At 42.3% G+C, this 72089-nt stretch overlaps 1 protein-coding gene across 5 annotated transcripts; it reads left to right on the top strand.

The window, feature by feature from the left end:
- The first annotated feature begins 35690 nt into the window (after positions 1-35690).
- Positions 35691-69182, top strand: SLC5A7 (solute carrier family 5 member 7). 5 transcript variants are annotated; one of them, XR_014547230.1, is made up of 10 exons: positions 44381-46935; positions 48083-48310; positions 53443-53556; positions 55169-55324; positions 58458-58606; positions 60363-60506; positions 62121-62274; positions 63635-63852; positions 64778-65446; positions 65720-69182. XR_014547230.1 is itself a non-coding variant. In XM_083610733.1 (9 exons), exons 2-9 carry the CDS (start codon positions 48133-48135, stop codon positions 65390-65392), a joined length of 1728 nt encoding a protein of 575 aa, XP_083466859.1. In that variant the 5' UTR covers positions 35691-35771; positions 48083-48132; the 3' UTR covers positions 65393-69182. The 5 variants fall into 5 exon arrangements, 4 of the variants coding, with proteins under 4 accessions (XP_083466859.1, XP_083466860.1, XP_083466858.1 ...); XM_083610733.1 differs by lacking the exon at positions 44381-46935 and adding an exon at positions 35691-35771 and having other exon boundaries at positions 64778-69182; XM_083610734.1 differs by lacking the exon at positions 44381-46935 and adding an exon at positions 42117-44057 and having other exon boundaries at positions 64778-69182.
- The last annotated feature ends 2907 nt before the right edge of the window (positions 69183-72089 follow it).

Below are 72089 nucleotides of genomic sequence, written 5' to 3'. Positions count from 1 at the left end.
TCCTTTCTTATCTCTGCAGCTGTGATCTCCTGGGTGAAGCGTATGCTGTTAGGTAGTTGAATGCGCTTGCATACTCTGTCCGTTTTCCTCCTTCCCATTCCCCCCTCGGTGCAACCCTGGGCGCAGGTAACCCATGCTATGCTACTGATTGGGCTAAAGAAGTAATGAATCATTTTGTAGATGGGGAAGGATAGATCCCAGTGTTAATAAAGTGCTCTTAGAGTGCTGCCCCAAAGCAGCCAGCATGATGCAAATGTAGGGGGGTGGGAGTGGGGGTGTTGAGTGTATTAAGTCCAGAGTCTAGAATTGCTCAAGTGCACAACTGCTCTGTTTGGGGCTGGGCCAAAATCTTTCTCCGGATCCATCTAGGACAGGGATGGAGAACATGTGACCCACCAGATATTGTTAGACTACAGCAGGCATAGGCAAACTCGGCCCTCCAGATGTTTTGGGACTTCAATTCCCATCATCCCTAGCTAACAGGACCAGTGGACAGGGATGATAGGAATTGTAGTCTCAAAGCATCTGGAGGCCGAGTTTGCCTGTGCCTGGACTACAGCTTCCATCATTCCTGATCACTGGTAGAGTTCAACAACATCTGGAAGGCTGCAGGTTCCCCATCACTGCTCTAGGAGGGTAAGGTGTTGCTCTTCCTGTGGAATTTGGCTTAGCTTACATATATTTTGTTGCTGGGTAGCAGAGGTCAGGGTGGGGGGCAGCCAAGTCTAGATTGTATAGGATGATCAGTGGGAGGGATGGTAGATAACAGATCCTGCCTCGTGGGATGAAGAAGTGAGACCATATGACCTTCTAAACCTTCCATTATTCTACGCACTTGATTTATAGTCAAATAGGTGACCCTAGTTTTTCCACTATTTTGCACGAATTCCTTTACAGGTAAAAGGTAAAGGTAAAGGGACCCCTGACCGTTAGGTCCAGTCACGGACGACTCTGGGGTTGCGGCGCTCATCTTGCTTTACTGGCCAAGGGAGCCAGCGTACAGCTTCCGGGTCATGTGGCCAGCATGACTAAGCTACTTCTGGCGAACCAGAGCAGCACACAGAAACGCCGTTTACCTTCCCGCTGGAGCGGTACCTATTTATCTACTTGCACATTGACGTGCTTTCAAACTGCTAGGTGGGCAGGAGCAGGGACCGAGCAACAGGAGCTCACCCTGTTGCGGGGATTTGAACCGCCAACCTTCTGACTGGCAAGCCTTAGGCTCTGTGGTTTAGACCACAGCACCACCCAAGCCCCATCCTTTACAGGTGCATACATTTAAACTGAAAACTGGCAATGTGGCATTCTTAGCAGCGACTTTCGAATTCATTTCAAGGTGCCAATGAAGGATCAGCGTCCTCTAATGAAGTTACAACGAGTTAGCTCAGTCGGTAGAAAATGAGGGTCTTGCTCTCAGGGTTGTGGGTTTGTGCCCCACGTTGGGCAAAAAGATTCCTGCATTGCAGGGGGTTGGACTAGATTACTCTCACGGTCCCTTCCAACTCTGCAGTTCTATGTTTCAAAGGAATACTGTCTCTCCATATAAGCCTAGAAGTGTTAACTTTGCAGATAATATTGGCTGAATTCTGGTTGCCTCCCAGATCCTAAATGTAGCATGTCTTGTTCAAACTGCCTATGTGGCTGTTGAATGGCTGTAGGCTAACAGGACTGCAGAAGCATAATTTTGAAACTGTGACCTGCCACCATTCATTTACATCACTACAATTTCTGCTGAATTTGTTAAATTTTCTTTATGGATGGAAGAGAGAGCGCTAGTATGATAAGTACATAAATCTCTACGCCCAAATGAAGTTACATTTTTTTCTGATTGGATTCTGAAAGAACTGTGATACTTGGGAATTAAATGACGAGGGAGGTATTATTTATTTCTCAAGCTGTGGAATTTTTCTGCAATCTAGCCATATAAATAGGCATCATAAATGTTTCATAAGCAGACTTAAAAGTAATGGCTGCATTTTCACTAAAAGCACAGCACAGTATAACTTTGGATAAGAACTCTTATGAAATGTCTACTTATGAAGCCCATGTTTTATGAATTAATCATATCTATTCCTTTGAAATATCACAGATACAGTAACTGCAATATAGGAGCAACACTGAATATTTTGCTGAGATCTGCTAAGGTGTCTATAAGTTTCTGCAAAGGCAGTGAACCTTTACCCCTTTCCTTACAGCAGCTGCTTTCTAAAACTTAGGGTTTTACTAGTGATGTTTATTTTTGTGGGGGGAGCAATGTATAAAACAGCCAGCTGGAGGGAGGGAAAAGGTTCCTTCTGGAACAAAAAAAATTCACCACGCACAGAAGTCTATTTCTTTGGGTACAATTCAACAATCATGACTGCTTTGCACTCAGATTAAAACACACACACACACACACACACACACACACGACAAATTTGGTTAAATATCCCTTTAAAATCACATTTTAAATTGTGAAATTCAAAAGGGGTTATCCACGTTTACCCATCCTGCTTTATAGAAATCAATAGACTTGTTGTTAGTCATGAGGACATGAGGGACTTACTTGAGTTCCACTGATTTTAATGAGTGTATTGTAAGCATGAGTAGGTCTGGATCTGCCCAAAAGTTGAGTGAGAAGTTTCAGAAGTTCACATGGACCACTATAAGCAAAATGCAAGCGATACAAGAGATTAGAGCTGGCTTAAAACTAGTGAACCGACAAATGGCAAAACGTGTATCGCATAAGTCACAAAGAGACAAGTGCCATGTTTTCACGAGGGTCATGCCTGTGTCACGTGTGCAAATGCAATTTGTAATACAAAAGCTGTGATGGTGAGTACTTCTTTGGATTTGAACGGTTACTCCACACAATCTATAACAAGAGATCACAGTAAAATATGGTGTCTCCTTCAGATTAATAAAAACTGGCCCTCACCTCCGACTTCCAAACTTCTTGCATCATGCTGCCCCACAGACAGACAGAACAGAGTGATCTTCACATTTTCCACTAAACACATACTGATCTAAGACTAGGCCCCAACTTACTAAAGCAAGACATATCTTGCTTTTAATGTAGTATTGTTTGTTCTAAAGCACAATTACCCTGCTGAATACTGATGTAATGCACTACCCAGATGCCCCATATTATTTGCATGCTCAATCTTGCAACCATGTTTGAGGGAATAACGCAAGGTCGTCAGCAAGAAGGTTTAAACCTGGAGTCTCCAATAATAAGAGAACAAGAAGAATATACGTTTAAAGAAGAGTGGAAAATGTTTAATGAATATATGGGGGGAATTGTGTACATTTGAAAACATTGGCAGCATTAAGATAAATTCAACAGTGTAAATAAGTTTTGATGGATGTAAAGATGGAATACTGAATGGCTTAGTTCATGTAAAATATGCAGGGATCTATGGCATGCAAATCGAACCATGGAAGGAGAAGAAGGGAAGTCATTGATATTTTATGGTTGCTCAAATGAATATTCTAAAATGTAAAATAGAAAAACTTAATAAAAATTATATATTGTACATTATATATTATACATGGAGCCTGGGAGCACCAGGCTCCTTCCAGACATACACAATACCCTTTCGCAGTTGCTTAGTTATTTTGGCACTTTTTTGTTTTGTTTTGTTTTGTTATGCTGGTTGTCGCCTGGTTTGGGGGGGGTGTTTTCCTGCTTTGTCTCTGTTTTATTTGCTTTGCGGGGGTATATCTTTTGTCTATTTTTGAGTTGGAGTCTGAGTATTTGCAGTTTTTCTCCTGTACAATGGGTATTTTGTGGCGACACTGACAGTTCCTTAAATTTCCAGATATGCCATTGAGCCGGCCGAGGGCAACTTGTGTGGGGGCAAGAGTGGAGAGGCTGAGTTGTGCCATTCATATAATGAGTTGGCAGGCCAGGGAAGGGGGATATATGCTAAACTAGATGCTGGAAATTATGCTGGTCAATTTTAAATTTGGGCGAAATGCAGCTCTAAGCAGTTTCTCTGACCATGTGAAGAGAGGCATGCAAAAGGCTTGGGTGCCTGGCACAGATTTTGAAACCTGCTTGAGAGTATCAGAAATAATTCAGCAATACCTAAAGTTTAACTTAAAATTATGTGTGCCTTTTATTTTAATCGTGCTAGAATGAGAAACCAGCACCCCGAGAGGCTGTTGAATAACCGAGCTTTTCATTAACTTGGACTTAAATAGGCTAAGCATATCCATTAGCTGTTTAAAGAGTTGGGCAGTAATGAATGGCTAATTGGTCCGGATGACAAAGAGTAAAAGCCATAGAATGTCAGGAAATTAAGGCATGAATATTGCAACATGAAATATCATTCAAAGAGGTTATGGCCACAATCCAAATCAGAGTTAGAGGTGTGCTTGAGCCCATTTGTTTTCAAAGGGCTGTGGCACATCTGGTTCTGTGGTGGATTGTTGCCAGTCAATTTCTGAAAAGAGTCTTAGAAATACTACTAAGAAGTTGGAGAGGGAGGGAGGGAGGGAAGGAGGGAGAGAAGCACGCTGAAAAAGGACACCTTCATTTTTAAAACAAAGCCAGTTGTCATTATGACATACTACCAAATATGAAACAGATTCCATAAAATAATAGAATTTAAAAGATAATAGCAATAAGAATAAGCACTCTGTTTCCAGCCCAGCATTCTGTTTCCAACTGTGGACAGCCAGATCCCTTTTGGAATCTCACAAACAGGGAGATATGGTGAATCTGTCAAGCTGGGTTTCTCGTCCTTCCAATTTCAAGTACATTTCTCCACAGTGGTTTGCATTTTTTTAAAAAGTGAAAATTCACCACCATTTCAGCATGAGCTTTTCCTAACATACACACTTGTGTGTGCAATTTTTGCCTAATATACACATTTTTACAAAGCAAGCTTCCCTGTTCCTATCTCATTTTCTCTAATATATGCATTTTGTAAATGTTAATCGGCTAGGAAAAAATCAGAGAACTGTGAATTTTGACTTAGCTCAGTTCTGATTTAGCACAGTTGGTTAGAGCATAGTGCTGAAAATGCCAATGTTGCAGGTTCAGTTTCCATATGGGATAGCTTAGGCTAGATGATTCTTAGGGTCTCTTCCAACTCTATGATTCTATGATAATACTTAGTGTAGACAGCGCTAAGTTAGATGGACCAATGTTCTGACTTATATCTAAGGCAGCTTCCTGTGTTCCTATCAGTCAATAGCACACTCTCATATAAAACTGCAGGATAAGAGAAATTAAATTTAACAACACGGCTTAGCTGTTGACTGTGGTTAATGGCCATAGATGGGCTGGTCCTCTGTACTTGCAAACTGTTTAGAAGCCATTTTGGAATATAAGTGGTATATAAATTAAATAACAACAACAACAAGAAACCACATCTAATACAACTAGTTCCATCACAATCCCAGGGGGTTTCAAGACTGTCTGCTTTTTGCCAAACCCCCTTCCTTCCCTGCATAGAAAACTACTTCAGGAACTGATGCTCAAAGATAGTTTGTGATCTAAACTGGGAACCAGCAGTTCCAAGAGGAAGAAAAGGGATCCTAAGGGCATGTGCAAGCTCCATGCATGAGCTTAAGAAGTTTGTTGGGTCCCAGCCAAGATTTCCACTATAACCTACTTGCCAAGCAAGGCAGGAAAAGTTAACAAGGTGCCATTATATTAAATACATGCTGTAAATATTAAAAGCCACATAAAGCAGCTCTAGGTGACCTTCTCAGGTATGGCAATCCTGACTTACATGTCTGTTCCTTGCCCAAAGAGTTGTGATATAATTATGTTTTTATAACGGTTACAAACACTTCATCTACAGCCCTTTAGGCCGCTATGAGAGAAGTATTTTGTTTGGGGCCCAAATATAGCAAGACATGTGTTCTTATGGAATAGCAGCTGCTCAAGTGATCCTGTCAACCTGACAAAGGAACGATTGTTCAGCCATTTCGCGCCAGCCAGCTGCAGCTAGGATAGTTCATTCAGGAAGTGTGTTGTAGTCTATCAAGTGATGGTCATTAGGATGAAGGCCACAAACAGAGAACAACCGAAATTCGTGATCTCTGTTGTGTTGTCAACTGATTGGTGCGATGACCCAGAATGTGATGACTGGTGAGAACACTTAGCTTCCTGGGAGGGCGAGGGAGACGCTTTTCAGTCCAGCTTCTGTGAGGGAAAGAAAGTTGTCAGTTTGGTTGGGAACAACACCCCACGGATGGGATGGCCGAAGACTGAGAAAAGGTGAAAATGTAAGAAGAGCCCTATCTAGTCCAGCATCCTCTTTGCCACAGACACCAGCCAAATGCCTATGGTGGAGCCACATACTTGTGGAAAACCCAGAGACACCTATGGGATTCTCTTTTTTCTCTATTGTTCCCCTGCAACTGGTATTCAGAAGGAGTCCCAAGGGCCTATCAGTGGCTCTGCAAAAAATTCCTAGAGTGACTGGCAAAAATTCCTTTCCCAGAAGGGAAATAGCATTATTAGTGGAAAGTGTGCGTTCAATGTATATTAAATGCACAAGACATATACATTACTGAAGGTAGCATTCAAAATTACATTACATTAGGGAAAGTTGCCTGGAAAAAAAAGAACAAAATCATCACATAGTTTCTGAAAAGTTCCCAAGAGGGTCAACAAAAGATTACCATTTTGTTTGTTTGTTTTCTAAAAGTCTTTATATATACCATCCACTCACATAAACTGCAATATATGCAAATGCAATAAAACATAAATTCCTGTAAAACAATACAAAGGAATCCCAAGAATAACTAGCTAATCTAGAAAAGGAAATTAAAAACACATGCATTTATGTGTGTATTTCTTTGAAATATATTTACTCCGACTATCCATCAAAACAATCCACAAGGCAAAAAGTAAAAAGGTGCTAGGTGTGGCATTAAAAAAATCTGATAAAAACTATTTCTATACAGTTACCTCTCTCGTTGCTCACAACATTTTTCAATCAAACATTGGCCTTGAAAAGATAATTAGATTTGGTATCGTCTAAAATTCCTGGTACAGAACAAAGCAAAGTAGTGCAGAAAAGGGGGGGGGAGGAAAATGATCAATAGCATACTATTATTTTTGACTCAAAAGTAATTCAAACAGTCCCAGCTTTGAACGCATAATGATATTTTCCAGGTTGTTCTGTATTCATTAGTATATTTCATAATCCCATTAAATGTAAGTCTGAGCAGCTATCTTCACTCTCATCATATTAGTTTCATACGTCTGCCACAAGTATACCAGTGACTTTGATATCGTTATGTTACAATGAGTATTTTATGAATTTTGCATGAAGAAATGAAATGAAATAGTAGACTGGCTGATTTAATAAGCTTTTTGAAGCTGCGTTGTGCAGATTTACTACCATCACCCCCCCCAAAAAAAAGCTTACTCTAAGAGGTTCCTATTTATAGTCTTACACTCATCTTTTGGAAAAGAGTTTCAGTTCTTCTGTCATATTTCCTGCCTGATTCTGTGAAGATTTGTACTTACACTTAATGCTGAAGTCCCTAGGTTTGGGGGCGGAGGGAGGGGATGGAAAGAGAAAGAGAGGGAGAATCTTCAGATATGATGGCACAAAGAGCTACAGCAGGATATTCTTGCCATTACTGAAAAAGAATACCTTGTGAGCTATAAATGTGTGCAAAAACCATCAAATTCTCTGAAATAGACTTGAGCGTTACTTTGAAAAGTGTAAGAGGGGGAGGGACATTATGGGTCATACAGCCCCATTCCCCAATCTGCCTTAATGGAGAACGCAGTACAGTGGTACCTCGGGTTAAGAACGTAATTCGTTCCGGAGGTCCGTTCTTAACCTGAAACTGTTCTTAACCTGAAGCACCACTTTAGCTAATGGGGCCTCCCGCTGCCGCCGCACCGCCGGAGCACGATTTCTGTTCTCATCCTGAAGCAAAGTTCTTAACCCGAGGTACTATTTCTGGGTTAGCGGAGTCTGTAACCTGAAGCGTCTGTAACCTGAAGTGTATGTAACACGAGGTACCACTGTATTCCAAAATGTTAATACTAAGAAAGAATTAGATCACATTTTTCAAGAGGCCACAACATTTCATATACGTACACACACACATACACACACACACACACACACACACACACACACACACACAGAGTCTTAAGTAACACATTGCTTTCATTACCAGCAACAATGGCACTAAGGGAAATGTCTGTATGTGAGGGACTTGTTCCTTAGATATATTACCTTGAAGAAAAAGTTGAACACCATAAAGAGAGCTAATCATACAATGAGCCACACTGCATGAAGCCCATTACCCGACCCACTGATTTTCACAAGATATTGACTTATTTATAGCTCTGTGCCAAATATCATCTGCCAGCGACTTTCACCCTTCCCACATTGTATGTGAAAGGAAGGATACACTGATGGCCCATTTAGAGACCTTCCATTTATGTGTACACTTCAGAAATGGCCCCCTGCAGTAGTCTCAGCATTTGGTTGCCAGACAAGGCCCATTTCCCACTTCATTTATTCATATGCAATGGAAGTTCTTGAATAAGTATCATCCCGGCGAATTTCAAGAAGCACTTCACAAAGTCCGTTAGACACAGACCTGTGACAATTAAAATCAAGTAAAGTTCGAAGTGATGTTCCACTGGGAAAACCCCCAGAAAGGATATTATGAGTTAAAATGCTGAGGATGTTTGGATTTAAATGCAGCCAAATGACATAGCACATTGAATGTGGAGAAATTATCAAGTATCTCAGCAAATAGCATTAAAAAAAAAATCCTGCCATTATGTTGTTATAATTATCCGATATTAGGCCAGATGGCAAGTAATTTCTGAAGTCACACCAGGTGTTCCAAGATGCAAAGCTAATCACAAAGCTGATGGCTGTGGTGGAACTAATTAAAAATGTGTAGCAATAGCAGCGTAAGGCTGTGCGGGAGAGACTGACCAAATAATAACAAGACGGCTGAGAGAATATGACAGACACACTGACTGCGCAGATTGAGAAATAGGAAGCAAAAACAGATACAATTGAATTAATTTAACTCATCAAAAAAAAAAAACAAAAAAAAAAACAAGAGCACCTCACTCAGTTTCTCCAGATCTTAATCTTAAGTGGACTTGTTTGTAAGGTGAGCTATTGAGAACAATTTGGAGGAAGATAATTAATAAATAGGTTGGGGTATAATGTGCCAATAAATGGGCTCTTGATTCAGATTCAGACTAGACATTGAAACTGGCTGAGTTCTGGCTGGAACAGTTGCTTTGCTGAGCTCCTGTGGAGTAAAATGGAAGAACAATGAATCTGTCAGATAATTTTACCTACAGTCCTGTAGGGAAAAGATGGTCCCAAGTACCAGCAGCTGCTGTATAGCTCCAGAATGGGTAAGACATGGTATACTGCATTTATTAAAATTTATTAAAATTAAAACAGCTGTTAATTACTCCACATGAGAGTATTTAGACATATAGCTTGTCCAGTCCTCATTATTATGCTCTGAAATTTCCCATCAACTGATATCAACAGCAGTTGCTGTTTCATGAGACCAGTTAATAGTGTTAATTGTAGAACCTATTACACAAACCTTTCAACACTCTTTGAGCATGCAGTAAGTATAATGATAGGTGTGATCTGGTAGACAGTGTGCACGTAGACTTTCAAAAAGCTTTGGACAAAGACCATCACCAAAGACTCCTTGGGAAATGCAACAGTCCATAAGCAGTCTGTGAGGTGGGGTGGTACCACATTGCTACTTACTGAGATGGGGGAGGAGTCAGGTATTAAGGTTGGGGCTGTGACTAGCATCATATATACTACCAAGATGATATCTCAGTGGTTTCAAAGGATCAATCTGACCCTGCCATCTTGTTTCACTCAATGGCTTAACAATTATATGTACCTACGTCTGATACAGTTTGCCCACACTAAGTCAATACAGAGTCAATACAGAAGACTCCCTGGAAAAGACCCTGATGTTGGGAAAGATGGAGGGCACAAGGAGAAGGGGACGACAGAGGACAGCATGGTTGGATAGTGTTCTCGAAGCTACCAGCATGAGTTTGACGAAACTGCGGGAGGCAGTGGAAGACAGGCGTGCCTGGCATGCTCTGGTCCGTGGGGTCACGAAGAGTCGGACACGACTAAATGACTAAACAACAACAACAATCAATACAGAGAAATAGTTACAGATCTGTTGAACCAAACTGAAGAAACTAGTTGCTTCTAGAAAACACTTAGTGGCATTATTGACTACCAAATTTAAAGAGTGTACATTGCAGAGCACAGAAAAGGCACGTGGGTTTACGTCCAGGACTCTGTTATACGCCACTTTCTTTGCCTTTCATGCTACTCCCATTATCATAACCTTGACTACATAGATTCTCAACTGGTAATCCCATTTGCTCAAGCTGTCCAAGAAGAGCTTGTGTCATAAAGGCACCTGAAAGTCTCCTTTACTGGAACAAATCCCAAGGAATGTTCTCTTACAATAACCTCAGGCTCAGACCATCTCATTATCTGTTGGTTTCATTACATCAGCATAACATACAATCACTGTCATTTGTTCAATACAACTAACATCAGGTGTGCAGTCCAGAATAACTGAGTAGTATTTAGCTGAGTTTGCTAAAATTTTCTGCTTTATAACACCATATATATATACCACCAATCAACTCTATGGGCTATCTATTTCATATATGCATAAAAAGCCATTCTAATGTATGAATTGCTTCACTCCTCTGTGCCCTAACAGGATGCCTAGTTGGCCTAATGATATCACCAGCCGTTTTTATAATCAGAGGGAAAATTGTTTATTTTCAGTATAATCATGTACTTCTGAACCAGATGTTGTTTGCTTATTGTTTCCTGAATAAATGATAAATTTGTATTTATTCCAGTAAGCTTTCTTTTCCTCTCTCACCTCACCTTTCCTTTCCTTTCCTTTCCTTTCCTTTCCTTTCCTTTCCTCTCCTCTCCTCTCCTCTCCTCTCCTCTCCTCTCCTCTCCTCTCCTCTCCTCTCCTCTCTCACCTTGAAAACAGATGAATAAATGTGGGACTGACAGTCGTTTAAAACAAGCATGTCATGTGTAAACACAGCAATGCCTGAAACTTAAATGTAACAAGACAAAGGGCTCACTGTAATCGTTTCGGAAATTGTTGCAAGTTATTAACTGAAGCCAATCTAAAGTAATCTTTTCTTTGTTTACAGATGTTACAAAATTCAAAATGATTTAGATGCAAAGAGATACTATTAATTAGTTGGAGTAGCAGAATGCCCTTTCCATAACACTGTGTAAATGTGTTCAAAATAAACATTTGCAGAATGCTTAATTTATGCAATCCATGTGTCCAGCAGCAAGGAAGCGATTGGGATTACAACATTACTGCAGTCTAAGTGATGCCTCTCTCTGCTTTAGCACTACATTTCTAAAATTTCTGGGTTTTGTTATTTCATGTATGACTGGCACATTATGATGAGTGAGAGAACGTGCACAGCTTGTAAATTGCACAGAAGTTGCAGCTGTTTACTTTTCCCTGTTGGAGAGAATGGGAGCCTTGCACGTGTATAAGAGAAAAAAGAAGAATTCACTCAGGAACACCACCTGGCGAACCCCTGCTGACCCCAACCATTAAGAATGAATTTTGAGCTTATTTGCATAGCCTCACCCCTCAATCATTCAGCCCAGACGGTGAGGTCCACCTCCGAGGGTCTTCTGCTGGCTCCCTCCTCACTCGCTAGATCATCACCTTGTTGTGGTGAGTGGGCTTGCATGTTCCTATGACCCTTGTGAGCAAAGCCGCCAGGAGTCTCGTACTCCCAGCAGGGTCACCCAAGGTGGTAAGGTCAAAGGGGAGGAGCTAGCCAAAGAACTGTTCAGTTTCTGTTAATTGGTTCTCATGGGAAACTTACAGATTCTGGCTTCACACAATTAACTCAAGGCCGTGTCAATTTACTCTTGGCAGAAAGCCAAGGTCAGCTTGACCTAGAAACTACTTACTCTGATTGGTTAACGACCAGCACTCAACTCTGTTATCTAGGGATTGCTAGCACAGTTTGGTGTGTTAGGGGTGTGTTAGGAGTAGAAGTGCTGTGTATGGTTAAGAGAGAGAGAGAAAGAAAGGATTTATTTTGCTTTGTTTTGTATGCAGAAACTCTGCTGGTTTTATTTTTCCTTTTAATAAATCCTGTAAATAGTTATTCTGAGTCTAGCTGACTAGTCATTTCCACCTCAACTAGCTTCTTCACTGTGCAGGAAAACTCTGCTACGTTTGGGCTAAAGCCATTAGAGCTATGCCTGACACTTCAAAGTTCCATGAGGTTATGGGCATTGTGCTGCCAGCCTGAGTTGTGGTGGTGTCAGCATCAACGGCGTTGGTTCCAGTAGTTCCAGAAGTTGTTGTTCCTGTTGGTGCAGCAGATGGACACTGGCTGGTTCCTGACTGTGGTGAGCTGGTGACGCAGTGGACACAAGGACAACAGCTGCAGCGTGTGAGTGCTGGGTGCTGTGGTTCCTGTTTTCTCTCTCAGTGGTTGTGAGTAGCTGGTTCCGGGTTCCAGGGACATCGCTCTCAAGATGGCCTCACAACCAGTTCAGATGGCTTTTGAGCGTCTGAATGACTCCAATTACTTGCTGTGGTCGGAACGCATGCAGGCAGTGCTGCAGAGGGATCGTCTCTGGAAAGTGGTGAGTAAGTTTCCTGCGAAGCCTGATGATGAAGACCTCGATAGAGACCAAAGAGCAAGGGCCACAATTGTCTTGGGGCTGGAAGATTCCCAGTTGCCGTATGTGAGGGGAATCAAGACAGCTAGAGGTGTGTGGCAAGCACTTAAAGAACTCCATGTGCGTGAGACAGCGGTTTCCAAGCTGTTCATTCGCAAGGCATTGTACAAGGCAATGTTACAGCCTGGGGTTACAATGCAGGAACACCTACACAGTTTACAGTTAAAGTTTGCTGCGCTACAGGAAAGAGACTGTGCATTAGACCAGCAGGAGAAGGTGGCTATTATTTTGAGTTCTCTCCCGGAAAGCTGGGATAATTTAGTTTTGTCTCTAGAAGGCATACAGGAGCGTGATTTATCAATCAGTTACGTTACTGGGCGTTTGATTGAAGAATGGCAGAAGAGGCAAGAAAGGTCGTTGGCTGCAGAGGCTTCTACAGGCGGGCGGTTTGGAAGGAGTTCTCATGCCGTGCCAGGGGTGAAGCAAGAGCAGCGTGCCGGTGAGGAGTCTGCGTTTGCTGTTAGGCGTTGTTTCCGATGTGGGTCTTCAGCGCATCTAAAACGACAATGTCCTGAGTTGGTCAAGTCTCAGTTGCCGGTGCAGGAGCAGAGACGAGATCAGCAGCAGCAGCAGCAGCAGCGGAAAAAGAAGTTCTTCAAACAAAAACAGTCTGCTCAGCTGGTGACCGCCGAGGTCAAGATTGCTGATGAGAAACAAGCTGTCTGGGTGGTCGATTCGGGAGCGTCTCGGCACATCGTAAATTCAGATGAATTGTTTGTTTCCAAGAACTCAGCACAGCGCAGCCAGGTGGCTCTAGCAGACGGAAGTACTTCCGAAGTGATTTCGGGGGGTGCAGTTTTTGTTCCTTGTCTTCGTGAATGCCTGCAAAATGTACTTTATGTGCCTTCATTAAGGAGCAATCTGATGTCTGTAGATTGTTTGCTAAAAGCTGGGTTTAAAGTGTATTTTGAAGGAGACAGTTGCATTATTAAGAAGGCTGGTGAGATTTTAGGCACTGCTAAGTCAGAGGGAGGCTTGTTTTGGCTTAAAGCGGGATCTCAAGTTGCAGCAGTAGTCAGTAAATCTCAGCCTGCAGTGAATAACAAAGCTATACATGACAACTGTGTGCACTTATTGCATAGGAAAATGGGGCATGCTGGCTGGAAAAGTGTACTAAAAATGTCTGAATTGGCTGATGGGGGTAATTTAAAGAGTTGTAACAAGTACCTTGATTGTAATGTTTGTAAAAAGGTTAAAACCCACAGAGTCTCTTACCCCAGAAGTGACAGAGTTAGTGAGTCACCGCTACAGCTGGTTCACATGGACGTAATTGGTCCGTTTGCTGTAAGCAGGGGTGGATCGCGTTTTTCATTAACAATTGTGGATGACGCCACGCGTTATTCTTGGGTTTTTCCCATGAAGAATAAGGGTGACGTGTTCACTAAGTTTAAAAGCTGGGTGGCATCTGTGGAAAGATTTCTGTCCATTAAACTCAAAAGGATTCAGACGGACAGAGGTGGCGAATTTATGTCAAATGCTTTTAGAGATTGGTTACAAAAGCGTGGCATTGGGCATAGAAAAACGAACGCTTTTTCCCCAGAGGAGAATGGCGTTGCAGAGCGAAAAAACAGATCTTTACAAGACATGATGTTTGCCATGCTTGATGATGCTGATTTGCCCATGTCTTATTGGGGGGAGAGCATGCTCACCGCGTGTTATCTCCAAAATAGGCTCTTTCATCAAACAATAGGTACAACTCCATACTTTAAATTGTTTCAGAAAAAACCCAAAATTGACCATTTGCATGTGTTTGGATCAAAAGCCTGGGTATTAATTCCAAAACAAATGAGAAAGAAGGGAGATCCTAAGACCAAACAGTTAGTGTTTGTGGGTTACCAGGAGCTGGGAAAAGGTTTCCGCTTTGCTGAAGGGACAAATGGCATTGTGATCTCCAGGAATGCCACTTTTTGTGAACATAGTGGCTGGGAGAGACTACATGCCAATACTGAGGTTTGGTTTGAACCTTCCCAGGAGCTTCATGACTCTGAAGGTAAACATAGAGAATCAGAGTCTGAGGGGGAGGAAAGTTCAGATAAGAGCTCTCAAGAAAGTGGAATTAGCCAGAGACCAGTTGCTAAGCAACAAAAGAGAGGTCGTAGTTCTGAGGAGGAAAGTGGGTCAGAAGAAAAATTTTCTCCCAGAAGATCTAAAAGACAAAACAAAGGAGTGCCTCCGGTGCGTTTTTCTCCAGATACTGCAAATGTGTTTAGTGTAATTGCAGAGCCCAAGAGTTTTCAGGAGGTGTTAAAGTTACCAAAAGAGGAGGCAGAGCTCTGGAAACAGGCAATGGAGGAAGAGATGTCCTCTCTCAATGAGCACAAGGTTTTTACACCAGTAGCAGCGCCTGAGGGGGCAAAGATTGTAGGCTGCAGGTGGGTGTACAAACTTAAACCTCTGGTGACAGGAGAGTACAAATACAAAGCTCGTTTAGTGGCTCAAGGATACTCTCAGAGGCCTGGAAAAGATTATGACGAGACTTTTTCCCCTATTGCTAAGGGGGACAGTGTAAGGCTGATTCTAACGCTTGGAGCAAAGAGAAAACTCCTGTTAAACCATTTTGATATCCAGACTGCATATTTACATGCATCAATATCAGAAGACCTGTATCTAGCCGAACCGCCTGGTTATGAGACAGGTTCCAATAGAGTGTTGAAATTAAACAAAGCTCTATATGGTCTCAAACAGGCTGCAAGATCTTGGAACAAATGTTTCCATGAGGCCTTAGTGTCATTTGGTTTCAAGCAGAGTACAGCTGACAATTGTGTTTATGTACGTGGTACAGGCAGTGATCAAGAGTTTTGTCTGATTTATGTAGATGATGTATTGTATGCTTGCAAAACAGATAAACAAACTAAAAGGTTTGCCAAGCAATTGTCCAGTAAGTTCAAAGTGAAAGACTTAGGCCCGGTTAGGACATATCTAGGGTTGGAAGTGTGCTGGGCCCAAGATGGCAGCTGCCTAATTAGTCAGCAGAACAAAGTTAAACAACTACTGACTACATACAGGATGCAGGATTGCAAAGGGGCAGTGGTGCCTATGGATCCAGGTTTCATAAAAACACTTCATACAGATGAGAGTCCTGAATTTGAACATCCTGATGTATATCATTCTGTAATTGGAAGTTTATTGTATCTAGCACAGTGGTCCAGACCTGATATTAGCTATGCAGTAGGCATATTAAGTAGATTGGTCTCAAAACCCACACTAAATGCCTGGAAAGGGGTAAAACAAGTTCTGAGATACCTCAAACAGACAATTGGCTATATGTTACAATTAAATTCTTCAGAGGATGAAATGTTGAGTTGCTACTGTGATAGTGACTGGGGAAATTTGCCGGATAGAAAATCTGTCACAGGACTAGTCATAATGGTCGGTGGAGCTTTAATCAGCTGGCGGTCACGCAAGCAAGACGTTGTAAGTGTGTCATCAACGGAATCAGAGTACGCCGCGTTGAGTGAATTGTGCAACGAGGTGATTTATTTCAAGCATTTGTTAACAGATTTAAATGTAAATTGTGGAGAACCAGTACAAGTTTACATTGATAATCAAGCTTGTATAACCTTAAGTAAAACAGAGGGTTTCAAATCGCGTTCCAAACATATCTCTGTAAAATACCAAAATGTGCGTTGCTGTGTACAAGACAATGTAATCACCTGTACTTATGTATCAAGTGAAGAAAATGTAGCAGATGTGTTAACTAAACCATTGGCAAAGGTAAAGAACAAGCGAATGTGCAAGGGTTTAGGTTTGCTGGAAAAATAATCTCCTACATAGGTGTTATTTGATGTTAATTGTCCAGCAGAATCTGTGAGGGGGTGTTCAGTTTCTGTTAATTGGTTCTCATGGGAAACTTACAGATTCTGGCTTCACACAATTAACTCAAGGCCGTGTCAATTTACTCTTGGCAGAAAGCCAAGGTCAGCTTGACCTAGAAACTACTTACTCTGATTGGTTAACGACCAGCACTCAACTCTGTTATCTAGGGATTGCTAGCACAGTTTGGTGTGTTAGGGGTGTGTTAGGAGTAGAAGTGCTGTGTATGGTTAAGAGAGAGAGAGAAAGAAAGGATTTATTTTGCTTTGTTTTGTATGCAGAAACTCTGCTGGTTTTATTTTTCCTTTTAATAAATCCTGTAAATAGTTATTCTGAGTCTAGCTGACTAGTCATTTCCACCTCAACTAGCTTCTTCACTGTGCAGGAAAACTCTGCTACGTTTGGGCTAAAGCCATTAGAGCTATGCCTGACACTTCAAAGTTCCATGAAGAACGATCCAAAAAGTCCTCAACAGCAGAACAGGTGGAAGATAACAAGCAGTATGTTACAACGGCTGTGAAGGTGGATGAAGGCTGCAGCAGATGAGCATCTACCAGTCGCCACGATTACTCATGCCACCAGTATAGAGCCTTACTGCGAAGACTGTGTGTTGGTCAGCGTGCACTGGTCTACACACATAAAACAAATTCACACACAGGCATCTTCCAAAAACGCGCTAAGAGGAAGGCACGCTTGGCAAACACTCACCATGATCAACTCCCGCCCGGAAACCTGTGTCCCCACTGTGAAAGGACGTGCGGATCCAGAATTGGCCTCCACAGTTATTTACGGACTCATGTTTAAAACCGTGTTTACGGAAGACCATCTTACTCAGCTATGAGTGATCGCTAGAGAAGAAGAAGAAGAAGAAGAAGAAGAAGAAGAAGAAGAAGAAGAAGAAGAAGAAGAAGAAGCTGGTTCCCTCACTGCAAGAAGTGAAGTTACATGGAACCAGGCAGAGGGCCTTCTTGCCAGTGGCATCCTCCCTGTGGAACGCTCTCCCGTCAGATGTCAAGGAAAAAAGAACTACACAACTTAGGAGCTCTTTCAACTCTGCGAGTCATGTGAGTCATGCGGGAGCATGGCCCCAAAAGACACACCTCCCTATTTTCCTCTGTGGCATGTTTAGGGTATGATACTGCCCACTGCCAAAATCACCCATGGGATGAGGGAGGTCAGAATCCATCCCACTGACAGGTTCCTGTTCACCCCCACCCCCGCTGTAAAGAATCAAGAGAAAAAAAAGGGATGATTATAGGAAACTTCTAATGAAGAAAACTATTATATATAAGCACAGCCAACATATGAATCTAGGACAAATCATATAATACTGATCGGCAGGGTTCTTCATTTTATGTAGCAGTGACTATTTTTACACCAACATAACACTGTTGCAGAAATGACCCGTCAGCAAATAGCACATATAACAAAGTTGTTGCCAGGAAATTTAGTGCCCTATTATATCTATGAGCCTGAAACATTACTGTGGAATATAAAAGACAAGAACATATAGGACCCAAAGTGTCATTATTCTTCAGAAAATTACTCACAATAAAGCAGGGATATAGTATACAGTATTGGTGAATAGGAGACAATGGGGACAATATTTGATACAGCAGCTCCTTAGATGATAACACCTGATAACAGAGGCCTAAGAAGTCTGCGGTGCCTGGAAGGAGTTTGTAGAACTGAATACATGTGAAAGCACTTGAAAGGCAACACAGCATTCTCAGTGGGTATACCTAAAGCTGTTTGCAAAATAGTGTCTTGAAATTCCCCACTAAATTTGTGAGCAGAGAATCTAGGGACAATTTCACCATATTTCTCCTGGGAAATGAAATATTCCCCGGGGGGGGTGCACAACTTTTTCCTGTTCTTCCTGAGGTTTTTCTCCTGGTGCAAGCCGCAGCAGCTGTGTTACTGTCCTGGCCATAATTTTGCATTCTCTGCAATGTCCCAAATCTAGTATCATTCTGGGTCAATGAACCAGATTGGGGGAGGGGGACATGGTGCAGAATATTTAGTACCTTCTTGTTCTTGGTGTGGGAGAAAAAGAAAAATCTCAGGAATGTTCTCAGGAAATGTCTTCTGATAAATGTTGGCTCAGCTCGAGTTACACCTGAACTATGTCCACAAATGATCTGGTGACCCATTGAAGGCCATCAGAGGCTGCCTTTCACTGAAAATTTAAGGTCAACAATAATTTTTGTGGAAGTTTTGAGAAGTTTAATACCATTGCCATTTTGGGTGGAAATGAGAGATACAACTAGATAGAGGAAGGAGAAGAAACACCGTATGTCTGGTCATTATTTCTTGAGCAAGTGGTATGGGGCACTTGACGGCCACGTGGCCAAAGATTTGGCCACAACTGTATGTTTCAGTGAGGAAAGGCACTGCATGAAGAAGAAGAAGAAGAAGAGGAGGAGGAGGAGGAGGAGGAGGAGGAGGAGGAGGAGGAGGAGGAGTTTGGATTTGATGTCCCACTTTATCACTACCCAAAGGAGTCTCAAAGCGGCTAACATCCTCCTTTCCCTTCCTCCCCCACAACAAACACTCTGTGAGGTGAGTGGGGCTGAGAGACTTCAGAGAAGTGTGACTGGCCCAAGGTCACCCAGCAGCTGCATGTGGAGGAGCGGAGACGCGAACCCGGTTCTCCAGATTACGAGTCTACCACACTACACCACACTGGCTCTCCAGTGTCCCGTGGACCTGCCAAGCAATGCTCTCCAGTACAGAAGAGAGAGCCCTACTCCCTAGAAAGCAATACCAGGTTGCCATCTTTATTTTAAATGATCCCTGTGCCTCTGCATTTGGACCCCCCCCCCCGAATATTAGTTCACGCTCATGCTCATGCCCACATCAAGCACACCTCCACCTGGAGATTTCTGCGTCTCAAACTGCTGTTAAAGGCGCATGAAGAGAACAGGGCCATTCCCACCAGCCAAAGGCAGTGGTGGTGTCCGGGTTGCGCATTCGGCCCTGTTCCTTTCCGCTGCCTTTCCCCTTTCCCCATAATAGCTGAGAAATAAAAGCATAATAAATGAATCGCTACCTATCAGGAAGACAAAAAGGTGGCTTAACTATATGTAACTAATTTTGAATTGATCTGCCGGAGTCGTTTGAAGAGGTAAGCGTTCCCGCGTGTCTGCAGGAGCCAAAAAGGGGTGATTTATCAAGCGCTAAGAATAACAAGCGTGTTTACAAGCCTGCTATTATGTTTTAACTGCCAATTTCTCTTCCCAGAACCAAAGCCGTTTACTTTTACTATTATCTGAGCTAATTGGAACTTTCTTTCGGGGTAGGGAATGCAAAGCAGGTTGTCCCGGAAATGAAATCCACTTAACTCTCTGGAAATATTGGCCTTAAGACATCTTCACCTGAAATGGAATATGAGTCACTGGCCTCCCTCCCCCTGAACAAAAGTCTCTGCTTTTTAAAAGCCCTCCATCCACTTGCCTTCAATTGTCTCCAAGTGTATCTGTTCCCTGTGCCAACAAATCCACTTCCGAGCTAGGGAGGAGGTGGGGTTGCAGGCTTCACGCCCCTCCCCACCCCCGCGGGGCTAGTTTCAGCCCCGTGATAACCCAGGGAATCCTTGGATGCATCATCCCCAGCCCAGCCAATCGGTATTGGCGGTTAGGCATTGGTAGGGGTATTGTTCTATTGTTATGCAGATGATGGGGGGGAAGGAAGCGCCATCACCTTCCCCCAAAACAAAGGGTAGTCCGATAAAGGGTAGTCCTTACTGGTCTTCAAGCAAGCGGGCTGAAACTGGTTAGTGTTAGGACCAATGCCTAAGCCAATACTGCTCAATTCCTGTAATCAATAAAGTTGTGGCCTAATTTGACCCATTAACTCGAATTCTTGTGTCTCGTGTCTTTATTTCCAAGGGGGTAGGCGGGAACTCGCCACGCAAACAGGCCTCTCTCCCACAAGATTCAGTTTTAAAACTCTTTCCCTAATTGGAGCAGCTCTTCCCCACCTCCACCATCTTTTCCTTGCTAACAACTGCAGGTTGTTGTTTTTCTTGCGGCATCTACTCTTTACATGTGCTAGCCCAGGAGTCTTCCATATTTTCAGACCTGAGACCCAAGTTTAATTCAAACATGCCTGGGGGGGGGGCACATTTTTATTTTATTTTTTAAAAAAGTTACCATATATTTGTCATGAAAATTCTACTCAGTATAGATCCAGAACTCCAGGCATATAGTTAGCAGAGTAAAAACTTAAACACGTTGCAGGATTCCCCAAAAATAAACCAGAGGCAATTAATATTTCATCCAGCAGAGCTTTACTGCGACTGAAGGCAAATGGGCATAAGGGTCACAAATCCAATACATTCAGGATTGGCGCTGTCCATAAGAAATCCAGTTGCAGCAGACTTAACTCAAACTTACAAGAACTTGTAATAAGTCTAAACCTTAACACTATATACAGAACACCACACCAAAAGGAAGAGAGATAGAAAGAGAATACAAAATCCAGGCTCCTTCTGGTCTCTTCTTATACTCAGCATGACCTTGAACAGAAGAGATAACAGAGCCAGTTTAAATCAGCTGTACTCGGCTTCTCTGAAGGAGTAACCCAAACATCATGAACCTTCTGCTTGTTTTATTCACACAGAGAAGCTTCCAGAACCCTCTTAAATGTATTAGAATAGGGAAAGATCTTCACACATCAGATCAATACTTTCTGTACCAAGAAATGCAAACTGACAATATTGATAGAATAAATTATGATAACATGAGAACCAAGGTTACAAGTGTTTGCACACAAAAATCCACACCTGGGGCTATTCCACCACACCACCGTGCCTTATTTTTCAGCATCCTATCACTGAGGGGAGGCAGATCTTTGTTGCTGCTGCCATCATTAGATAGTTGAAAGCCAGAAACATTTGCCAGTCTACTGCAGATCACCCAGAGATTTCCTAGTAGATCCTAATACGTTTCCAAGCACAATCCAAAGTGTTAGTGTTGACCTTTAAAGCCCTAAACGGCCTCGGCCCAGTATACCTGAAGGAGCGTCTCCACCCCCATCGTTCTGCCCGGATGCTGAGGTCCAGCACCGAGGGCCTTCTGGCGGTTCCCTCATTGCAAGAAGCAAAGCTACAGGAAACCAGGCAGAGGGCCTTTTCGGTAGTAGTGCCCACCCTGTGGAATGCCCTCCCATCAGATGTCAAAGAGATAAACAACTACCTGACACTCAGAAGACATCTTAAGGCAGCCCTGTTCAGGGAAGTTTTTAGTGTGTGACATCTTAGTGTAATTTTGGTCTTTGTGGAAGCTGCCCAGAGTGGCTGGGGAAACCCAGCCAGATGGGTGGGGTACAAATAAATTATTATTATTATTATTATTATTATTATTATTATTATTATTATACGGAGGAGGAACCCTGCTGGATCAGGTGAAAGGCCCATCTGGTCCAGCATCCTGTTCTCACAGTGGCCAACCAGATGTCCTTTGGGAAGCCCTCAGGCAGGACATGAACGCAACAGCACTACTCGCTCCTGCTATGTGCACAAAGAACTGGTATTTAGAGGAATGTTGCCTCTGATTCTAGAGCTAATACACAGCCATCAGGGCTAGGAGCCATTGATAGTGTTATCCTCCACATTTGTTCCCCCTAATTGTCTTCTAAAGCCATCTAAGTTAGTGGCCATGGCTGTCTCTTGTGGGGCTGAACATAATTTCACTATGCACAGTATGAAGAACTTTATTTTTTCTGCCCTGCCAACATTCAGCTTCATTCGAGGTTCTAGAATTATAAGATCTACCTTCTGCCCTATCCTATATTGATTTTACACTGACACACACGCAGCATTTTGCAACAACCTAGAACCTGGAAGTGTTATATTATTCCACTGGTGTTCGGTCCACCACAGAATGCAGTACATTCACAGAAGTTTAATGTGTTTTAGTGATAATGTTCTTTTGAAAAATCTATAGAGAAGCTATTTCTCCTCCATAGAAAGACCTATATACATCAGATTTAGGGGATAATTACATTCATTAGATTAATGGAAGAAATCTGAAGTGCTCCTCCTACTCAGTATTCCTATAAATTATAAATAACATTCAATTTGCTGTAACTCCATGGAGGAGACAGTGCCCTTAATCTTCAAATGGATTTCAAGCTTGAGTTTTCATTAATCAGGGGGTAGGGAGGGGGGCAGAGAGAGAGAGAGAAAATGGTTCTTTCCAATGTATTTCATATTTTAGCAAGAAATAGCAAAGGTGACAGCAAGTCTTAGGTGGGGAATAAAAATAAAATCTTGCTGAGGAGAAGCCCACAGAAAGAGATTGAAGATTACTCTAGAGAACTTTCAGTAATGTAATAATATTCTGTGTCAAGAACAGCCTTAAGCCAGCGGTTCACATCTCATTATTTTAGAGGAGAGGCAGTCCGTGGTAGGTGACATTCTGAGATTCAAATCTGAGGGCACGATGGTGTTCTCATTCAGCTTTCTGGTGTGGAGCTAAAGTCTCATGATGACCTGCCATATTTTGATTTAGCAAGCCATGGTGCGTGGCTAGAGTCACAAAGGCACTGACTTTTTCAGGCTAATTCCAACACCACTTTGGACTTCTCGCTGATCTCGCAGCAGATAAACGGAGATAAAACAACCGGTAGAATTAAAGCAGCTAAAACTGATGGGATTATCTAGGAGGTAAAGAATTCTAAGCAGAGAAGAGGGGCAGAGAAGGAGCATCTGGGAGTACATTTTCTGCAGCATTGCCTTCTTAAATAGACCATGCCCTGAACTCCTGAAGCAATTGGTGTGCATAGCAGTTGGTTATACAGCCAAAGGCCAAAGTGGAAAGAAGCTGGAGATTAGAACTGATGGGTAAACAATATCAACAGAAATTGGAACCAGGGACGTGATGGAATTCACGAAGTCTACTGGGCATGGTTCAGAAGGTCTACTGAGTTCAGTGGGTCTTACTTCAAGTGCATCTTGACAATGGGAATTAAGTTCAGGGTTCTTGAACTTATTATGCAGGTCACATAAATATGTGGATCTTTAGGGTGGCCAGAATCAAAAGAGGACAGGGCTCCTGAACTTTTAATAATTACGTGGAAATGAAACATACAGGGCAATGCTATACAGTAAGTCAGAAACGTACGTGAGTGTTACACTCTAGAGATCACACCTAAAGCCCAAATAGTGTATGGTCAGAACACACTGGGTTCAATGATGGGTGGGATTGCCCAAGTTATTTTCCCCGGATTTCTTTCCCCTTTTAATTTTTGAAAATATTGGAAAGCCCATAAAGCTGAATGCACACAAGTTAAATGTGTGCAAATTGCGGATTTACTGTACAGGTCTACTCAGAAGTAAGGCTCCATCTGCACTATAGATTTAAAGCAACATCACACCACTTTAAACCATCATAGCTTCTACCAAAGAATCCTTAGTTTGTGAAGGGTGTTAAGAGTAGTTCTGAAAAGACCCTTTTCCGCTAACATATGTCCAGACAGAAATTGAAATATTCATTGCTATATGTTGTGTAAAAAAAGCTCAACAACTTTGGGTTTTTCTAAAACAAAACACTCAACCATTTCTGTGGTTTCCATTTCCTACCTCACAGACCTATAATAATTCCTGACTCTCAAAAAGTTCTTCCGGATGTTTAGTTGGAACCTCATTTCTTGTAACTTGAATCCACTGGTTCAGGTCCCAGCTCCAGAGCAGAAGAAAAGAAGCTGGACCATCCTTCATGTGAAGATGGTTATCCTATCTCCTCTCAGACTCCTCTTTTCCTGGCCAAACTCCCTCAACCATTCCTCATAAGACTTGCTTTCCAGACCCTTTATCATCTTGGTCTCCTCAGTAAGGAGCTAGGTGTTGGTTGGTTGGTTGGTTGGTTGGTTGGTTGGAGGGAAGACTTGATCTTCTCTGGCTCAGGTTAAAACTGGGTCATACAAGAATGTGGGCTGGAGGGAAAGACTGTAATCCTTGTTTCTTAAGAAGCATTATGGATCATCAGGGTCATATCCCAAGCCAAGGAATTATGACAGTTGACATATCCAATTATTAAGCAGACTACAAATATTTATTTTTGTACCTCCGATTTCCTTTTTGCTGCCCTTTCCTGTCCTGTGGTGTATTTCTTTAAAATGTTGTTTTCAGAGCTACCTGCTTTATTGAAGATTAAAAATGCAAAATGTAGCCTGAAGCGCTTGGGTTCCCAATCCCTTTCTGAGCTACAAGGTGGGACCATCCAGCATCTAGTCACCTTTTGCAAACACTTTGGTATTTATAAACTATTCATACGGATATCCCACAGTTACATCTCCGCCCTATAGTGTTCTCTGAATATACTGCTCTGCCTTGAGCCTGAAATGCAGCAACTATTTCTTCTCTTCTCTTCTCTTTTGTCCTTTGTTTTAAAATGTTTAAAACTCCCAGAAAGACACTTCCGGACCTGCAGCTCCGTACTGCAGATCATAAAACCAACACAAATAATTTAGCTTGAATTTGTAAGTCTGTACCTGCTAGCGATCCATATTTCATGGCAATGTACATTTTTTATGAAATAAAGAACAGCATTCCATTCCAGAACAGAACGAAATGAAGAGAGACTATAAATGAAGAGAGTACGTTTCTGAGCACAATTCAAAGCCCTAAACGGCTTCGGCCCAGTATACCTGAAGAAGCGTCTCCACCCACATTGTTCATCCCAGACACTGAGGCCCAGCTCCGAGGGCCTTCTGGCAGTTCCCTCCCTGTGAGAAGTGAGGTTACAGGGAACCAGGCAGGGGGCTTTCTTGGTAGTGGCGCCTGCCCTGTGGAACGCCCACCAGATGTCAAGGAAATAAACAATTATCTGACTTTTAGAAGATATCTGAAGGCAGCCCTGTTGAGAGAAGTTTGATGTTTTAGTGTGTTTTTAATATTCTGTTGGGAGCCGCCCAGAGTGGCTGGGGAATGGGCGGGGTATAAATAATAAATTATTACTATTATTTTCTCTCTCTTTTAAGTGCAGCTCCTGACTTTTCCTATTCAAAGTTCTTTGACTTCTGTTATGGATGAACCTTTCCCATATAGTCCAGGTGAAAGGTACCAGCATCCTACTTGTATCAACTCTGTAGAAGCTCAGGTATGGCTTGTTCTGGCTTGTTCTTTGGCTTGTTCTGTCAAAGGTATTAAAAGCTTCCCATATGGATTCTGCCTCCATAGGTCAGGGGAAAGGCTGTAGCTTCTTGGTGGAGCTTCTGTTTTGCATGCAGAACTTCCCCAGTTCAAATCCTGGCATCTCCAAGTAGAGCTGCTGAGAGATACATGATGTTGGGTTGATCTAACACATATTCCAGACTGAGGCCCACATCTGCTTCTGGGCAACCTACCAGAGACCGCATTCCAGCAACAGGCAGGACAAGAGACAAAAAAGCAACAGGTACGGTCAGAGGCAAGAGCTGGCAGAGAGCAATGAGTGTGAATTTTACCCTTGTACAGTAGGACCCTTGATGCTTTTGAATTATGGTGCTGGAGGAGACTCTTGAGAGTCCCATGGACTGCAAGAAGATCAAACCTATCCATACTGAAGGAAATCAGCCCTGAGTGCTCACTGGAAGGACAGATCCTGAAGCTGAGGCTCCAGTACTTTGCCACCTCATGAGAAGAGAAGACTCCCTGGAAAAGACCCTGATGTTGGGAAAGATGGAGGGCACAAGGAGAAGGGAACGGCAGAGGACGAGATGGTTGGATAGTGTTCTCAAAGCTACCAGCATGAGTTTGACCAAACTGAGGGATGAAGTGGAAGACAGGAGTGCCTGGCGTGCTCTGGTCCATGGGGTCACGAAGAGTAGGACATGACTAAATGACTAAACAACAACAGTAGGACAGTTTCTCTATGCTCCATCTAGGCAACCATAAGGCATTGTCAGATCTCAAGGACATAGTCCAGCCAGACAAAAACTCTCAAAGAAAGTGCAAAGTGCATGACCCCTTCCTGTGATTCCTCCCCTTCAAACTACTGGCAGCTTTTTACTGTAGTGTTTTTAAGGTACTACCTGCATAATATGGCACTGAACTATATATTTGTGGGGGAAATTAATTAAATTAAATAAAGAGTATATATTTTACGAAGAGAGAGTGCAAAGAAGCAGGACCAGTGAGGGATGTGACCTGCTTGGGGGAGAGTCAGGAGGACCAGACAGAGAGATCTACAGAGGAACCCTTTGGTCTGAGATTCCTCCTCTATCAATGCAGTCTAGAGCCTTCTTCTGCAAGCCAGCTCTGTGTGCATTTATCTATATGCAGTGTATATTTCCAGAATGGCAATTAGAAAACCCCTTCTTCTGTGTGTGTCTCTGTGTTTGTGTGTGTGTGTGCGCGCGCACACACACCATATATGTCATATATGGTTACCGAATGACAATTGGAGGACTTGTTCCTCATTTGTAAGCCTCTTTCATCCAGATAATTGTATACATCGCCTAGGCAAGGATTTGCTATCTCCCTGCAGAAAGGCACACAAGCGAATCCCTTTTGCGTTCTTCTTCTTTTTTTCCCTTGGATCACAGCCACTGCTGCTGATTCCTTTCGAGAACAGGCATACGATTCAGAAAGGAAGGACCCCAGTCTGTGAATATAAGTGGTGTTTTGTTTACTCCTCTCCACGTCCTCTCTCCCCCCCACCCCCATTTTCATACTCAGTTCAAAAGAGGATATTATCACTGTTAGAGAGTCTGCGCAAATGAGATTTGGAAGGGAATTAAATTGGCCACACGCAACAACAAAAGAAAAAGAAAAATGGAAAGTAGGCGCTTGCCTCTTACTTAAACTACCTTTTGCATTTGGGACAGGGGGACTTTGGCAAGGCAATATAAGGTGGCGAGCAACTGAGCTGCAGATGTCATTGGCAGACCCCTCCAGAGGAGGAGGGGAAAACCCTCTCCTTTCATAAGAGTTGCACAAATGTGCAGTCAGCCATCTCCTAAAAGGAATAAGGGCAGAATTATCCAAGAAGTTGGCAGACTGCCATGTTGTTAGAAGGATTAATATACTGTATGCAGAGATACTGTATTCATATTTTGATTCCAAAACAACTTCCTTTTTTAAAAAATAAAATAAAATATTATTATTTTTAACGGCAGCCAAACCTCATTAGAAGGAAAAGGCTGGCGTTTCACCCTTCGGAAGAAAGACAAATTGTGGAAGCCGTCCCTAGAAGAAAGACAAATTGCAGGAGCTGTCCAAAGTGTCAGCTAATGGGGCCCCTTCTGCGAGGAGGAGATGGTTTGTGTAAACTTTTTAATTGGCTACACCAAGGCAAGATCAAACCCTCTAAACGTTTTTGCTCCTCGTGATCGATGAGCTCGCGGAACCACCACCAGAAGGCTTATTCTCCAGGCGGGACAGGGGGCAGGGGAAACAAATAGCTTGATTTGCCTCCATGTTGATTTGACATTTCAGCGGCAAGAGTCTTTTTCTGCAGTCGCCTCACACAGCCCAGACTTCAGACACATCCCCCTTGATTTGCTCCAGCTACCGGATCCTTGTCAGGATTCTTTCTCCTACAGCGCCCTCTGCTGAAAGGAAAGTGGCATGGAAAGGCCAATAAAATGAAATTACCCCAGCCATTCTCCCTCAGAGCCTAATAAAGATATTGGATTTGAAATTAGGGCTTTAACTGTATTGATTAGGATTCGTATTAGATCACTTTGGACAAGTTCAGGCAGGCAATCCTGCTGCCAGCTGGCCTTTCGTGTCAAAATTCGGCCAAGGACTGACTATCACGGCCATGATGTGTTTTAATATTGCATTTTTTGACATTCTTGTTACCTGCCCTGGGATCTTATAATGAAGGGTGGGTAAGAAATCAACTTTTTGTCATTATTATTAATTTAATTATCAGACTTAACTCCACCACACCTAGTTAGAAAAAAAGACACGTATTCACTACCATTATCTATTTACGTTTCGTTTGTTTTTGTAAAAGACAAGGCTACAAATCTTTTTATTATTATTATTATTATATTTTATTCCGTTTCAATACTTTTAACATATGTAGTCAAAACACAATTTTGTCTTTTCTCTTGTTTTTCTCGACTTCCTACCCCTTTCTCCATGGAGTTGTTGTTTCTCTCCTTCTGCATCCAATCTTCTATCTATCAAAAAAAACCCACAATATTATTATCTAATTAATTCTGTTGCCCATAGCTCAAATCCTACTCATGAGTTCATCATACTATAATATTTCTTTAAATAGTCCAAAAAAGCACCCATTCTTCCATAATACACTTCTCATTAGATTCTCCTAATTTTTGTTGATTTTGCCAGTTCTGCATAGTTCGTCATCTTGACTTATCCATTCTTCCTTCGTTGGAACGTCTCCTTCCTCCCATTTCTGCACATATAGAATCCTAGCTGTTGTTATTACATATTAAACAGCTTTAACATTTGGGGTGGGGATTTCTACCCCTATAATCCCCTAACAAAAACATTTAAAGTTTTTTTATATATAGGTAAAGGTAAAGAGACCCCTGACCGTTAAGTCCAGTCGTGGACGACTCTGGGGTTGCGATGCTCATCTCGCTTTACTGCCCAAGGGAGCCAGCTTCTGGGTCATGTGGCCAGCATGACTAAGCCACTTCTGGCGAACCAGAGCAGCACACAGAAACGCCGTTTACCTTCCCGCTGGAGTGGTACCTATTTATCTACTTGCACTTTGACATGCTTTCGAACTGCTAGGTTGGCAGGAACAGGGACCGAACAATGGGAGCTCACCCCGTTGCAGGGATTCGAACCGCCGACCTTCTGATCAGCAAGTCTTACGCTCTGTGGTTTAACCCACAGCGCCACCCGCGTCCATATATATATATATACACAATCGCTTTAAATATCTTTTTTTTTAATCTCATTGTGTATCATTTCCCAAAATGCCCTTGCTTTCTTGCAAGTCCACCACGTGTGAAAAAAGGAAAAGGGGAAAAGATCCATTTACCTGTTTGCACTTCTGACAATACTACAAATCATAAATAGCAAACTCATGAGAAAAATACCCCCAAAAGGTTGCTGGCAGGGCCATCTTTAGCATATGCGCCACAGAGATGCAAAGATCCGCCCAGCGCCCCAAATTGCCCCGCACTCCTTGGCCATCGTCCTGAGCCCCTGTGGCAGGGAAGAGGCTGCCTCGCGGCTGGCCAGACACTGAGAGGAGCTGCAGGAGGACTGCAGAGAGGTGGAGGAGGACAATGAGGAAGGTGAGGGCAGCAAATCTCTAGAGCGCCACCACATCGGATACAAGATCTTTGCCGACTTCACAGAGAGTCGTTGCCCAGTGGAGGCGAAGGCGCTTCTTCCCCTTGCTGCTACTGCTGCTGCCACCGCCACTTTCCCTCACCTTCCCCGTCATCCTCCTCCACCTCTCTGTAGTCCTCCTGCAGCTCCTCTCAGTGCTTGGCTGGCCGTGAGGCAGCTGGCACCCCCCAGAATTTGGTGCCCAGGTGCCCCAGGTGCCCCACACCCCTTGCACCCCCAGGTAAAGACGGCCCTGGTTGCTGGGTCAATGGCCATTGTCTGGTGGACCACCCAGTGTTTTCCTGGTTTCTTGTTGTTGTTTAGTCATTTAGTCGTGTCTGACTCTTCGTGACTCCATGGACCAGAGCACGCCAGGCACTCCTGTCTTCCACTGCCTCCCGCAGTTTCGTCAAACTCATACTGGTAGCTTTGAGAACACTGTCCAACCATCTCGTCCTCTGCCGTCCCCTTCTCCTTGTGCCCTCCTTCTTTCCCAACATCAGGGTCTTTTCCAGGGAGTCTTCTCTTCTCATGAGGTGGCAAAGTACTGGAGCCTCAGCTTCAGGATCTGTCCTTCCAGTGAGCACTCAGGGCTGATTTCCTTCAGAATGGATAGGTTTGACCTTCTTTCAGTCCATGGGACTCTCAAGAGTCTCCTCCAGCACCATAATTCAAAAGCATCAATTCTTCAGCAATCAGCCTTCTTTATGGTCCAGCTCTCACTTCCATAGATCACTACTGGGAAAACCATAGCTTTTCCTGGTTTCTAGGTTCTTGCAAAGGATGCTGTTGAACTAGCTGTACCTGGAACAACAAGACTCCATGTTCTGCAGCAAAAATGCAGACACAAGATCTGCTAGCACAGATGAGTTGTGCCTTAACCATGAAAAGATAGAGAATATGCACTTACTCTAACATTTTAAAGCACATCAGTGCATGGAAATCCTTGGCACAGGGGAGATTAAACAGATTGTGCCAAAAGACTGCAGTTAAGAAGACTTCTCTTCAATGTGCCCATCCACCTATGGATAAAGTTTGGTATCCCCATCACAAGCCACTTGAGGAAATGGAGTCTTCATAAACCAAATTTTTTTTTAGCAAAGAAGAATGCACAGAAGAACAGAAGTAGAATGTAGGAAAGGGCTGTCAGTCGTGGAGCTAATTGGAATTGATGTCTAAATGGTGTGCTGTTAGTCAGTTTAAAAACTCTATTGGAGTAGCTCTTGTTTCAGGCTTCGGCATCAGTTGTGTCTCAATTAATTTGAGTCACAGGAAGTAACAATGGAGGCCGGCAGCCAAGCCAATTATTTACAGCAGGCAGACAAAGATCTTCTGTGCAAAGGCATGCAGGGAAACAGAAATTTACAGTAGGTGAGTCATGAGCCTTTTCCTGTGAAATGTAGATTTACTGTGCAGAACCTTTAAAAGGGCCATGCATGGCGGTGCATGCTGATCTAAGGCCAAAAATACATACTGGATGAGGTCATTTCAAGGCTGTTAGCTTGGAGTATTGCACATGAAAGATATTCCATTTGCCTGCTAATGCAACACACATGTTAGTTAATGTCTCTCTTCTTTATAGTTTTCAGGATTATGTAAGACACACAGCAAATATTCTTGGTGGGGGCTCAGTTCTACCACCAAATAGCTTAGTATGGTTGCTGCTCATGACCAGGAAAGTTAGTGGTGGGTGAAACCAACCACAGATCTCTTGTCATTCAAATCTGTCTCTGGAAACTGTTGAAAGAAAGAAAGAAAGAAAGAAAGAAAGAAAGAAAGAAAGAAAGAAAGAAAGAAAGAGCCAACTGGTTATAGATGATATAAGATATAGATAGATATAGATATAGATATAGATATAGATATAGATATAGATATAGATATCCCTCCTAGGCCAGTGGCTTCCAAGTGTCAGGCTGCTGCCACCGACTCTCGGCTGGTTGCCCAGGAACGTACAAAGGCAAGGGAATGTTTCTTACCATCCTATTTTTATTCAGTATTTACAGAGAGAGGCTATAGAACCCAGCCCCTTGGATAATGGCATTGCCCCAAGTGAATCTCCACACACTCACTGTCTCTCCTACTTCCTCATTCGCCATCTCTACGGGTGCTGCTACATGCCCTTCTCCCATACCTTAAAGCCCCATTCCAATGCAAGGCTACCTGCAAGCACAGATAGCTGAATACTCAACTCTGTGTAATAAATGCATTTTTCAAAATCACCTCCCTATCTTTCGGAGTATCTGTAGACTCAACCTATCACCAACCATTTCCAAATCCTGGGGTCCTGCAGGGACGTCATTGGGTCCAAGGCCTCGGGCACTTTCTTCCCTCAGATTTCACCAGTGGTGCTTACGGCACCGGGACTGTTGTGCGTGCCATGTTCAGCATGGGAAGAGGGTGGGACGGGGGCGGAACTGGACAGAATGGGAGCAGGGCCAGAGTGGAATGAGGCAGGTGGGCTTCCACATGCTCTACCAATGCGCTATGGCCCAGAATATAACCCCTGCATAAATGGAGGTGGAGTGGGTTGCCTGTACAATAGTACAATTTACATCAATTGTCCCACCCATTTCTGCCTGTAGCCGCACCCACCAATGGCGTGCAGTCCTCAAAAGGGTGCCCAGAAATGAATGTGGTCGCCAGGGTGCAAAAGGTTTCTCAACCCTGCTCAGGTCAATGCCACGTAAGCAAAGCACATGTGAGACCCGCCAGCATCAGATGAACCAATGAGAGGAACCCAGTGACAACAATATGCTCCTCTCCAGCAACCCTCACCCTCATACTTCCACACTGAGTCGTGGCTTTGGCTTAGAATTGCACAAGAGCTGTGTTGTGTTTAATAGGGCTTTTTGCTGTGTTAATATCCATACATGGCAGCCTCTGTGTGAAGCAGCTCTTGCTTGTTATATTCCATTCAAAGAAGGGGCACTTCCAAGCCTGTTTAGGACGCCAGACAGTCACGAATCTTAACGATCTTTATTTTCTGCCTTCTCTTTAGATTCAAAATATGCTACCTTTGTCCAGCAGGGGGCACTATGCTACTTATTTTACTGCTGCTTGTATCCCACATAGCAACTTTTGTCATGAGGTTTGGGGAAAGAACTATTTGTGTTTTAAGTTTCCTGATAGACAATACTGATAATCAGTATGACTCTTTTTTTTTACTACATACATGAAGCTATGTGCCAAATTTGTTCCCAGCTCAGAGGTAAGAGGCCATTTTGAAATTTAACAGCAACCTAGTGACCCAGTAAGTCATTTTAACAATTCCAAAGTCTGTTGTGTTCATTATTCCAAATGTCTATACCACGCCTGGTTGTTTTAAGAATGTGCCAGTGTGATTTAAATTGTATGTTGTATTTTTATGCAGTGAACTGACCTGAGATCTACAGATGGAGGGCTGTAAATATAATGAATTAATAATAATAATAATAATAATAATAATAATAATAATAATAATAATAGCTTCACAACCTGGTCCGAAGTTTGGCCCTGCTGTTAGCCAAAGTGAAGCCACTACCTCTGGCAGAAATAGAGATGAGGCAGAAAATTGATTCCGTTCGCATTTAAATGCAAACTTGCCTAACTTTCACTGTTCGAAACAAGATGAGGACTGAAGCAAAGCTGCAAGTTGCACTTCTCCAGGCAAGTACCATTTACAAAAATGCATACGCTGAAGTAAGGTGACACTAGTCAAAAAAAAGGACATGCAGAAATGCATTGTATTGTGGGCATCTGCTTTGCATATTAAACAAAATTGCATTCAAATGTGTATATTAGGAGAATTTTGCAGTAAAATGCTGGTGGGTTTTCATGAGGACTTCTTTTAAAAAATGTAAACTGTGCCAGAATGTGTAGAAGACCTGAACTTAAGAGTAGAAAAATGAGGAACTGAGATGAATCAAAATGGACAGACTCCCTGCCAATCACCTCTGTTGTCCCTAATCTGGCCTGCTGCCTCAGGTGTGGCAGACAATGCTGTCCTGTCACCAAAGGTGAAGCAAGATTCAACTGCCAATCCACTTGACTTCTGCATGACAACTTGCGAAGGGATACCATCCTTTGCTTCAGGCATCAAAATATTATTGGCCTGCCCTAAAATCTCACTTTAAGTATTCTGCAAGGCGAATGGATTTTATATGGAACTATACAAGTTCTATAGGTATAGATATAGGTATAAGGCATTTTGTTTTGGTCAGTACTCCCAAACCTCAGTGTAACTCCACCCCCTCCCACAAACAAACAAACACCCCTAATTCCACACATTCCAGTGCCCTTTCTTTCTTTCCTTTTGCTCCTCACTAACCAAACACCCAGACGTCTCCTCTCCCACTTATTTCCTTACCCCCCTGAGCTCTGTGCCTGATCAGGAGTCATCAGCTCTCATGGAACTGGCATCCAGTAAAGTGTGCAGATGTTCCCGTCGGGATGATTTGCATGAGAACAAAACTTCAAATGTCGCATGGAAAAACCACGCAAAAGTCACCATTCAAAGCCTCGCTGCCTCATCTAAGAAATGCATGAGGCAACGTTGTCCAGGAGTGCGGCTGTTTTTATCCCATTGGCATTTGTATTTGGCAATGCTTTGTTTAATTATTTTATTCAGTGTTCCTAACAAAAGAAAATAAAAGCACATCATAAATCGGAGGGTGTTTTTTTGTTTTGTTTTTAAAGCTTTGGAATACTTTTTTTTTTTTAAGCCTCATGGTTCTGGTCTGAATTTCAAACAGAAAACATCACTGAAGATCTTAACATAGGGTTACCAGACATCCCCAGTTCCCAGGGACAGTCCCAGGATTTGCAAATCTCTCCCTGGGAAACGTGGCAGTAGCAGCCTCAGCAGCCCAGAGCCAGCCTGGTAGCGCAGTTGGCTCTGGCTGGGTTCAGGAGCTGCTCGCTGCCGCCGCCACTGCTGAAGGGGAACCAGGGACGTCCGGTGGTGCAGATCTCCTGCCCCCTTCCCCCTTTGTTTTGACAGATATGGGGAGGCTCAGGAGTCATGGGCGGGCAGGCGCTGCCCAGGAGGGGCAAAAGGTGCATGGTTTCTCTTGCATGGCCCTTCTTTTGCACCCTGTGAAACATAAATGTGCAGAGATTTTTTTTAAAAAAAAACTGGGCAACAGCCGCCCACCTGTGACTCCCAAGCCTCCCCCGATCAGTCAAAACAAAGGAGGAAGGGGGCAGGAGATCAGGGGGAGCACCGTTGCCCAGTTTTTAAAAAACTCTGCGCATTTATGTTTCACAGGGTGTGAAAGAAGGGCTTTGCACCTTTATACAATATGCATGTGTACTTGAGCCCAGGGTCTTTTGTCTCACCATCTCCACCACTGATTCACTGTTGCTACTCAGCTTCAAAAAAAAAAAAAAAAAGTGTCCCCAGATTTATTGAAAAAAATCTGGTAACCATATCTTAACAGTGATCTCAGTTCTCCAAGTGCCAGGACTTACCGCCGCCAAAACGGCACCACCCACACACCTGCATGTGGAAACGTCAAGGGTTGCCAAAGTAAAACAACAACAACAATTAGAGAGAGAGAACACCTATGGGAGCAAAAACCAAAAAAGGAATAAAAAGCAGCCTGTCTTACCATGCTCAGTAAGGCATGGAAAGCTGTGGTTCATTACAGGGAAAATAGAACGGAGTATCTTGAATGATGAACTGAGGAACTCCTCACTGAACCATGAGGCAAGGTGAGGTGACTGCCTCAGGTGGCAGGATCCACAGAGGCAGAAGACTAGGCCTTCAAGGAATGCATCGCCTGCTTCAGTGGTGGTAGCGACAGTTGAAGTGCTCTCCTTGGAGGCCAGATTTAAAAATTAACCGCCACAGTGGCCTGTTGGCAAATAGGAGGCACTGCTGGTCTTCTTCCACACTTGCTCTTGATGTAGATTTTTATACTCCCCCCCCCCCTTTGTTCCTGATACAGATCTTCACTCAATCCTTCTTCTCTGGCTTGGTGAGGCACCATTTTGTTGTTTACCTCAGGTGTCAAAAATGTTGTAACCCTTCACATGGTCTTGAAGGTTGTCCTCAGATAATAAACTGGGCTCAGAAGTTGTGGGAAAGTTGTGACACTGTGTACAAAACTTCAATCTCAGTAACATCCTCAGAGTTAGCCGAAAGAGCCAGGACTCTTAAGAAGACTAATAACATTTATTGAGGCATAAGCTTTTCATGAAGTATTATCCTTGCTTGACAGGAGTTTTTCTCTCAGGATCCCAGAGTTCCATTCCTATCAAAACTGAGCAAACAGGAACAATAACAATCAATAGCTTATATGCAGAAGTTGGCAGACATCCTGAAGGAATTACTTTAAAGGTATTTCAAGAAAGCTAGGCATTGAAATATTTCAGCATACAATTTAAATATATATATATATATATATTCCAGCTCAATGAATAAAATGTTTGCACAACTCTGCTCTGCTTCAGTCGGCTTGCTTGGCAGTAAACTGATGGGAATCACATCAATGCAAACATGAAAGAGAATATACTACTTCTTACCTTGCTGCAAATAAAGAAAATTGACAGTTTTAATATCAAGCAGGCAACATTATAATGTCTGCACCCATGGGGGGAAACTACTTTCCCCTCTGTCAGAAAAAAGCAGAGTCCAAGAGTACATGATTATACCTGTGCAAGAAAGTGGAGAAATTTCAGGGTATGATAATAGAATTGTAATTGGTCATTAGGTTTTTATGAATAGGTGGCAATCAAACGACATGCCCTAAAGTAACCATCCTGTAAAAGATAACAAAACTAACCTGGCTGCCCAAATTGAGGTTGGAAGAACACATGGATTTCCACAGACCTGGATTGGTATCTACTTATGTGTGCTTTATGTGTACACATCCTCTCCATGTGTCTCTTTCTCTCTCCTTCTGTGAGAGGTGCTCCCTTACTCAGTTGGGATGAGGATGACTTTGAAGCCATCAAAAAAGAACTGTCAAGATAGCACTCACATTACAGTATTGTTTGTGCTTCTATAATTCATACAGGTTCATAGCTTTGATTGGAATTTTGATGGAACAGGTGCCCTGATTATTGTCATCTGGACAAACAAATTTCAGGTGGCTAGCTGAGTTCTGGGCAAGCTTCCATCCATGTTTACCATTTTGTTTTTGTTGCTGTTTGCTCAATTGCCTTCGTAGCATAGTTTTTCTGTCTTTTCATAGACCCAGTGAAATTATCCTGTTTTGCTCTCCATATTTCCTCAGGTCATTTAACATGCTTGGCTATATTTCCTTTTGTGTTGCTGCATGAAAGATTGATGTGAGGAAGGGTGTGGGGGAGCGTGTAACAGACGAGTCATTGTCAGATAAAAGATTTTGGCAGAGAAAAAGTCAACTGACATATCCTAGCCCTCTTTAAAACACTCTTGAGATTCTGGATCAAATTTGTTTATTTTCTTTTTAGAGTGAGGGGTTGTTTCTTATTTTTGCATCCCAACATTTGATTTATTGATAATACATGGGTGTACAATGGTTTAGTTGAGTCCCGTTGCAGCATTTGTTATGAAATCTAAAAGTACAGCAAAAGAATTAAAAAGCAAAACATTCAGGGGGCTGAAATGAAAGAGCATAGGAAGATATGAAAACACGAAGCTGCCTTATATTACACCAGGCAATTGCTCCACTATGTCTCTCAAGCCTTCCCAAATTAGTCTATTTTATTGCCGCTGTTCTTAATTCTTGATAGGGTTTATGCTTTAACACTGATTTCTTATGTCTATAGGGTTTTATGTTCTGTTTCTGTACACCATATATTCTCTGAATGTAAGGATGTTTATAAATTCTGAACCAAATAGACAAAATATTGTCTACACTAACAGGCAGTGGCTTCCCAAGATTTCAGACACAGAGTTGTATCCATTGCTGCACCAGCAGGGTTCCACTAGTACAATGGGACTTCTGTTTCCTCTCCTCCCTTCATACACCTTCCAAGTCTGCTCTGGTCCCCAGCCCTCCAGAGACGACTTTGTGTAAAGGTTCTGGAAGTAACAGAAGGCTGTTGAACCAGTGGAATTACAGCATCAAATATGGCCCAAACAGTCTTTCCTAGCCTGATGATGCCAAGGTTGGAACCTGGGACTTTCCACATGCAAAGCAGAGGCTTTACCACTGAGCTATGGCTCTTCTTTATGTTCTCTAATTTTTTGAGACAGCAAAGGGAGATGGGAAAACAAGAATTTCAGTGTGGGACTCATCTTTTTCTCCACTTTCCTACCCTTTGTCACCAAGAATGACAAGCCCAGGGAGAGAAAAGGAAAGCAATGGGGTGTGTTCTGCTATAAAAACAACCAAGTTAGTTTTCCTTCAGATTATTTTTTTAAAATAAACCAAGGGCACAAACCCTTCTTTGACAAATGCGATCCTCTCACAACCCCATTGAGAGTACTGGATAATGTCTTTCTGACCCCCCAAAATAGGCAGTCTCGCTCCCAGGCTTGTGTGTATAGGATTGCTGTTTTAATAATGCTTTACACAGACTTTCTAACCTGATGTCCTGCAGATGTTTTGGACTATGACACCCATCATCCCTGATTATTGGCCATGATGGCTGAGGCTGATGGGAGTTGTAGTCCAAAACGTCCTCACGGCATCAAGTTGAGGAAGGTTGCTTTAATAGAATCATTCTATTGTCTGGGAGTGATGGGAGCTGGAGTCCAGCAACACAGGTTTTGACGCGAGATTCGTTTTAACAATTTCTCTTGAAGACTCCTCCCCCCCCCAAAAAAGCAGATCTCACAAATCCAGTTTAAAAGCTTCAAAAGTAAATGCATGGGACACTTTGCTCTCTGTCCATGGTGCTGATTAGCTGTGTGCTTTGTATATCTCCAGCATATAATAAACAGAAAAGACGAATACAGTGGTACCTCGGGTTAAGTACTTAATTCGTTCCGGAGGCCCGTACTTAACCTGAAACAGTTCTTAACCTGAAGCACCACTTTAGCTAATGGGGCCTCCTGCTGTTGCTGCGCCGCCGGAGCACAATTTCTGTTCTCATCCTGAAGCAAAGTTCTTAACCCGAGGTACTATTTCTGAGTTAGCGAAGTCTGTAACTTGAAGCGTATGTAACCTGAAGCGTATGTAACCTGGGGTACCACTGTAGTGCTATTTGCACCTACTGGAAAACAAATTAGGTATATTACATAAACATATTACATCCAATTGCACAGGCACTTCTGGGGAACCTCAGCTGCATATCTTTTATCTGAATTGAGCCATAATATGAATATGGTATTTTTAAAAATTACAAAAGGAATTGAAATGGTTGAGTAGCTTTGGGAAGATTAGTCCTTGGATGTTTGTAGTAGTCACATTTCAGATATATTGTAGTTGCAATCCTATACCTATTTACCATTTAATTTAGTGGGACTACTTCTAAGTAGGCATAGGTAGAATCCAGACTAAGTTAATTGCACCCAAGTCCTGCCAAAATCAATGCAAAATGTTAGTTATGGTTTAACTCATCTCACTGGTGTTAATGGGAACCAAGTGTGAACAACTTGGACTGGATCCAGCCCAATGTATCCACTTGCATCTTGGTCATTGCCCTTCTTTTCTCCTCTTTTGTGACTTCATTGTTGTGTGCCTGTCATATCCCTTTTTGTAACATAAACTTGTGATATCTTGAAAGGCCAGATATTGTAATCTGATGTACAAGCTTTTGTTTTTAACAGAAAAGGCAAGAAAAAAGCAAAAAGGGAAATTCACAAAATCAGCACATTTTTCCTCAAAGGTCTAGGGAAGGTCTAGATCCATGGGCAGAATGTGATCCCAAAGCAATGTTATCTACACCCTGGCAACACTACCAAATACTAATCAAGGTGGGGTTGAAAAAAATGCTGATGGAAAAGGACATTGTTTTCAAAGTTGTTCAAGACAGGCATAGTCCATGTATGCTCCAGACATCCAATATTTGTAAATAGCTTTTCCATCAACAGTGTTAATCTCAAACCATCTGACAGTAGCACATCATCAAAACATATAAATAAAATATCCATATCAACATAATATCAAGAAAACAGAAACAAGTCATATGACTGTAATTTGTTTTAATATTGAATTTTAAGTTGTTGTACCCCACCATGCGCTGTGGGTTAAACCACAGAGCCTAGGACTTGCCGATCAGAAGGTCAGCAGTTCGAATCCCCACAACAGGGTAAGCTCCCATTGCTCGGTCCCTGCTCCTGCCAACCTAGCAGTTTGAAAGCACGTCAAAGTGCAAGTAGATAAATAGGTACCGCTCCGGCAGGAAGGTAAACAGCGTTTCCTTGTGCTGCTCTTGTTCTCCAGAAGCGGCTTAGTCATGCTGGCCACATGATCCGGAAGCTGTACGCCGGCTCCCTCGGCCAATAAAGCGAGATGAGCGCCGCAACCCCAGAGTCGGCCATGACTGGACCTAATGATCAGGGGTCCCTTTACCTTTACCCCACCATGAGACCTGATGGTGAAAGGTGGGTTAAAAATGGAATTCATTCATTCATTCACTCATTCATAACAACAAGTTCAATAAATACATGAAAAATAATTGAACAATATAAAGATTCTAATGCAAAAAAGTTAGAGTGTTAATACATGTGAATGTAGAGGGGCAAGACTAACATTCACAGAGTAAGGAGTGACTACCGTATTATAGATCTAGAGCACATGTGACCTAGATGCAGAAAACAAAATGGCACACAAGAGTTGTGCAATTGGCTACCTAAACGACCCTGGCCAATTACACTGAGTGCTTTCAGGAAAGGGCAAAAGAAAAAAATTCATGGGGTATGAAATGGAAATTAGACACCCAGAAATATCTGCCTTTTTCTAAAATAGATTATTGGGGGGGGGGGCTAATCCTGCTTCTAAATGGATGAGCAGTGCAGAGACCAAGTTGAAGAAAGGTTTCTTCTGGGATAGGAGTGGGGAACCTGTGGTCCTCCTGGTATAGCTGGATCTCAGCTCCCATCATCCATGACACTTGACCACACTGGCTGGAGCTGATGGGATCTGAAGGGCAACAACAACAGCTGGATAACCAAAGGTTCCCTAACCCTATGGAGCATGAGTAACAGAAAGGAGAGAGCCCTTGTGAGACTCTGGTTGTGAGGGGTTTCTGTCAGTAAAAACTGATAGAATTAGCCCCCATGCTGAATATAGGCAGCCCTGGCATGAGTAAAGAATGGAATAAGAAGCATGATTTGACTTTGACTTTGTGAGGCTTCCTTAAACATTAGCTGAAAGGATTTCAGGTTCTTGTAGGTTTTATGTCGTCTATTTGAATCGCACAAGGCCTCTCATGTTTTCTCATTAGGTCTAACAACTGTGTCGCTTGCATAGCACCAGTGTATACATAATAAATTATGAACCACTTTTGAAATATGGTTTTATAAAAAGCTTTCTGGGCTGGGGGGGTGGAAGAGGGGAAACAGAGAGTCTCTGTGTAATTTGTTTAAAGTTATAAAAGCAGAGGCTGCGACAACCTCCTAATAAATCTGCAGAAGCACCACTGTACTAAAAAGCAGCTTTGTGAAAATAGACTAATTTATGGCCTTTCTGTCTCACTTCTTTATGGGCACTTCCGTCTACAGTGTCAAAAATGAATACAAGTGGAGAAGACCTGGAAAAGCTGAGTGAACCAGGTCCAATATTGCAGATCCATGTTATCAATCCACATGTTTCTCCTCCCTGTACAAACTAAATAAGCAAATCTGTTCTCTCTATACAGTGGTGCCTTGGTTTATGAACTTAATCCGTTCTGGAAGTCCGTTCTTAAACCAAAGCATTCTTAAACCAAGGCGTGCTTTCCCATAGCCGCGGGGGCAGTGGCGTAGCGTGGGGGTGCAGGGGGGGCCGGCCACACCGGGCGCAACATCTGGGGGGGCGCGGAAGAGACTCAAGTGCTAAAATCCACGGGTTAGGGGGCGCAAATTACTTGCCTTGCCCCAGGTGCTGACAACCCACGCTACGCCACTGCGCGGGGGGCCCTCCTCTATCCAGCACACAATATGTATGCAGGCCCTCTGAAGTTTTATCTGGATATGCTTTGGGCTTGGTCAACGAACAGTACAGTGGTACCTCTGGTTACGTACTTAATTCGTTCCGGAGGTCCGTTCTTAACCTGAAACTGTTCTTAACCTGAAGCACCACTTTAGCTAATGGGGCCTCCTGCTGCTGCCACGCCGCTGGAGCACGATTTCTGTTCTCATCCTGAAGCAAAGTTCTTAACCCGAGGTACTATTTCTGGGTTAGCGGAGTCTGTAACCTGAAGCGCATGTAACCTGAAGCATATGTAACCTGAGGTACCACTGTACTGGATAACAGATATGAACAAAATATAAAGATGTGCCAAACAAAGTTTTGGCTGTTGGCCTTAGGCTTTCAGTGAGGTGAGGAGTGGCATGTCAGTGAGGTAACTGGGCTCCCATGATGAGGCCCTGTGCATCACAGCTGTCATGTAAAGAGATGAGGCCTTTAGGCAAGGCAAACATCATACGCTAAAATGGTAAAATGGCTGCACCATCCATTTGTACCACAATGATGATCAAGCAATGAGGGGGAGAGGGAAGGCCATCAAAAAATCCTCCACAAGCCCTCCTTGCAATTTTAGCCCAAACATGTTAGCATCAATTTAGGGTTAATCACAAAAGGTGAAGGGAAGGGGCTGGCCCCCTTCTAATTCCAGTTCTGTCCTTCCTTCAGCTGCCTGGGTGGACTATTTGCTTAAAACTGCAAGGATCCTCTCAACTCGCCCTACTCCAATTGGACTGAATGGGGAAAGGATAACGTTTCCCCTCCACAACCCAGATGGTCAAGCAGAACTCTTTTTAATCTCTCATTTAGGACAAGACAAAATGGCTATGGCTCCTCCCACCATTTGCAATGCTTTCTCCTGCTCCTTCCCTCATCTGCTGCGTAGCACACCCTGAAATCTGTAGACCATAGCAGGTGGGGGAAGGATCCAATGACAGGAACATGGAGTGAATAGGGAAGAGGAGCTGCAGTAGAGCTCATCTACTACTTTAGTGAACGAGTAAACAGTGAAAGGGTATGTCCAGGATCCAGATTGTGAGATGTCAACCCTAGAACAGGGGTTTCACCCTTCAGATAAGTGACAGGTGAACCTGTAGCAGAGGTTAGGAGACTTGGCTAATTATTGTTAGTACCCCAGCTTCTTCTTAACTATGCTTTTGGGGAGTTTGTGGCTTAGTTCTAAAGTGTGCAGTGCACACTAAAAAGGATCAGTCTCTCTGCACAGCCAATCGCCATGGCTAAAGTAAGGCACTTATCTCAGTCTTATTGTTGTATTTGTTATCAAGTGTAGCCTACTTTTCCTCCAGAAGGAGATCAGAGCAGCATACGTTAAAAATACTAAAACAATATAAAACAAGGAATGGCAAACTACGTGTAATCAAATTGAAAATGGGGCTTTCGGTTAGTGTGGGCTTTCCCATTAAAGCCAGGTTTACGAACTTTTTGGGTGGCAGATGCTTAATTTAAGAAATGTTTTACAGCAGAATTATCAGAAAAGCATACATACATACAGAACTATGGCTTTCAGGATGTCATTCATCTTGAGTGTCCCAGTACAATTTCTTTAAGCAACTACAGAGTCCCCAAAGAAATTATCCGGCCATTGATTAGACAAACCACCTGCCTGGAATTGAGGGGGGAGGGGAAGAGGAAGGCATGGAAATGGAAAATCTTTCTGAAAGAAATCAACAGTCACTGATTGCTTTGAGGGAAGATGTGGATGGGCTCGTGTGCTCTTGGAGTCCCAGGGAGTCTATATATCATAGTGATGAGGTTCTTGGTCATAAACTCACAGAGAGCAAATGAGACAGTTTAGTTGCTTCTTTCATTTGGGTAATAGTCTTCTACTCCATATGAAAGCACACTACAGTACTTTGCTTAAGCCTGTTTTGTGTAGGATAACTTATCAGAATACTTGCAAGGGAGGGGGTGGACCCAAAACACCTGCCACATACCTTCATTGTGTATATTTTCACTCTTTTTCCATGTTACATAGTCTTATTTAAAAATGAAAAATGTTGGTCTACTCCCCTGGAAAGATATCTGTTCCATCACTTAAGGGTGAATAACAGCCTGCACCATAAAGGAATTGAAGTTTGCAAGGGATGTTCTTCTAAGGGCACTTATTCAGATGTCAGTTCTGTTCAAAGAAGTCAATAAGCTGAATGTCTCACCTGAAAGATCCTATTTAAAAAGCCATATAGACTTTTGTTAATATGGCAGGTAAGGAATAGGGTGACATATAGGATTTTGCAGAATTTGTCATTTGAATTTTTAAGCTAGTTTTGTAAGCCGCTGTGAGAACGCCTGTGTGCAATACAAGTGCACAAATTTAATAAGGGAAAACAAATGGCTGTGAAATGTAAACCGAGAAGCTGTAATCAAGAAGCTATATATACTTTTGTCATTTCATAGCTATACAGCCAGTCCTGTGCATGCAAACTTGAGCAGGGTTCACTGATTTCAGTGGAAACTTGTATCCACAAAAATGCCCTTAGGATTTTAAGCTACTATGGCAATAAAGAAAACAAGTGCAATACAACTTCTTGCAGTATTATTCTTGTTTGTTCTGTTTATCTCGAGCCAAGTGCCTGGATAATGTGCCCTTGCACCTGAAAACTGCCATTGTCCAGGCAGCCTGGATCCGAGCCCTCTTAAGAGCTGACTAGGTATAATTCAACCGCATGAGACATGGGCTTCCTCTGCCCATACACCACACAATCTTCATGATTGCCCACCCCTCCCACTGTAGACCTTCCTCTTCCTGCCTATAGTCTGATCAGCAGTGTCCCTTGCACAAGCATGGACTGCAGGCAGGAAAATGAAGGGTTAGAAATCAGCAGCCTGAGCCATGGACAGATATTCATATATAAGGATCTAACAGTTGGGAAATAAATGGGGGATACCAGTTAATTCTGAAATTCCACTTGTGTGGGAAACTACAAAAGTTTTTTAAAAGGTAAAAAAGAAAAAGAAAAGCTGACTGCCTGAATTAAATAATGTGGGGCTCGACTCACTCTTTAGCCAAAATAGACCCAAGTAGAGTTTAAAACAGAAATACGTGCAGCGTTTGCAAAGTGTGGGAAATAAAGGTTGTTAGACCTGTAAATAACCCAGTGTTAAGCACTGATAATGTGCTTCCCCACCTCTACCCATCTCAAAGTGAATAGACTACAACCTTAAGTAAGTTTAAATGCTTTACTTACAGTAATCAGTGGTCTCACCCATGCATCATTGAATGCTACAGCAGAAACAACATTGGTAAGGCATTCTTGGTTATGAAACAGAAGTTTGGAGGCTCAGCCTCAGGCATCTGCTAAGTTACATGGTTCAAAGAGGGAGGGGGAGAGAGAGAGAGGAACAGGAAACAACCTTTGCTTCCTCCTTCCCCAAAGGTGAGAAGTCACGACCAATCTGAGTCTTCTCTACCAATACAGAACTTTGTGATCCTTAACCCCTTTCTTACTGTTGAATATGTACTGTTATGTTTGGCTGTGTTAATCTCCCACACTAACAACCCAGAGAAAGATGCCCAAACAATCTGGGATAGTAGAAGCACTCATTTTATGATGGGGTCACTAATACTTAGCTCCATCTGGAGCTATTTACTATCTTAAAGCAGGGATGGGGAACCTGTGTCCCTCCAGATGTTGTTAGACTGCCAAATCTCATTTAACCAACTTTCATTTCAGAAGATGACCATGGGCAAATGGCCCACAATGGTCCCCACATGGAAGCTGGTGAACAGTGCTCACCTGCATCACCAATAAGTACAAGATTTAAAAGGGCTCTTTAACCTTATACGTATTTACTCAAAACTAAATCCTGCCATGCTCAATAGGACTTACTCCCAGGTTCTGCATCTACACTCCTGCACAGCTGCTGTCTCATACACTGGGAATAAATATTCAAGCTTTGACTAGGTCTTCTTGGTAAATGAAATAGATTATTTGAGAATGGAAGGAAATTATAGGAGATGGTTTGCCACAGATTTTGCAATTTTATGGCAAAACACTGTGACAACCAAGTTACTGGGACAATAGAGAATCCCCGTAGTGGTGTTAAAATTCCTGAATTCAGCAAAAGTAATATGAGCGCTTTTTCCTTTTTGTGGAGGCAAGTCAGGATAAAAATCTAATAAATCTAATCATTTTACTTAAGCCGCTTGAATGTTTTCGAACAATGTTACAAACACACAAATACACACACACACACACACAGAGAGAGAGAGAGAGAGAGAGAGAGAGAGAGAGAGAGAGAGAGAGGAACTTCTACTGCTGACAAAGTCTCCCTTTCCTGATTGCTCAGTCTTGGACCCTAAAACTCACCCCTTGGCATTTTGTCTCATGTTCCAGTCCCACACTCATTGTCTTTTTCCACTCTTCGCTTCATTCTCTCCCCCACGTAGCAGATCACGCTCTGTTGAGTCATCTCTGCCCCACAGCCCCCATTTGCCCTGTGACGTGTTTGTCCCAGCTCTGACGGATGCAGTCTCCGCACCCCACTCCTTTATAACGGAATCGCCTCTTTTAATCCAATAACCACACGCAGGCCCCCAAACGAGCATAGGTTCAATAGGAGGGGGAGAAGAAGGGAAACAGCATCTGTGGCAGTGGGCTGGGTAGTGGGTTAATCCAGGCCAAGGGCCTTCTGTTTTGCTGTTCCTGATCACCCCCTGAAAGAATTGCTTCTCCCTTGAGAGTGGAGCCCTAGGTAATTCTCCACTGAGGATGGCTGATGCTCTGGCTGCCTCCATAGCTGTAGTCTCACAGAACCATTGGGAACGGGGTGAAATAGAAGGGAAGGCACCAGTTCCCCAAAAGTGAGGAAATTCAGCCTCTTAGGGAAAGGAAGATGTCTGGCTTCCCTTCTGTGCTACACAGGACCCTGGATGTGTACAGAGTAGCCTGAAATTCTCGTAGGACTGGAGCTCTTTGCAATTGTGCCTGTCCCTTTAAAGAAAGGGAAAGCTGCTTCTCACACTCTGCCTCTGTGGGTGAACACAAGGTGCTGGGATTGAGCTGCTTGATGCCAGATCAAGGGAAAGTAGAGGCAGAGCGCAGAGGAAGAAGGGAGAAGAGGATATCTGCTGGAAAAAGAGGTGAATTGGGGGTGAGGATAAGTGAAACAAAAGGGGGGAGTTGGGAGGAGGTGATAGTTGTGCCGGGAACAATGCCTGTTTTTGCAAGGGTTGTGAGTAATCCAATAAATCTAACTTGTTACTGACGCTAGTCTGGGAGTTTAGAAATTGGCTGTGTAAACTCAAATGTCACCTCCGGCAACCTGCTTTTGCTCAAACTTTAGAAGCTGATCAACAATTTCTAAGAAAATAGTCACTAATGATGGGGTGGAGGGAAAGGAATTACCAAGCCCTGCTTGGATGCCCCTGCTTATGTCAGCTAATTGGATCATACTTTACTCTGATTCTTATGGAGACTTAAATATTTATGTCACACAGAAAACCTTTCATGGACATTCTTGTTTTGATCAAAAACGCACTTTTCAATTCCATGTTAAATGTAGGTTAGCTGTGAAAGCAAAAGTAAATTCTGAAGGAATGGGGGGAGACAGACTAAGGTACATCAACTGTTGATAATAGTTCTACTCTTTTCTGTCATTCGTTCATGTGAGCTATTGATTTTGTTGGATTCTATTCACACTTTAAATCTTCTAGTGATGAGTTTCTCCTAACGGCAAACTTGAGGCAGACCTTTTCAAGGGACAGAAATGTCATTCTTATGAAAATGAGAGCTAAGCTTGCAAAAGTGGCAGAAATAACTTCATTTCTGACCTTCATTCTTTGAGCAATAATTTAATTGTTTTGTGATACTGGTTTTTGGTTAAGGAAGAGCTGGCTCTTTTTTAACCCAAAAACTAAATGTGCTCACCATTGTATACTATTTTAAGCTGCTTTTTTCATATTCTTGAGGTTTATGGAGAATTCTTTGATTTTGAACTGACATTTCGGTTTTATCATCTATAAGAAAGATTTAAATAAAGTGACTTTGTTTCAACCAAGTTTCTAGCCGACACTTTGATTTTTAGATTGAAATATTTGTTTGGAGATGTTACAAGGTTTAGGAAATGTGTGTGGATTATCTGAAACATGAAACCGGTTACATCTGAAGTAGCATAATCATATCAGGATGAACTGTAGGATAAGACAATCATGTTATTGTCTGATATGGACTCGGGGTTTTTTGCCATGTACAACTGGTATGCATAATATGTTATTACCTTTTGTCTAGCTCTCATGTTAATGAAATAGCAATCCAGAGAAGTGTCAAGAGGCTTCAACATGGCTTTTCATGTGGCGGGACTGATTGCTATCATTGTGTTCTACCTGGCTATCCTCTTTGTTGGAATATGGGCTGCATGGAAAACCAAAAACAGCGGTAGCGATGGAGATCGTAGGGAAGCTATTATAGTTGGCGGAAGAGATATTGGCTTGCTGGTTGGTGGATTTACCATGACGGGTATGTTCCTCTCTTTTTACCTGTTATTCAAGTGTCTACATCCTTCCTCTGACATGAATTTAAATGTACGCCGTGCAAAGGCACAACTTCACGGTGCTGCTTAGCTGCCAGTAAAATTGCGTGCCACATTTTCTGACAGGAAGGCTTCAACCAGTTGCTTCTGAGTAGTCACACTGAGAACTGTACTCTTGTGTGTTTTCTTTTCACCTCTGGAAAATGCACCCCACTGGGCTTACTGAATAATGCAGTATGAACAGGTCGATATAACCATGATTTATAAAATATTCCCCCCTTGTTGTTCATTATAAAAACTATCTAATGAATGAGTCACATCTCCTGTTACCTTCACAATATCCAACAGGAGCCAGAACAGTTTATCAATGCGGCGTGCATCATATATATATATATATATATATATATATATATATATATATATATATTTTTCTGAACATTGCACGGAATAGGACAATCATGTTGCATATAGGGAAGGATCAAAATATCATGCGACAGATGCCATTGTAGGTGCACCAAGTTAAATCTAAACCAAACGTAGCCATCCACTACAGTAGCGCTTCACAAAGAATTTCACTGGGCCAGCCTTATTATAATTTAACCACATACTGCAATTTGGGATCTCACATGGTGATCTTCAAAGCAACTTAGGCAATATATTTTCAGTTAAGCCAACATAGTTAAGTAATTCATGCAGTGCAATCTGGTACATGTTTACCAAGAAGTAAGTCTGACTCTGTGTCATGGGACTTAGTCCCAAGTGAGTCACATAGGATTGCAGCCTTCATGTTGCACATATATCAGAAGAAAAAGATGGGTCAATATACACGTCTACTTTCCTATACACAATGTCAGGCCGCGTTGACTCCATGATGACATCATCAGAGAGGGCAAAGGAGCCGAACGGTGAGTCATCATGCACCAAAATGTTTAAAATGTTTGTAGCTGGGCCTTCAGTTACAAGAATTGCCAAAGTGACATTTCAGTTTGGTGCAAAATGGCATGAGATATGAAATGTCCCCATTCTACTTGTTATAAAGGGCTTTGCTTCAGAAACAAGATAATTCATTCAAAAGAAAAACCATTTCAGTTCCAAATTTGATTATTCTTTCAGTGTTTTCTTCCCCTCTTTGTGCAGTCATTTCAGGTTTACCATTAAACTTGTCCAGCACTAATTTGCATAACTCTGTTGAACGAATGAGTTCCTGTTGATTTCGTTGGAATTTTCATTCAAATACAGGCTGGTTTGGGGTTCAGATTTGTAATTGGGGAGGGGAATTAGTATCTCAGTTAAAGCAAGTAAAAGTCTGCCTTCTTCCACCATTTTGATTAAAGAATTGGAGCCTTTATTCTCCTTTTACTTCAAGGTGTAATTATTGCTCATGATTTGAAAGGCTGGCTATTGTGAACAAAAATTCCAGAGTAGCGGCCACATTAGTCTGTGGAAGCAAAAACAACAAGGAGTCTTGAAGGCTAATCAATTTATTGTGGCATTAGCATTGATGAAGTGGAGAGTCGCAAGACTCTTTGTCTAAAAGGTTAGATTCTGGAGCCCGGGATCCCCAGCCTTTTTAGGTTTTTAGGTTTTTAGGTTCAGGGGACACATTTTAAAATGTAAGAAACAGTTGTGAACACCACAAAATACCCGTTTCACAGAAGAAAAAGTGGTGATACTTTGAAAAACAACACCTCAAATAGGCAAAACATACACACACATGCCTCACAAATGAAAGAAACACAGACCAGAAAAACAGACCATGCTTCCACAACTAAAAACCTCCCCTGGATAACTTAATTTTTTAAAAATTTGGGAGGGAAGAGGACCTTGGTGTATGCCATGGAAATTTCTAAGGTTTCCAGGGTGTCTACAGCTGCCACATTAGAGAACCCACTCATACACCATGTAAAGAAATGAGAATATTTGGTAGGGTTATAATTCCCAATTCTGCTAGCATTTATACTTCTGCAGTGTAAGTAATTATGCAGTGATTTTTAGTGTGCAAATTGTAAAATAGCGGCCAGGGGGATGTTTGCTGATCTGTGTTTTGTCAGCCAGGAATAAAAGGTTCTAACATTTCCAAAGGAAACTAGATGCAGTTCTGTCAACAGAACTGATTGCCAGCCATGAAAATGATGAGAATTTTGCAGGCAGTTTCGTCAGGAGAAACACCAGCTGTCTACTGTGATTAGTGATGTTAATAAATATTTAGAAAGTGGCAAAATGTGTTCAATGATACCTATAAGACAAATAGGAATGCAAAACATCTAAATTTTAGAAATGAATTCAAAGCTAAATGTGTCTGTTCGCAAAATGCAAACAAATCCTACTGGCAGGACTAAGAAGAAACAACATATTTAAACAGATTTAGACGCAAGGAATAACAAAACACATTTAACTAGCACCGCATATATAATCGTTTTTCCTAGTATTAAAAAAAGAGTTAAAATCTCATCTCCAAAATAAATGAACTTCCTGAGTTTGGAATTGATTGCATTCCAATAAAATACAGATGCATACTTTTGTCTACAATTCAGCTACACATTTTGTCTACACACCCAAGATAGTCAACAAGCTTGTTCTTAGATTGTTGTATTCTATTTGCCCCACAAGGCAGAAGCTGATCCACAATAGACCCCATGGACTGTAATCAATAACCATACAATCCTATGTGTTTACTCTGAAGTAAGTCTCACAGGGTTATATCCAACTAATATATTCAGAGTAGACCTTTGAAATGAATGCACCTAAATTAGTCATGTCCTTTAATGTCAATGGGTTGGGCTCTGAGGAGGAGACTGGCATTGGAGACAACTCTCTGTGTTAAATGGGACTTAAAGAGGCAGAAGATTGCAGTCTGTTTCCTTCTCTCCTTAATTACATACCCTTTTGCATAGTTACATGTATTCTTCCCTTCAGTTGACTGAATTTGTAACTTTATTTCAACATAAGATTCCCTATTTTTAAAATATCCTGAATTAAGATTACCAGGGGTGGGGAAAGACCGCCTTGATATTAAAATAAAAACTCTGCCATTTGTCGCCATTTGTATGCTCTTAAAACCAGATGAAAGACATCTCCAGATTCAGATACCTTTTTCTATTTGCTACGTTTATATCCCAAAAACTAACTGCGGGTGTAAGAAATGGGCTCTTAAAGAAGGCTGGGTTTTTGGGGGGGGCATTAAAAAAAACTGTTTTGTTTTATGTTTGCTGAACTGGGCTTCTTGTGAGGAAGAGTGAGGTAGAATTGTAAATAACTACTACAACAATATACAATGAATCTCTATATGGCATAATGATAACAGCTGCACGCCTCTGGCAATATCTATCTGTAACGATAGGAGACAGACTGTGGCTTGTAGAAAACCTGGGCTCTATTCAGAGTCTCTGAGGTAAGCATGCAGTTCAGCACTGCTTAAGGGAGATGGAATAATCTTAGTGCATGGATTGTGGGAGGGATGAGTAAATTTGTCTGAAAGTGACTTGGGAGTCATTCGCACTGACAGGAATGTTTTTGGCAAAGTATTGAAATTGGCTGTAAAGCGGGTCTGGTATTTGATAATCCTACTGTTGAATAGATAACAATAAAGTCATGGGGTGAATTCTGAGGTTACTCATACTCAGAGTGAAGACATTGAAATCAATCTACTCATGTAACAAATCCACTAATTTGAAGCGGTCTATTCTGAGTATTACTTAATAAGGCATCACCCTAGGTGATGGTGTTCTTTAGTGGATTTTTTTAAAAAAACAACCCCAAACACCTCAGATGTGAAGTGAATACTGATAAAATGAAATCAACCTGAAGAGTCAGCAGTTCTGAGCTTTGGTAATTGGCAAAATCACTCAGCAGATCATGTCTGTGCTTCACGTAATAAAGAAGATTAAGAACCTACCCATATATCTATCACACACACAAAAGATTTTTAGCGGCATTGACCATCTGTGCCATCCCATTGCATTTTCTTGACAGGCAACCATCGTAAGTACACAACAAGCTTCTCTGCCATGACCACAAGCAGAGCAGATAGCAACATGAGTTTTGCTATTATTTGCCCCTTGCAACTCTTCCATTGTGGGGAGCATGTACGGAATTAGTGTTGGGATACATGCTTCACACAACCTCTGTTTATGTCTGTTATCCATCACTAAACCACCAGAAATATGGTACTGGATGAATGCTTTATTGTATCCCTTTCAGCCTGTGGGGATTTTATCCCGCAGTGAGTCAGGAACTAGGTGGTGGTGTGCAGTCTGATGATAGACCAGCAATTGCCTTCAGCGAGATCACAGGAAGAATAGCTAGCCACATTATATTATGATGTTATACTACGTCAGGCTTTGCTTCTAGCTTACATCACTCTACACTCTGCTCTCAACTCTGGCTTTGTCTTTCTAACTACCCACAAGTTGGGGGAGGGTGCCCCACCCATTTGCCATCTCACACAGTTCCACTTCCTTTGTTCCCCCTAATGGCCCATCACCCAGGCAATCACCTCATCAGGAAGCTAGCCTGGCTATTCCAAGAACTAGAAGGAGACCCAGGCAATGGATCTCAGCATACAGTCTACTCCTCCCCCACCAAACTCATAACAATAACATATCTGTTCTGTCTGTGAGCTGCCTAAGAGCATTCAACACCCCCCCCCCCATTTGATGGAGACGCCACTGAGAATCAACTCATTAGCTGCTCAGGAGAGAGCTACATCACAGATGCTGCCATTTCCTCTGTGTGTGCAGGCAAAACATATGAGTAAAGCCAAAGCTTAATTCAGCCATGCATCTGAAATAAAATAGCAAATGACGTCAGGATTAACACATGGATGGGTGTACTAGATTATTACAGTTTACTTCTCTCTCTCTCAGTTATCTCTAGTTCTGTAGAGTAGCTAAGGCTGCAGTCCCAAGCCACTTACCTTTGAGTAAACCTTGCTGAATTCAATAGAACTGATGTCTTAGTAGATGTGGCTGAGTCTGTGCTGTAAATCTACTATGAATTCTTTAGCCGAGATGCGATTTTTCTTCCTCTCTACAATTCTGTGTTTGATGCACAAATAAAGGATGTTGTTTCTCTTTTTCCTGTCTATGACATGCTTTAACGCTTATCTCCATTTCTTCAGCCACCTGGGTTGGAGGTGGTTACATAAACGGGACAGCGGAGGCTGTGTATGTACCAGGCTATGGGCTGGCCTGGGCCCAGGCACCCATCGGATATGCACTTAGCCTTGTCGTAGGTAAGCTGGAGTTATGACCCAAGCCAATGTCAAGTTTAATTGAAACAGTATAGTTAAAGCTTAAGCTAAGATGAATTGTTTCACTGAGCCCACCAGCTGGAAGACTGACTGTCTCCTTGTTCCTCTTTTCATTAAGACATATTTCTGGGAAATGGGCAGGAGGGACTCAGCATTTGAGACATGATATGGGACCTATGTTTAACTGGCCTGCAGTAAGAGATGGGGCCTCTCCAGACATCAGTTTACTTGTGCATTCTTGATGATTTCCTGCTCATGATGTTATTGGGACAGTAAGACTCATTCCCACTTTTAACACTGTTTAGGGCAGTCACACTTCTTCACCCTGAATCAGTGCATAATCTCATAACTTCCTGCTGAAATCCTGTAACTTGTCATGCCACAAATGTTTTGGTTTATTTTTGACCGGTTTTCGTTGCACTATAAGACAGCAATAATGTGATAGCAAGACCCTTGCAATGTGTTCTTAAACAAGACTGCTGTTATATTGCAGGTATATTCTGCAACTTTGTTCTTGTCTTCTTTAAGAACACATTGCAAGGGTCTTGGAGAGGAAGGGAGCTTTAATGCAATTGTCATAGGTATTCTCTGCGATGTGTACTTTTTTTCACTACACCTTTGTGATGATGAGTAAGGCTGCCAGCAACAAGAGCCACTCCCATGACCAGATTGCCATTTCTTTGGCAGTAATTAGTAATGGTGCATTGGACAGTTTATGATGGGTAGAGGGAAAGCCCTAGTCTGTGCTTAGACACCAGTTATGTTACTCACAAGCTTAGTAATGTAACAGCACATCAAAACTGCTAAGCACCATAATCATTATTTAGTTGCCTCCACCAAACTAAGGAATTCATGAGAATCCAAAATCTTTTCAATGCTTTCAGCACTTCACAAAGTTAACATTTTTGCTTGCATCCTGAGACAGAATGCAATTGGGCATAATCTGAATTTGAATGGTGCAATGATTTACTTCATTCAGGTCTGTATCAATGGCCCTTAAGGAAGGAACTGTTCCAGAGTCTTGAATATGAGAGGGATTTTCCTTCTTCTCATCTAGATGAAAAGTAATTTGTAGTCGATACATTCACTTCCCCCTGTGTGAACACCATGTTTTCTCTCAGAGACAAGAACAGGAATCATCTGCCTATGTATGGTTGTGAAACATGCCCATATGTTCAAGGTGGTACTTATAATCAAAAGCTCATGGTCCCCTTTGCTGAATCACTGCCACTTACCAGGATGGGGGTGGGGGGTGGGGCAAGACAGTGGGGAGATCAGTGTGGTGCAAATGCACTGGCTTGGCTCCACCAGTCCATTTGCACCCCACTGACCTTCCTGCCAATTCACCCATTTCCCTTTCCTCCCAGCAGTGACTCAGTTGTCAGGAGGTCAGGTGAGCACTGCAACCCCAAGACACCACTACTGGTCCACTGAATATCTGAAGTCTTCTATTAAATGGAAAAATATATTAAAATAGTGCAGAACCACAGATTTTGATTTGATTACTGGAGATGGGGCTTACATGGAACCAGGCATGTCTGAGATCACTTGCTATTATTCATGTCTATTGTCTTTCTCATGTTTGTTGCTTCAGGAGGTTTGTTTTTTGCAAAGCCCATGCGTTCCAAAGGCTATGTGACAATGCTGGACCCCTTTCAGCAAATTTATGGAAAACGAATGGGAGGGCTTATCTTCATACCTGCCCTAATGGGGGAAATGTTCTGGGCTGCAGCCATCTTTTCTGCATTAGGTAAGGAATACTATGTCATAACATGGAGCCAAGAAATCCAGCCAGTGGCTCGAGGACAACTATTGAAAAGCGATCAATACAAATGCTAACAATCCATGTGGCATAGACCAGTGGACTTCAACTTTGGGTCTCTAGATGTTGTTGGAATACAACTCCCCCATCCCTGATGTTTGGCTAAGCTGGCTGGGCACAATGGGAGCTGAAGTATAGTAATATCTGGAACTCAAGCCTGAAGTACACTGGCATAGAGAAATGTATAGCTAAACCCAAATGCTCACCATAAAATCATGTGACCCTAGCCATTTGGTGATACTTGTTTATCAGAAAACTGACTGCAAAAAAGAACCATTATTATTTATAGTAACATTTGAGAAGATTCATCATGAAAGGCTTTAGCTACCCAACTTGTTTTAATATTAAAGAGATTACATTGCAATTGAAAATGTTCTTGTTGATTTTTAGCAATTCAGCCTTTGTTGTGAAGAGCTCAAAACACAGCAATGATATCTTTCATTACTAGTGTTTGGCTATTGTACTTTGATTACCATAGAAGATTTCATTGGAATTTCTTTTTTCATAATTCTGCTGCATGCAATGAACTGGGACTGATCAAATAATGTAGAATACATACAGTGGTACCTCGGTTTACAGACACTTCGGGTTACAGACTCCACTAACTCAGAAATAGTACCTCAGGTTAAGAACTTTACCTCAGGATGAGAACAGAAATCATGTGGTGGCAGGTTAAGAATGGTTTCAGGTTAAGAACGGACCTCCAGAACGAATTAAGTTCATAACCAGAGGTACCACTGTATATCTTTTAATTTGAACTAATGATGTGCAATGCAATCCTATACAGATCTACTCAGAAATAAGGCCCAATGAGTTAAATAGAACTTACTACCAGATAAGTATGTGTAGGATTGCACCCTTAAAAATCTAGGATCCAGTTTGGTTGGTAGAGGAGCTAGTGGCATGTCCCACATATGAAAGAGTTAACATGGGATATGACTACTACATACCTAAAGCATTGTTTGTGCATACATAAACCTGTTTATGTGCTATGTCTGCATGTCATATTTTGTATAAAGAGTGTGGGAGAGTGTGTTTTTATCATGTGTGTTTCCACTTCTCTAACATGTGGAAAAGATCTTTTTTCAACCAGTAGTAATAAAATTGCATGATGCTTTCCATTGAAACTTCATGTACAAAATTATTATCTAGAGTTTTTAGTATGAAATAACTGAATTTCAGTCCCTGGTGGAATTTTGTATCTGAATGTTTTTCATTCTGTTGCAAGAACCAAGTTTGATAACTCTTCTAGAATGGGGGGAAACCCTTCAGATGAATTACTGTAAGTGACCTTTGCAACTTTTGCTACTTTAAAAAGCACACACACACACACACCCATCTAAAGTTGTTTGGTGTTGCACTCTTTTAAAAATAAAATAATCAGCCTTATTTCCAACTGTGCTCTGATTAGCTGGAAATCAATGGGGAACTTTTTAACCATAATTTTATTGCAAGTGCTCAAGAGTCTGAGAATAACTGCATGCTGAGGTGATGGAAGCTGAGTGGCTTAAACAACTTTCAGGGAATTTAAAACGTGTTCTTTTTATTTAAAAAAAACACACAGCTCAAACTTAATAAAGGTTTTCTGTGATTTCACAATGAGAAAGCGAGCACTGTGAATGCCTTTCAACCTGGTAGGCTCATAAAAGGGCAATTTGCAGACTAGGAGCTAGGTGGGATTTATCAGTTATAAGCGTTAAGGCAACACAATGCATGGCTGAAATCAACTCTGAGATAGGACCTTGGAGAGCAACATTCTCAAGTATAAGTTGGTTGGTCCTTCCGATCCACTTAGTGCTGGTTCACTCATGCATGTGTGATCATGAACGTTCAGAAAGACAGATTTAACACCACAGATAGAACTGACAGATCACCTCAAATGCAACATTTTAAGTGGGGTCAGGTAACCCCACTATTCAGCGGCAAGCCATCAAGTGCATAGCAATTAAGTGCAGTGAAATTGAGCCATAGTGTGCATGACTGTATAGTGCCAAAGAAAGTGAACAGCAAGTTCTCGTGTGAAGACTCTCCATCAAAGAGAGGCTGTAGGAGGTGTAGCTGCCATATAACATTATTGAATGTCATAGGAAAAGATCTCTTCTGGGTGGCTAGATTTTTTTTTAATTCTAAATCTAGTTATCAGATCACAACTCAAGAGATCCTGTGGGTGGGTGGGTGGGTGGGTAGGTTCTATTTCTGATAGAATGATCTCCCCTCTTCCCCCACCCCAAATGCACTGCTCTGAGAGCTGACCAGCGAGAGAGAGAGAGAGAGAGAGAGAGAGAGCTGATGGAGGTGAGGAAAAGGGGGGAAAGCAGAGGGACTAACTCCCGCTAGCACAACTATTTAGTTTAATCTGGCCCAGACTTTTGACTTACAACCCCAAAGCAGATCAGATCCTACCCCTCTAGGTATGCCTTTAGCATTTTATCTCAGAGACTGGCGCTGCCTTTAAAGTTTGAGTAAAATATGTCAGCATACATTGAACACTTTCGCCTCATAATTACTTTGTGCAAATTTAGAGAGTTTTGTTGTCACAGAGCTCAGGGTTCGCCAGATCTTTCTTCTTCCTTTTTTCTGTGTTTTCTTCTCACAACTCTACATGCAGGTGTCCCTTTTTCAAACAAGGTAGTTTGTGGTGATAGTGCCTCGTGCAGTTCTTCTGCGTGGCCTACAGAATTTTCACACCAGTGCTGAATGCTTCTAATGACGGCCAGTGGAGACTTTGAAACACTCTGTCATGTAGAAGAGCAACTTGACAGTGGTAGTTTTAAGAAAATACGACGTGGATATTTTTTCAAGAAGCAACCACTTTTTTAAATTAAGAAATCATGTACCTCAGACTTCTGAAAAGACATAGTTGCAGAATGAACAAAATTGCAGAATGCACAAAAAGTATACATTTCCTACAAAAGATTAGACTATTTCTGAATCTGTCTTAAAAGATTCCAGCAATCAATAGTGTTGTTTTAGAAACTGGGGAAAACTGAAACACATTGAAAAGGGCGTGCATTTCTAAAATAGGTTTGTTTTCCTCCCTTAACCCCAACCTCTGCTGCAGGTGCCACCATAAGTGTGATCATTGATGTCAATATCAATATATCAGTTGCTATTTCTGCCCTAATTGCAACTTTGTACACACTGGTGGGTGGACTTTACTCAGTAGCCTATACTGATGTGGTCCAGCTGTTCTGCATTTTCCTTGGACTGGTAAGTTTCTGTATAATATTTATGTGTCTGAAACTATGGTTGTTTTGCAAGTGCTTTATTTAAGCCTGAATTGTGAGAGATGTGCTGCACAACACTGTGGGTGGGTGGAAGGAGGGAATAATGTTCTGTACAGGTGTAATTATGATTATAGTATCTGTAGTATGTGCAGAAGGAACATGCCTTGTTCCTATGCAATGTTTAATAATAATAATAATAATAATTTTTATTTATACCCCGCCCTCCCCAGCCAAGGCCAGGCTCAGGGCAGCTAACAAGTGATAATAAAAACAAGTTGAATGAATACAACTTAAAAATAAGATTAAAATACAACAATTAAAATATTAAAACCTTAAAATATTAAAATGCAGCCTTATCACAGGAGGAGAAAGGAAAAAGAAAGAGGGGGAGGGAATCAAATTGGCTCCAAGCCAAAGGCCAGGCAGAACAACTCTGTCTTACAGGCCCTGTGGAAAGAAATCAGATCCTGCAGGGCCCTGGTCTCATGAGGCAGAGCATTCCACCAGGCCGGAGCCAGAGCTGAAAAGGCCCTGGCTCTGGTTGAAGCTAATCTAACTTCCTTAGGGCCCGGGACCACTAGGGTGCTACAGTTTTAACTGACTCCTATTGGTCAGGAAAGAACTAGAACCAAAGATGTTTTGTGCCCACCTCTTTACAACAACAGGATAACCTTACCCCAATAGCAAAGCTTCCACTTTGAATACTAGTACTGTTCCCACAGTGTTTTTCAAACTTGGGCCCTCAGCTGTTATTGAACTACAACTCTCACCATCCCTGACCACTGGTCTTCCTAGCTAGGAATGATGGGAGTTGTAGTACAACAACTGCTGGAGTCTCAAGTTTGAGAAACACTGGACTCTTTGTGATTCCCCTGTGACCCTTAAGGCTGGACTACTATAATGACTTGTGTGTGGTGCAACCCATGTTAAGTAGTGGTAGACACAATTGTCTTATGACAAGAGTGATTACTAGACCACTGCTCTGTTCCTACACTGGATCCCTATTATGCTTCTGGCTCAAGTCAAGAGGCTGGCTTTGACCTTATATATTTTTAACCATTTATATTTTACAGATGTTATATCCAAAATTAACCAGAGCAACATCTTAACTTTGTGTTTAATGCATGTGGGAAGGGTGCACAGAGAAATGTCCACATTCTTTCCCGTTGGAAACTTAGCAGAATCAGAACCCAAGTATCTTCCAGAGATACTGCATTGCTGTTTGATTTTGGCTTGAAGTTTTTTCGAAGGGGAAAATTATTGTTTTTATTTTGTTGGGTCTATCATTTTTAAAGTTTGTTTAGTTCATTTTTAACTTGTGTATGTGTTTTGGTTGTAAAATACTGCATAGCGTGTCCTCACTCTTCAGAAGAGAATATCCTACACAATACATTCACAGGTCTTTATCAATCTCATTCAAAGTAGGACAGGTATTATACCTGCCCTATAAGCTCAGCTTAGAAAATATCCTGTCTGCGATATACTCATTTTATGTTTCCATTTGAATCTGTTGTTACCTATGTTCTGTTCCAAATTTTATTTCTAGTTGAAAGAAATCCTGGTACTCAGAAAAAGTAATGCCTGTATTTTCTTAGTTATAGAAATCTATATTTGGACCTGAATAACTGTTAAAAAGAAAAAGGAAAAAGAGGAAAATATTAATTAATCAAATATTGCTGCTATTTCTTCATTATTTCCTTAGTGCCCAATTTTGAATGATAGCTTCTCTTTTATTTTAGTGGATCAGTGTTCCGTTTGCCATGTCCCATCCTGCAGTGACAGATATTGGATACACAGCTGTACACACTGTCTATCAAGAGCCTTGGCTTGGAAACATTAAAAAACCTGACATCTACAAGTGGATTGACAATTTCCTCTTATTGGTGAGCGCTCCTGTGACAAACCATGGCCTGCCACTCACAGTTTTACTCTACAAACTCTACAGTTGCAAACCAACTAAGCAAGAGATGCTCAATAACTGCTTATTAATTATCTAACCATATGTTGAAGCAAACCACACGCCACTTAACAATAGTCATGCATTAATGTAGCAGCTTTGAAAAAGTGGACAGACACCTCTGTTGCAGGTGACTTAGGAAACTCTTAATATGATTGGATTGGCTGGATACTGAGGTACATTAGATGACTGAATCTGTAATTAAAGGGAGTGGGAAGGTGGGATACCAATAGTCAGGAGGAGGAAAATGGTGGCACTTGATAGATTTTTGAAGAAGAAGAAGAAGAAGAAGAAGAAGAAGAAGAAGAAGAAGAAGAAGAAGAAGAAGAAGATTGGGTTAGAGAATAAGTTTAAGAAGCTTAACAGCGATTAATGCAAAATGATTTCCAGTTCCAGTTTCCATAGCATCTTGTATGAAGGAGGATAATTATTATTATTATTATTATTATTATTATTATTATTATTATTATATTTATACCCCGCCCTCCCCAGCCAAGACCGGCCTCAGGGCGGCTAACAACCAATAATAAAAACAAGTTGATTAAAATAAAATTTAAAAAACAAGATTAAAATACAACATTAAAACATTAGGATGCAGCCTCTTCCCAGGGGGAGAAAGGAAAAAGAAAGAGGGGGAGGGAATCAAACTGATTCTAAGCCAAAGACCAGGTGGAACAACTCTGTCTTACAGGCTCTGCAGAAAGAAATCAGATCCCGCAGGGCCCTGGTCTCATGAGACAGAGCGGCAGTCCCGTAGGTACGAGGGTCCTAGGCCGTGAAGGGCTTTAAAGGTCAAAACCAGCACCTTAAATCTGACCCTGTACTCCACCGGGAGCCAGTACAGCTAGAAAAGCACTGGGTGAATATGCTTCCATGGCAGAGACCCTGTGAGGAGCCTCACTGCAGCATTCAGCACCCGCTGGAGGATAGAATGGAAAAATAATGAGGGAGCAAAGAAAGTAGACTGGTAGATAATTTGAACAAGACTGGAAATGAGCAGGGTTTGGGGGGGGGGGAATGCTGTGTTCGAGAAGAGAGCTTCAACACACCATAACAGGGTACACTATGTTTCTTGAGGCTTGCCACATCTCCCTTTTACAAGGGATCTTCTCTCTGGGATTACGCTTTGTTCAGAAAGAAGAGAGCACAAGTGTTCCTGATGTTAAAAGACTGAGGAGTTGACCTTTCCTGCTGTGTTTTTAGCAAGCGTGGGGTGCTGAAAATTTGCATCAATGTTCTCCTCTGATACTGCTCTCTAGACACTTGGGCCAAGGAGCAACGGTACCTGAGCAAATCTAGCTTTATGGGAGCAGACACCCTCTTGCCTCAATTCCACATGTTGCCACCAGAAGAAAACCCTTCCAATATTTGTTTTTAAATACATTTTCGAGCTGAAGGTGCAGCTATTTCATGATTACAGGTTTAAATACTGGGTGAAATCGTTCTGAAGTCGTAAAATAGTAGCTTGGCATGTATTCAAATGAACTCAAATGATCTTCTGTTAGCCCAGAAATGATGGTTTCCTTATTTTTCCTTGCAGACGTTAGGAGGAATCCCATGGCAAGCATATTTCCAGCGAGTTCTCTCTTCCTCTTCTGCTACATACGCACAAGTGTTATCCTTTCTGGCAGCTTTTGGATGTCTTGTGATGGCAGTGCCTGCTGTACTCATTGGTGCCATTGGCGCATCAACAGGTACACTGAGTGCCCAGATCGCCGTTACTTAAAGCAGTGGGTACAAAGGGAATGACCTTACTGCAGGGATGGCGAAGAAATCCAATTCAGTTCTCATTGAAAAGGAAATCCGTAGAATTTGCACTTTCTGAAGCAATATGCAAAATGAAACATAACTATCCATAGAAAATTGCACGTATCCCAATTTTGCAATAGAGTATTCGGACAATGATCAGGACCACAGTGAGTGGTGAAAGGGATTAGCACTCTCCCTTCTGTTGAAGATGTTTTTTGACCCACCAGGGAAGCTGGTACTGGCATCAATAGCAGCTTCCTTTCTGGGGCAAACAGCAGCTTTGTAGGTGAGGGGGGAATTTCCATCGGGACCATGACATGGAGGGAAAGGTCCTCTGCGCTGCAGTCTGGATTTGATTCCCCTTGAAGTTCCTTTTCTAAAGCACAGAGAGATGCATAGAACATTTATATTATCACAGGTTAAATGTGTGGATGTCCCCAAGCTGAGCCACCTACCAAGCAAAGGCTGAATCAAGGTTTTCTAAGGGTCAAATTGTTTATTAAATGTGACCATACATGTAGCAACTAGTTTGAGCCTTAGAAAATCTGTATTCAGCACTTGCCCACACTTGGGGTGGGGATATGGGGATTGTTTGTTATATGTATTTTTAGAAACTGGAAAATAAAGTAGTAATATATATATATATATATATATATATATATATATATATATATATATAGGTGGGTGATCTTGGGAAGTTTTTCTTCTCCCCATCCCATCCCAAAATCAGATACATGATAGATGATAGATAGATAGATAGATAGATTATAGATAGATTATAAATATAGATAGATGTGGACACACACACACACACCCATACTTGGAAATACTACTCTTATAAAAGAAGGGTTAATGCAGAGGTAGATAACATCAGACTCAGGGCCAAGACGTAGTCCTCCAGGCCGATTTATCTGGTCCTCAGTTGTTTCACTGCCTCATTGCTCCTGCCAAAGCAACACCTCTCCTTGCTTTTGCCTCACACCCTCCTTGAGAGTTTTTGCCTAGCTGGAAGGTGTCCTTGAACAGTGACAATGTGTTCTGCTTGTCTGGAAGGAGAGGTGAATTGGTGTAAAAACCTGAGTTTTAGGTGAGTGCGATGTAGCCTGTTGTCAAAGGTAAGAATCACATCCATCGATCCACCCAACTTTTGTCTCCGGCCACAACCACCGCTGGCGGTGGACACCCCTGAAAAAGTTTCTCCAAAGTGAAATGCTCCAAATGGGGCTCCAAACGCTTCCCTCAGTGCAGAAGTCAAAGCTTCATTCGTGCTGATCTGGTCATAATACTCGTGTGCTTGCATTACAGATTGGAACCAGACAGAGTATGGTGATTCAGACCCCAAAGAAAACTATGAAGCTGACATGATTTTACCCATCGTCCTCCAGTACCTTTGCCCAGTGTATATCTCCTTCTTTGGCCTCGGGGCAGTGTCTGCTGCTGTCATGTCATCTGCCGACTCTTCCATCTTATCGGCGAGTTCCATGTTTGCCCGGAACATCTACCAGCTTTCTTTTCGGCAAAGTGTAAGATTCACTATTGCAACCACAGTTTCGTTCTGTGATAGGATTAGCCATGCTGCCAATAGTGACTGGTGGCACAATGAACACAGAAAGAAAAATGAGCACTTAATTGTTTCTGAGCTGCGCAAAATATAGAGATATGAGCAGGGCTTTTTTCCCCCAGCTTGAAGTCACTGGAACTTAGTTCCAGCACCTCTCAGGTGGGTGCCATTGCCATTCCAAGAGAATGTGGGAGGTGCTGATTGTGACCTCTTTTTCTAGAAAAATAGCCCTGGATATAAGGAACCTACAACTGTAGCTTCTGATGCCCTGAAACTCTGGGCTGTGTGCAAATGCCTTCTTGCTTCTACCCACAAGGAACAAGGGAAGGCAATTCAATGCCTTGAGCACACATTAAATTGGTACACAAAGAAGGCCGGATTTTCTTGGTAAACTCAGTGGTTGTATATTCTGAGCAATGATCCTCTGCCTCAGTTCAAGCTACCTGTTGAAGTTGATTCACAATCCTCCCCTGTCATTTTGCTGTGGCGCTGCACTGAGCTAAGTCATAGTTTGGCTTAGTGCGTCTTCCAAATCTGGGATCGCTGTTTAGGTCTCTCCAGATTAACCTCAAGCTGCAACCAATGTTTGTTCTATTGTATACAGCTCATGGTCTGTGATATTTCAAGACCTGTTCTTGACTTCAGTAATATTAAGTGCCATGTCCTACAACAGGATTTCCTCTCCAAAGCTCTGTAGTCATTGGAGATTTGAAGAGTGAACTTGATAAATATCAGAATCCTTTCAGGTCAGTTTGGTTATGGATGTCTAAGATTTAAGAGTTTCTTTTCCGCTAATTGCGTTAAATCTATATAATTCTGTCCTTTATGGATATTCCTGTAAGAAAACTCACTGGTAGAAAACAATGTTTTGTTCCTTTCTTTTACAGGCGTCAGACAAAGAAATTGTCTGGGTCATGCGAATTACTATTTTTGTGTTTGGAGCAGCAGCAACAGCGATGGCCCTACTAGCTCAGTCGGTTTATGGGCTCTGGTACCTCAGTTCTGACCTGGTTTACATCATCATCTTCCCCCAGCTCTTGTGTGTCCTCTTCATCAAAGGAACCAACACCTACGGCGCCGTTGCAGGGTATCTGTTTGGTGTCATACTACGAATTACTGGAGGAGAACCGTATTTGCACTTGCAGCCCTTGATTTTCTATCCTGGTTGGGATCAAGAACAGCAAATTCAGAGATTCCCTTTTAAAACATTAGCCATGCTTACCTCTTTCTTCACTAACATTGGAGTATCCTACCTGGCAAAATACTTATTTGAAAGCAGCACTTTGCCACCCAAATTTGACTTCTTGGATGCCGTTGTTGCGAAGCATAGTAAGGAGAACATGGACAAGGCTACTCTTGTGAAAAGTGACAATATTGTTTTAAACGAGTTGGCCCCTGTGAACCCTCGACACAGTTTGACTCTAAGCAGCACCTTCACAAACAAAGAGGCCTTCAGTGATATTGATTCAAGTCCCGATGTATCCGCAGCAGAAGATAATTGACAACGGCCCAATGGAGGAGAGAGATCGCTTTCACATCCCCCACGATGCAACAGGGTATGCAACAAAGGGAGATCAGAGGCGTTTTGGTTGAGGGAGAAAGAATGGACAGGGAACAAACAAACAAAAACCACTGCACAATCCTCTTCAGCTCATTTCTAGGAATAGTCTGTGGAATAAATCGTTGTGTTTTACGATAAAATGCGCTGGAATAGAATAAGTTGCTCTACTAGCATTTGAATGAAGCCAAGTGACTTAGTATTTGGGAGGGGAATGTTTGAAAATAAAAAGATTAAGTAACTTTTTTATTTTAAAATTACTTTTATTCAGGTACCTGAAAGAATCAACTATAGCCATAATGAATGTTCAGCATCTGGTTCGGAGGAAGTGTAATAAGCAATCCCTACTACAGATGAACAGAACCCCCATGCAATTCATTTGTTGCTTGGTTGTACCATTTCAGTGTGTAGGACAGTACTGAATGTTTCAATTAAACTTGGAAATGAACTGCGAATTGGAAGGGCAATTGGAGAGGCATCACTCCATTGAGTTTGGGTCCATCTTAAAAGGTGGTTTAATAATAATAATACTAATAATTTTATTATTTGTACCCCACCCATTTATTCAGCACCTCAACTGCTAGGCTGTCCTCCCCTGCCAATCCTCCATCCCAAGCAATAAAAACCTTAATTTTGCAAAGAGAACATGAGCAACCAACATCAGGGAGGGTTCACTACATAAGGGAGGAAACTTGTGGTGCCTCCTTCTAACTGAAACTGGTGCTAAGGAGTGTTGTTTCCCGCTGGGAATTAGGGAGTTTGTCATTTTCTCCCTTCAAATTGAATTGGGAGGCGGGGGACGATGACTAAAAATGCTATGCATCTCAGCCAGTATTTGCTGATCTTCATGGGTTTCAATTCGTGAAGCAGAGAAAACTACAAATCCCATGATCCCCTGAGGAAAACTATATTTCTTGGCTGCTACTTCTAGCTAAAAGCACCCCTGACCATGGGCCATGATGGCTGAGGAATGGGAATACAGTGCAAGGCTTAGATCTCCTCTTTCCCTAGCCCACTTATATTCCATTTAGGAGAACAAAACTACATGGAGAGATCCATTCACAGATCTCTTACATAGCACATGATTTGATCCTGAGTAGATCCGATAATGGGATAATGAACTGTGCTAATTGTTTCGTTTCAAAATTAAATGATGCAAATTTCCATCCAAAAGTATTTCATTTTTATTAACATTTATTAATATCTCGGGAGTTCCAGAAGTTCACTCTGAGAACTACTTCACCCTGCCCTTTATGAAATGGGGGACGGGGGGAGGGGGCAAATAATGAATTGCTGTAAATGTGCTTTCCTGAGTGTCAAAGCAAAACTATGGATAAGTTGCGGCATTTTTAAGTAATCAGATTTTTTGCAGCTTGGTACATTTCTAGTGTAGCAGGTTCCCACATTTCTACCCAGGTTTATCACGGCTCAGCAATCAGGACTCATCTTCCTGTATCGCATCAGGGAGTATCTTAACAAGAAGAAGAAAGTAGGAATGTTTTAACCCTATCACACACTATTTCAAGTCAGGACAGCTGGCACAAGGTAGACGAGAAGGAAGCAATATTTTGCAGTGTTTCCCTATGTTTTCTGTGAAGGCACCCTCACAACATCGATGGCCGAAGGTTCAGAGGGCCTCCCTAGTTGCATAGCCTTTCCTATGACCATCTCTTAAAATGATTGTACAAGCATACAGTGTTGCACAACAGGACGGCCTATAGCTTTTCACGGATGAAAACCTCGCCATAGCACTGTTCAGAACACCACAAAAACCTGGCAAATGATCTGTAATCATTCTGCTGTATATGCCAGATGGGAAATCTTTGAGCCGATTGGCAGGGTGCACATTTTTGTCACCTGTCTCCTGAGATATATAGAAAGAAATGTACAACCAAAGACTGAAAGGTAATTCTTGTGCTGAGTTTTTCAGGTGCTGGGAATTTCCAGAGCTGGGAACTGGCTGCTCTTTCCTCTGTGACCTTTTCATATCTTCACACAAAACATTGAATGCATACACTTAAAAATGGTGGGCCCATCTGTGTCCCACTGACGAGGAAGCTGGGGCTAGAAGTCTCCAAGAAACACTGGCCTGACAGCAGAATCCACATCTGAAGTCAAGTCCATTCTGAGGGTTGGGCAGGCAGAAATCTGCGTAGTCAGACAGTTCAGAGGACAGAGAATCCATGGGACCAGATGAAAAGCAGGAAGCAGCTAGGTAGGGCTGGGAACCCCAGGCTGCTGCTGAGAGCTCCATTCAAGAATGCCAAAGCCAGCTGGGTCTCACCGGTGCCATCTCCCCCATTTCCTCTATAGCTGATCAGCTGAAGGTGGAGTCACTCGCCTTCTCCTCTTCAGGCTGCTGTTCAACAGGCAAAGCTGACTCCTGGACCAGGACAGGCCCAGTCCATGAAGGAAGGATTCCCGTAGGCTCAACAGAGACCTTGTTCCATCCCTGCGTTTGCACCTGCAGGCAGGGAGGCAGGGTGAGAAACAGGGTCTCTTGCCATTACAAAAATCCTCCATTTATGTGGGCACTGTGCCCGTATGGGACTGGATTACGCTCTTTCATATTTTTATTCGTTGTTTGTTCTTTCTGTACATGAGTGAGAGGGAGCCTCCCCACCACGGCTTCTGATAACTAGCAATGGTTATTGAAACTGTATGTCTGTCGCACTGCAACAGCCCATTGATGTTACTGCAAAGAGCAACATGGCGCAAGGGCTCAGCCAAGTGGGTTTTTTTAGGGTAGGAAAGGCTCAGATATGGACAGGAGAGCCAAACCCTGTAAAGCCCACAGAGTGGGTCCTCCATCACTCCATCCTGTGCCCATTGGAACAGGCACCCATTGGGTAACCAAGAACAGGTGGAACCAGAGCCAATAGCAGTCAGAGCCAGCTAATGCTAGTTTCATCCCCTTGCTGCGTTGAACAAGGGAGGCATTGAGACTTTGAGGGCGGAAGCTGATAGGCATGTTCTGGACTGGTTGGTTGAAAGAGGGGCAGGTGGAAGTGGCCTGGGGGCAAACTGAGGTTGGTGGGGCAGTGCCCCATTTGCCCAAACTGATCAAGTTTCACTGCTATTAACAGTGGCACAGCTTTGCACAAACTAGAAGCTGCAGGACTTCTTTTTCTGCAATGCTAACAGAAGGGGGTGGGACTAGGTTCTAAGCCTGTCCACAGATGAGCCCATGTCAACAGTACAATATTATTTTATCTCTTTTTGCCCTCAAGGGCTGGTGATAGATGTACATTACTAACCTTACGAGAGCCTCAAATGAATGTAAACGTTAACGGTGTTAATCATATACACAGCAACAATAAGATCTTAGCCTTTTATTTTCATAGAGTACGGCCATTTAATCTTTGAAATGTATCTAAAATATTTTAAATAGTAGAAAGAAAATGGTCAAGATCACCTGTCTACCCTTCAAGCTGATTTGACTGAGTAAAATGTGCAACTCGTCAGTATATAATTGTAAGTCTGCTATTTAAACAGGGTAGTAATTGTGGCTATTATTTGTTAATAGATGTATATTTTTGTCTGTGTCAGAAATATATTAAAAATGGTTGGATCTAATAAGAACCATGCTGTAGATGTGTAAGTTTTCTCTCTGCATGTGCAATGTATTTCAATAGTGCCCAAGAGGTTCAGAGGGGAAATGTCAAATATTGTCTAGTTTTGGCTTTGTTTTTGTCCAGCTATTTAAAAAAAATATACATTTATTTTATTATTAAGCAACGTGTGTTGTGTCTGATATATAACGGAACATTTTGCTCTTGAAATATCTGCAGAGTTTTAAAGAAAATAACACCTAGGATTCCTGGTCATTTATGGCTATCAGACAGATTTCTAGATAAAATGCCATTTTAGCTTCCCAACAACTCTGTGAGGTAATCTAGGACATTTGTGAGAATGTAAGTCTGAGGCCAACAGTGAGGCTGGCTAAGTGTCTACAATTCAGTCTAATGTGGAAATAAAATTGTTTCCTCTCTTTGCTTCCTGGCAAAGGTAAAAAAAAGAAAGTGAACCAATGTAATGTATAAAGACTTCTTAAGCTAGAAAATACAGTTGTTTACTTTGACAAGCAGTTGGTAACACAACCAACACAGAAACAAAACATCTTCCCTTAGAGTTCATGAGGTTATCTTTTCATTCAATAACCATAAACCAACCTCACGCTTCACCCTAATTTTGCCTCAGTGAACACAGATTCCTTTTTCTTTCCCTCACTAATTAGTAAAGACGTTACCTCTCTCATGGACGCCAAATATGTCAGAAGGTAATGCGTAGCCTGCAGTTAAGGGGCTTGTTCTGTATTTTCAATTAAGGATCTCCACATTAATTTGAAATAATAGGCAGAGAAAGCATGGCAGCTTTGGCTAATACGCTGCCGTTCTCACCTGCCATGCCTGCACTGTAATGAGGGGAATCAAGTCAGCAAGACTGACACAAGAGGACCACTGACATGAATAATGGAACTTGTAACAAGCTGTTCATGACAGCCAATGACTTTCTCTGGTCTTTGTCTCATGACTTTATCTCCTGTACATTCATGTTCTGCCCAATAGTCACCCCAATTAGTATCTCTCTGATATAATATTCATTGCAGGAAAGGTTGAAAACTGGTATCAAGACTAGATTAAGATGGTAGAGATGGTGGGGTCCTGGGCTTAAGCTTGTGATGGAGCCTCATCAGGTCTGGGCCAAGATATTTTGCCACCTGAGGCAAAAGCAATATGGTTTCCCCTCCCCATTCCACATATAGAAGGCCACTGGACTGGCAGCTGGATCTTTCGTCAACACCAGCAATGGGACTGCATTCTTCCACTGCACCTGAAGCACCAGGATAGTTTAGAGGCCCAGACCAAGCTATGTGGCTTTCATATTCAACTCTGTCCTCCAACAGAGGTCAATGGCAGCTATCTCAGGAACTATAGCTAAGGAGCTACCACTGCTAACTGAGGTGGGTACCACACTCCATAGGGTCAGTCCTGAACCTCACACATCTCTATAAGCTAGGGTTTCATAAAATTAACACACATACTCCTCATGTCACACGTACACCAACATACACACACATGCCTTTTCTGCTGAGCTTTGTGAAGATTTAAATAGGCTGTGTGCAAAGTAATAGGCCTCCAGTTGGCCCCATCCTCTCTCAACATGTCATGGTGAGCTTCCTTGGAGAAAAGTGGCAGTGCTTCGAGAAGTGGTAAGCAGCGGAGTCTGGTACCCTTTTCATTCCCTCCTATGTCCCAGTGCCACTCTAGGTGTGCAATATCCATAGAGGTTCTGCCATACAGGTTGGACTCGAGGGATGCCCATCAGATTTGCAAATGACACCAAACTAGATGTTGCAGAAGACAGAATCAGGATTCAAAATGACCATAACAAATTAGAGAACTGCGTCCAAACTAAGAGAATGAATTTCAGTAGGGACAAATGTAAGGTTCTGCACTTAAGCAGGAAGAATATGCACAGATATAAGATGGGTGGCACTTGCTAGTGGTACATGTGAAAAGGATCTAGGGGTCTTAGTAGGCCACAAGCTCAACATGAGTCAACAGTGTGATGCAGTAGCAAAAGAAAAGAAAAAAAGAGGATGCTATTCTAGGTTGCATCAACAGAAGGATATTGACATGATGGAATATGGGTAGAGCATGGGTAGGCAAACAAAGGCCCGGGGGCCGGATCCAGCCCAATCACCTTCTCAATCCGGCCCGCAGATGGTCCGGCGAATCAGCGTGTTTTTACATGAGTAGAATGTGTCCTTTTATTTAAAATGCATCTCTGGGTTATTTGTGGAGCCTGCCTGGTGTTTTTACATGAGTAGAATGTGTGCTTTTATTTAAAATGCATCTCTGGGTTATTTGTGGGGCATAGGAATTCGTTCATTTCCCCCCAAAAAATATAGTCTGCCCCCCCCACAAGGTCTGAGGGATAGTGGACCAGCCCCCTGATGAAAAAGTTTGCTGACCTCTGGTGTAGAGAATAGCAACCAAGATTATAAAGGGTCTGGAAACCTAGCCTTATGAGGAACAGTTGAAGGAGCTGGGTATGTTTAGCCAGGAAAAGAGGAGAGTTAGAGGGGAAATGATAGCCATCTTCAAATAGCTCAGGGGCAGTCATATGGGAAGATGGAGCAAGTTGTTTTCTCCTGCTCTGGAGAGTAGGACCTGAACCAAAGACTTCATGTTACAAGAAAGGAGCTTCTGACTAAAACTACTTTTTGACAGTAAGAGCTGTTTGACTCCCTCAGAAGGTGGTGGACTCTCTTTCATTGGAGGTTTTTAAGCAGAGGTTGAAGCTGTCATGGATGCTTTAGCTGAAATTCTGTATTGCAGGGGGTTGGACTAAATGACCCTCAGAGTCCTTTCCAACTCTCCAATTCTGTGATTCTATGAAATCCATCGCAAGGGGAGGGGGGTTGCAGCCCAGCTCGCTTTCAATTACAATATTTCTTTATTAAATGCCCTACAATGCAAACGCAATGTAAATTTGTCAGCGCAGCTCAGAGAGTAATGGCATGCCGGTTGCGTTATGACAGAGGATGTCATAAAACCAATATTCAGAAAACACTCGAGTCAATACAGAAGACCTGACAGCTGAAGTCTAGCCTACAATATCAGGAGTCTGGTGAA

Source organism: Podarcis filfolensis, assembly GCF_964270895.1.
Source record: "Podarcis filfolensis genome assembly, chromosome: 4".
In the NCBI taxonomy this organism is placed as follows: domain Eukaryota; kingdom Metazoa; phylum Chordata; class Lepidosauria; order Squamata; family Lacertidae; genus Podarcis; species Podarcis filfolensis.
The sequence above is the reverse complement of the archived record's forward strand: the minus strand, read 5'-3'. Positions and strand labels throughout refer to the sequence as shown.

Excerpts from the sequence above, each read along its gene's own strand:
- SLC5A7 (XM_083610733.1), top strand. The coding sequence starts at position 48,133 with ATGGCTTTTCATGTGGCGGGACTGATTGCTATCATTGTGTTCTACCTG. Across the intron at positions 55,325-58,457 it reads AGCCATCTTTTCTGCATTAG|GTGCCACCATAAGTGTGATC; the intron begins GTAAGGAATACT and ends CCTCTGCTGCAG. Across the intron at positions 60,507-62,120 it reads TTGACAATTTCCTCTTATTG|ACGTTAGGAGGAATCCCATG; the intron begins GTGAGCGCTCCT and ends TTTTCCTTGCAG.